General features: G+C 33.2%; 3 protein-coding genes and 1 long non-coding RNA gene across 12 annotated transcripts; 2 read left to right on the top strand and 2 right to left on the bottom strand.

Annotated features, from left to right (window-relative positions):
* Positions 1 to 3675: 3675 nt before the first annotated feature.
* LOC112274766 (uncharacterized) lies at positions 3676 to 5684 on the bottom strand. 4 transcript variants are annotated; one of them, XM_024504511.3, is made up of 5 exons: positions 5370 to 5684; positions 4998 to 5019; positions 4751 to 4856; positions 4373 to 4473; positions 3676 to 4221 (listed from the first exon to the last, which is right to left on the bottom strand). In XM_024504511.3, exons 1-5 carry the CDS (start codon positions 5431 to 5433, stop codon positions 4164 to 4166), a joined length of 351 nt encoding a protein of 116 aa, XP_024360279.1. In that variant the 5' UTR covers positions 5434 to 5684; the 3' UTR covers positions 3676 to 4163. The 4 variants fall into 4 exon arrangements, with proteins under 4 accessions (XP_024360279.1, XP_024360277.1, XP_024360276.1 ...); XM_024504509.3 differs by having other exon boundaries at positions 4373 to 4483; XM_024504508.3 differs by having other exon boundaries at positions 4373 to 4483; positions 4998 to 5025; positions 5370 to 5671.
* An 11048-nt stretch (positions 5685 to 16732) lies between these two features.
* LOC112274883 (dynein-1-alpha heavy chain, flagellar inner arm I1 complex) lies at positions 16733 to 51755 on the top strand. 4 transcript variants are annotated; one of them, XM_073530043.2, is made up of 74 exons: positions 16733 to 17956; positions 18191 to 19313; positions 19488 to 19628; positions 19858 to 19965; positions 20144 to 20209; positions 20930 to 21097; positions 21305 to 21382; positions 21578 to 21718; positions 22210 to 22373; positions 22546 to 22711; positions 22896 to 23070; positions 23226 to 23320; positions 23649 to 23723; positions 23951 to 24067; positions 24345 to 24455; positions 24635 to 24820; positions 24969 to 25154; positions 25485 to 25592; positions 25976 to 26034; positions 26326 to 26515; positions 26723 to 26845; positions 27046 to 27120; positions 27289 to 27357; positions 27597 to 27785; positions 27965 to 28165; positions 28458 to 28540; positions 28767 to 28862; positions 28992 to 29190; positions 29360 to 29455; positions 29616 to 29852; positions 29974 to 30116; positions 30388 to 30676; positions 31056 to 31285; positions 31536 to 31902; positions 32126 to 32290; positions 32420 to 32565; positions 32846 to 33083; positions 33586 to 33705; positions 34205 to 34410; positions 34760 to 35084; positions 35242 to 35473; positions 35671 to 35761; positions 35890 to 36028; positions 36158 to 36279; positions 36466 to 36673; positions 36924 to 37166; positions 37485 to 37571; positions 37689 to 37868; positions 38031 to 38173; positions 38305 to 38509; positions 38702 to 38953; positions 39152 to 39421; positions 39787 to 40092; positions 40387 to 40884; positions 41419 to 41492; positions 41759 to 41984; positions 42172 to 42303; positions 42542 to 42757; positions 43279 to 43514; positions 43661 to 43904; positions 44063 to 44299; positions 44736 to 44870; positions 45274 to 45378; positions 45537 to 45671; positions 46277 to 46761; positions 47346 to 47469; positions 47627 to 47831; positions 48020 to 48339; positions 48849 to 48955; positions 49255 to 49786; positions 49977 to 50064; positions 50219 to 50310; positions 50687 to 51004; positions 51353 to 51755. In XM_073530043.2, the coding sequence occupies exons 2-74, from the start codon at positions 18351 to 18353 to the stop codon at positions 51575 to 51577; spliced, it is 14106 nt and encodes a 4701-aa protein (XP_073386144.1). In that variant the 5' UTR covers positions 16733 to 17956; positions 18191 to 18350; the 3' UTR covers positions 51578 to 51755. The 4 variants fall into 4 exon arrangements, with proteins under 4 accessions (XP_073386144.1, XP_073386145.1, XP_073386146.1 ...); XM_073530044.2 differs by having other exon boundaries at positions 16733 to 17672; XM_073530045.2 differs by having other exon boundaries at positions 16733 to 17308.
* A 12234-nt stretch (positions 51756 to 63989) lies between these two features.
* On the top strand, positions 63990 to 70707 carry LOC112275256 (glucosidase 2 subunit beta). Of its 3 annotated transcripts, XM_073530200.2 has the most exons (16): positions 63990 to 64412; positions 64814 to 64927; positions 65241 to 65336; positions 65564 to 65803; positions 66304 to 66458; positions 66652 to 67018; positions 67210 to 67296; positions 67385 to 67486; positions 67784 to 67841; positions 68125 to 68193; positions 68334 to 68421; positions 68735 to 68796; positions 69226 to 69277; positions 69615 to 69719; positions 69940 to 70038; positions 70309 to 70707. In XM_073530200.2, exons 1-16 carry the CDS (start codon positions 64289 to 64291, stop codon positions 70360 to 70362), a joined length of 1872 nt encoding a protein of 623 aa, XP_073386301.1. In that variant the 5' UTR covers positions 63990 to 64288; the 3' UTR covers positions 70363 to 70707. The 3 variants fall into 3 exon arrangements, with proteins under 3 accessions (XP_073386301.1, XP_024361244.1, XP_024361245.1); XM_024505476.3 differs by lacking the exon at positions 69615 to 69719 and having other exon boundaries at positions 63991 to 64412; XM_024505477.3 differs by lacking the exons at positions 69615 to 69719; positions 69940 to 70038 and having other exon boundaries at positions 63993 to 64412.
* On the bottom strand, positions 70390 to 72055 carry LOC149986667 (uncharacterized). Its single transcript, XR_016499961.1, has 2 exons — positions 71382 to 72055; positions 70390 to 71214 (listed from the first exon to the last, which is right to left on the bottom strand). It is a non-coding gene; the product is annotated as an uncharacterized LOC149986667 (long non-coding RNA).
* Positions 72056 to 72089: the final 34 nt, after the last annotated feature.

Below are 72089 nucleotides of genomic sequence, written 5' to 3' on the forward strand. Positions count from 1 at the left end.
TTCTGTTGACTCCCACTATTGGACTCGAACGGAGCATTTCGTTACTGGTAAGTATGCCCTGACCGACTGTGACGGGGTGTCTGAACTGGCCCCTGAATATTGGCACTGGAATCGATCGTTGCTCTCAATATTTAAGGTAATTGAACATTAATAAAAGTCCCCTTTCTTTATATTTTCACGGTATACTCGTATTACAACATGACAACGTGTAGGCCACATAGTTAGCTTGGTCTTCAAGCTAACAACATATGTCGCACATGGCCAACTTATTGACCACGTTTCTAATCCCAAAAAGTCAATTAAAGATACCTATAAAGTCAAAGCAGCATCTATGAAGCTTTTAAAAAACTTCTATATCAAATATTGTAGAATTAACTTATTTTTACCTACTTTTATTTACTTCTACCTATTTATACATGTAATTATTGGCTTACATGCATATGTCCATGACAGTGTGTGGAGTTGTCGTTTATCTAGCAATTCCTTCATTTTTCAAGTAAACATCAAATTGTTTAGATATGTACTCACTTCCATTGTTGGTACATAGCACCTTGAGCTTGCATTTACTTTATTTCTCAACAAGTGCTTTAAACTCCTTAAACCTCCAAAAGCATTCGCTCTTGGCTTTAATAATGTAGATCCAAAACTTTCTTGAATAATCATCAATAAAAGTAAGAAAATACCTTGATCTTCCTATATTTATGTTCTTCATATGTCCGCATACATGAGAATAGACAATCTCCAACAACTTCGTAGCACATATTGCTACGCTACTTGGAAATGAGTCTCTTTGTTGTTTGCCTTGTATGCATCTTTCACATGCAAGTTGTTTTGTATTTTCGCTTATATTGCCGAGATCTTAGCCACTTATCATAGACTTGAGCTCTCTCATGCTCTTTACATTCAAATAGCCAAAGAAACAATGTCATATATTCAACTTGTCTTGATTTGATGTAAACTGAGCAAATATGGCTACATCCACTCTATTCACCTTTTTACAAATGAGGTAGTACAAATTTCCCTCTCTAAAGACTTTGAAGACCTTGTTTCCACTCAATGTTCTTACAAAACATCCATTCATGTTAAATTGAACTTTAAAATCTTCCATTACAAGTTTACTCACCGAAAGTAGGTTTTCTTTTATCTTAGGCACATGAACGATGCTTTTGAATCCGATCCTATTGGTTTGTCTATTTAGAACCACCTCCACCATAATAGAGCCAATTTCAATGGCTTGACATGTGCCACTATCCACTAACACCACGTTTAATACCAGAATAGCCTCATAAGTGTCAAATAAATACTTATAAGATGTCTTGTACTTGGAATAATAAGAATCCACAATCCATCTTGACATGGCAGCCATAGAGGTCTCATTTGTTGCCTTGAATGCATAATCTTGTCTTCAAAACTCATCTTGCACACTATTTATATTTTTCTTCTTCATATTTTTGTCTTTGTACAAATTTCGAGCAAAATGGCCTACTTTGCCACAAATGAAGCAAGATTTGACATTACCTTGTTGATTTGGATAGCTGACCTTGCCTTGATGTAAGTAAAGTATTAAATCTTTACTTTTCGATTCCTTTTCTTTCTACTTGGTTACTTCATGGGCAAGTCTTGCCATCACATAGTCCATTGTAAGTTCTTTTAGCTTAATGGACTCCAATGCCACAATAACGTAGTTGTAGGATTTAGAAAGACTCATCAGCAAGGTCATGACAATATCACTTTCTTCTAAAGGCTTGTCAACAATTACTAGTTGGTTTGCAAGAGCCTTTACTTTATTGACATAAGCTATGAGGTCTTTACCTTCTTCCGTCTTATAAGTGAAGAACTTCCTCCTTATATACATGATGTTGGATAAGTTTTTGCTCTCATAGATGTTGCAAAGAGTCTTCTATGCTTCCGCTGGTCCTTTCTATGAGATAATGTGGGAGAAGTTGGCTTCATCGACATTAGTTACAATCAATCCAAAAGCGTTCTTTTCACAACATTTGAACTTCTTCTCCTTCATATCAGCATCTATGCTTGGAACCTCTTCACTTTCATCTACAATATTCCAAAGATCCAAAGACGCCAACAAAAGCTCTATTTTTACCTTCCAATGGTAGAAATTCTCATCTCTAAAATTCTCAATAACTCTCAATCCTTCACCCTCACTTGAAGCCATGTCTAAAGAAGAGTTGTATCAAAAAAATTTGAAACAAAAAGTCGTCATGCTCTCAAAATCAGTAAGAAAGTATTATTGCCTTAGAATCATAGAATCCTTCTTTGTGAACAAACTAGTGTTCTTCTTCTCAAAAACACTCTCGACTTCACCTCTAAAGCTTTTCATAAGTCCAATGACCTATCTTAATGTCTCAAATTTGACTTGCCACTCAAATATCATTCTTATGCTCACAAATCATCTCTATACACCATAAGAGGTCTTTTAAACAAAATCAGCATCTTTAGGATTTAAAATTACAAAGTTAGACCACCAAGGTTCTATCTCAGCAATAGCACAATACAAGTGTTCTTTAACTTTGCCTTAAGGTGAAAAACCAAACACCAACACCTAAATGCTCTTAACCACAAGTAAGAGCAAACCAAGATCTAAATCTAGATCTGAATCTAAAAATTAGGTACTTCTAAACTCTAACATCAGCAAGAACAACTTGATCTACTCCACACATCAACAACCACTTCAAGAACCTCAAAATACTTAAGCAAATGTGAGTGGGTCCATAACATATTGAAGAAAAGAAGTCTAAAAGCTACAAATACTTAGCATCAGCAAGGTTTGCACACAAATAGAAGTATGAAGTAAGATAATTCTTACTTCCAACACCCTTTACTTATAGGTAGTGGTTTATTAACCAACAAGGCAACTTCTATCCTTTTGATATTACATCCATTTCTATTTCATTCAACTAAATTCTAAGTGCCACCATAGTAACTTCTTTTAACTCTTTGCTGCCTTTTGACTATTAACACCATATTATGCTTAATCTCTATGTGGTTGTAATTAAACAAGTACTTGCTGATCTTCAACAAAAATAGCCTAATTTTCCAATCCTTCTAATGATGGCATGAACATGGAAGATGAATTTGACATAAGTTATTCAAATTGTTCAGAGTTTTGATAACTAAGGGCTAAAAGTTGCAAAAGATCTAATTGTCTTTACATATACAATTTTTTATTCTTCATGACAAATTCCAAAATTTCAAAATTTATTCTCTGTTTCTCTTGTTCATGGTTTAAACTATAAACATTGATGTTGTTCTTTTTTGGAATCCTAAACTCACAAATTGTACATCTCTCTTAGAATCTTTCTCACCCTCCACTTCTTTCTTTCTTCTCTTCTTTGTTCACTTCTTTCTTTTTCACTCTCTCCTTTTCTTTCATATTGAGTCTTCTCCCACCAAACTAAAAAAATAAATACATGTACAGTTCAAAGAGCTCCTCAACGACTTCCAAATCCATTTATTCCTACAAACTCCTATTCTCCACCTCTAGTTGTTGCAGATGTAAGACTCTACATAACAACCAACTAACCAATTAGAGACCTTCATTTTTCTTGGATGTGCATAGCAATTAAAGATACATGAGCTTGTAACAAGTTGGGGTGAGCTTGTGGCTTGAGAGCCGATGTTCATTAGTAGTGCGTATTGGAATCCCAAGAAACAACATACTGTTTAACAGAGCGGCACTTCCTGGAGGTACCTCATATTAAGTAACAGTCGATTACTCGTATTCACTCTCATTTCCTGAGCAATTGCATGCTGTGTGGGAACACACGTCCATCCACAGGGACATCCCAGCGATGAAATTGCACGGGATGTCTTGTTGAATCGCAGTACAATGGTGACCAACTATTGTGAGATTCATAGTTGGTGAAAAATAGCACCAGGAATTTCTTGGATAACACTGACACTTAGATATTTTCCATTTCTAGAAAAATCAAAGACCTGCCGAATGTACTCTAGTTACCTGGCCTAAGGCATCCACTACAGGGGATTTTGGAGTGGTTTGATTTGAAACCAAGTAAAATTCACTCAGAACATAAAGTTCTAAGGAGTAGATCGTCCTATTTTGAGTTACGACGTTGTTTCAGCTCCTTCGCACTCAGTTTACTAACATTGAAGAAGAAGATGTGCAAGCTCAGCATCAGAAACAGTCACATTTTTGCATCCACGCAGAGCAGAAGCAAGCATGGCTGCCAACTGATGTTTGCACTGCACTCCACACCACAAAAAATGTATGTACAGCACAACTGGGTAAGGATCAAGTGATAAACATGAATGATAAACGTAAAACAGATGTATTCTACTACTCTAATAATTGATAGAACAACAGACGATGGGTGTCTTCAGAGAAACGGCTTACACAAAATTGGTCGCTTCTGGAAACCACGTCGAAGAAGAAAGATTGACAGGAACAGAAATGGTCTGGGAAGCACAAATAGCTGTTGGAGCCGCTCTTGGATTCTGCGATCACCTGGACAAAAATGTCAATACTGTGACTATCACCACTCATACAAGGTGGCATATTAGTGAGAAATTACGATAGTGTGTAAACAAAAGCATGTCAATAATCAGCACCACCTCCCAAAATTGCACAAGGGGATTAAATTCCTTGAGTGTTGCTTGGACATCTGAGAAAAGTAAAAGCAACAGGGAACCTATTTAAAGAGAAGTTTCTTCACCTTATAAGCCTCTTAATTCATTGGAGTCAACCAAACCTAAAAGACCTGATAGCACAAACCTGAAAGACGGAACGCTGACTGGGATGAGAAACAACATGTTGCACACCTCCTTGGTCCAGTATGCGTAATGCTCGCTCTAAATTCTTGTTAAAAATGAAATACAACCTGCAACGCGAGAACAGAGCCACCAGCCATCAATGCCACACACGATAAAAGAGAATTGGGTTTCACAAACAACTTTGGCCAAAGCAAAAAAACACTTGTCGCAGAACAACTATGAGAATGGAAGAAATGGATGCCTCTTACGCTGATAACTGCTCATCGGTCACTGCTCCTCCATATTTCCAAGATGAAAAACACAGTCAGTGAGACCAAGTTTATACGATTGCGCACAGCTACCTCTACCCTCGTGTGAAAAGCAGACATCAACCTGGGAAATAGGGTATTCGTTGTTTTCACACAGTAGGAAATCTTCGGTAAAACAAGCCCTAAAAATAATAACGCAATGCATAGAGCTACAAGGAAAATTTCTACAACCAGCACCAAGGATTATTAGTGGCATGATTCGAACCAATCTCTATACCAATTTGGCCGAAACAGGAAATTTTCGTGAAAGAGCAGCTGACAACAACAGAGGGAAGAATATGACTGATGTAGGAAGGAAGAGGATGTACATACCTGAACCTTCGGATTCGATAGCGGCCATGATAGCCTTCACAGCGGCTTCTACTGTACCCCTCATCACCCACGCACAGTGCCAGGCAACGCGCTCACAGCAGCATCACATTATTCGCCTATAGCCACTGCACGAAACTTACTCACAGCCACAGAGGAAACCCGACACGGTGCCTTCCACTGTGACGCATATCAAATAGTCAAGTAATCAAGTAATCAAGGATGGAAGGGCAGGGAAGGGCAGGGCAGGGGAGTAAGTAAGTAAGCACGCACGCACGCACGCACGCACGCACGCAGCCACCGCAGTTCAGCGCACACAACTTACTGGCAAGGCAAGGCACGCGGGCTGGGAGCATGGCATGAATGGATGGATGAAGAAGTACGACTTTCTTGTGCTGACGGATGGACAAATATCTGAAACCATTCATCCTCTCCTCTGAATCCCTCCAAACTCTTACTTCCACTTAGCTATATATTCGACATCTTGGAGCTGTGATCTTCATACCTACAATGCATGTAGCAGCATTAGGGGCATTTTCTTATGCTTTAGATTTTATGTATAATAAATTTCAATTATTGCCTTTCAAATAAATCTCCAAGGCATCCGAAAAGTTTCATTAATTAAAACTAAATCCTTCAGTCTCTTTTGTGCTCCATTATTTTGAGAAGTTAAAATTTACAGAAATGAATTGGAGAAGTGGTAGGAATATGGACACAAAATAGTAAAGAAGGGCAACATTTTGCCATGGGTAGAAGGTTTCTAATTTAAAACTGATGGATTCATGTCAATATGTGTAATAATTTGTGGCCACTAAGCAGAAACAGTGACTTTGTATAGGTGGCAGTTGGCATCTCTGCACCCTTAGCAACATGTTAACACATCTTGTAAAGCCAAACATATTTTTTTCATTGTGAATACATAAACAATGACATTAATATTATTAATACAAGTATTTTGTCCTGTTGAACCAACTGGGGGAGGGAGTTACAGTGTTAGCAACTGCATGAGGTGCTGTGTATCAACTTGTGTTAATGGAGTCCCAACAGCCAGCTGATCCAAAAACAAAATATACTTGAGATTAAGACAAATTCAGATTGATGAAGGTACACTGCCATGGCCTACATCAGTGTTTGTGTAAGTCTGGCATGTATTATTCGTGCTTCAGGTGGGGCACCCACTTCTGTTCTGCATCCTGCCCCTGCCCTTGGTGCTCATCCTCTCTCCTTTGCTATTTCTCTCTTGGGCCAAGATCTAGAATCACATAAACTCTGCAGCAATAACTCATTCCAATTAAGTCGTCTCTCCTACAATCATCAATTTATTGAAGTGCAACATACACACTGATTACACACAATAGTAATACAAAGTGTGACTACTACTACAACTATGCCATTGCACTTGAATCACTTTACAATACCATCTTCAAAATGAACTATAACAAGCTACTCATCCTTATGCTAATGGGATCACACAAAGTAAAAGACTAGCTGCTCTATTTTATATATTAACTATGCTTGTTTAAATCCTTGTGGTTGTTGCATGTTAGTTTCTATATGTAAATCAATGTTTGAGAAGATAGTATTGATGTCAAATTGTTGACATACTGTATGATCAGTAGCATTGCTGTTTTGTAACATGGCTATTCGGTAAAGAAAAAATGAAGAAGAAGAAGAAGAAGAAGAAGAAGAAATAAAAGAAGATTATATTATAAAAAATCTCAATTTAAAAAATATTAAAAATGTATTTTTAAAAACATAGGTAAAAGATAGAGAGGTAGTAAAATATTTAGTGTTAATAGTATCTTTTTGTGAAAAAAACTTCTATTGGAAGACAAAACCAAGTAGATTAGAAAAAATAATATCATAGGAATCTTTAGGAGATAGTGAAGAATAGCTTTTAGCAACAACTATCTAGAAGTATGAAGATTGGCAAGTTTGAATTTTCTTTTATTGATAAGAAAGCAAGGTTGCAAAGTTAACTTAATAAGATTTGTTGGAGGATTAAATTTAAGTGATTTAAGTAAATAATAACTTTGTCAAAACTTTACAAAGTTAAGGGTGAATTAAGTGACTTTGTTGTTTTGTGGAATACAAAAGAATTAATAATTTAAAACACTTTGTGAATTTTGTGGCAAATTGACAAATAAATAGTACTATGCTTATAAATATAATTGAATTATATCTATGTTGTTAATGAAAGATTAATCAAATAATTAGATTAAAATTTATTAAAATTCAAGCAGATTAAGGTCTCAAAATTTGGATTTTCAAAGTTAATGAGGATTTATATAAATTTGAATACTTGGATAGTTAGATTAAGGTGATTTTTTTTGAAATGATATTTGATTTTATTTTTAATACTATATATATTAAAAAAATAAAATAATAAAATTTTACTAAGTTGATTTGAATGTCATAAGATATAATTAGGATTTATTTTTATATAACACAATATTGGCCTTTTAAAGTATGTTTTCTATATATCTTTTAAATTTTTATTAGCATAATACTAGCCTTTTAGAGTGTATTTTCTATGCATCATTTTAATTTTAGTTTTAATAAGTGACATCACTTGAATTTTTATAATTCTTATAATTTTCAAATTTTCTTCTAAATATTATATAAAATTTTAAAACTTATTTTTTATTAATTATTATAAACTATTAATACTTATTTTATTAAGTTATAAAGTTAAATTTGATAAAAAAAAAAAATCTTTCATTCCATATTATATGATGGTTTCAATTAAAAGTTGCTTATAATTAGTGGTGTAAAGTGAAAAAAGTAAATAATAAGAAAAAAAAAAAAACACAAAGTAAGTGAAATGAATATAATCAAGCAATTACTTATTCTAAAATATAGTCACAATCGTGCATTAGATTTTTATCAAATAAACAAAGTATAAAATAATAATAACAATAATAATAATAATAATAATTTCTTATAAAATATATAAATCTAATTGATATTAATTAATTATAAATATTTAAAAATAGAAAGTAAATAATTGAAAATTAATTAAAAACTTTTATCTCAAAGATAATTTATTTGTAGATCAACGATTTGAGCCTCACCAAGATTTGCATTTAAAGTTAAAGGATGTTTTAGAGATATCTCAAGGCCTTATTCTTATCCTCCTACCTATTATCAAGGATATGAATTGGAAAAAGATGCATAAATCTAAAAAAATTGTATTAAAAGAAAATTGATAAAATAGAAATAAAGTAGTATGTATATTAAAAGGAAACTAGAATGGCTATTGCCAAAAGACAAGGAAACTAGAGATTCTTGAATCTAAACTAGAAACAAGAAAGGAGTTGATAAAAGTGAAGAAGGCTTCCCTCTTGCCTCTATATTTATTATCTAACTAAAAGCTATGAGGTAATATTCTATATGACCTCTAATATGTGTTGACTTTGCAAGACAAATGCCTTAGCTTACAAGATAAGTTTTCTTTGCATGCACCACATAATTAGCTTCTTCTTAAAGCTATCAATATATGTGGCACATGGCTAACTTGTTGACCATGTTTCTAACCTAAAAAATCAATTATAGACATTGATAAAATCAAAACAGCATTTATAAAACTTCTAGAAAGCTTTTATAGAAGATATTATGGAATTAATCTATTTTTATCTATTTTTATGTAATCATATAGGTAATAATTGATTTACTTGTGTATATCAGTGACATTACCTTTCCTTCTAAGGGCAAGTTCCATGAAGAGTGATCATCATATGTTGAAGAAATCCAAAATGCGACGAATTTTATTTGTCACATATTCTGATCTTTGTTTTCTTTGAAGATGGTTGATAGGGTCTCTCAACCATTGATAGTGTCCTATACTAGGGCAAAAAGACCACCCAATTATTTGATTGTCTCAAGGACAAGAACTCGATAAAAAAATAATTCAGATAAGTGAGCCTTCACTCAAAGAGAGGTAATAAAATATATATATAAACAAGTATATATATTGAAAGAGAAACTGGAATGGCTATTGCCAAAAGACAAGAAAACTAGAGACCCTTGAAACTAGACTAGAAGCAAGAAAGGAGTTGACAAGAGTGAAGAGAGCTTCACTCTTGCCTCTATATATACTATCTAACTAGGGGCTACGTGGCGACGTTCTATAGGACCTCCAATATGTGTTGACTTTGTAGGACACATGCCTTGACTTACAAGGCAATTTTTTCTACAAGTGGACCACATAGTTAGCTTGATCTTCAAGCTAACAACATGTGTGGCACATGGCCAACTTGTTGACCACGTTTCTAATCCAAAAAGTCAATTAAAGACACCTATGAAGTCAAAGCAGCATCTAGGAAGTTTCTAAGAAGCTTCTATATTAAATATTATAGAATTAACTTACTTTTATCTACTTTTACTTACTTCTACCTATTTCTATATGTAATTATTAGCTTACATGATTATGGCCGTGACAGATTGTTGTTGAGGCCTTCATAATTTCCTTCAAATAAAATATTTCTAATACTATCAAAAGTTGTTCCTACCTCTAATAAAATCACCAAACATTAGGAGTCCCTTCCAAGGTTGTGATATCAAATGTATTGTAATTTACCATCTATTTTAGAAAAAAACATGTCATTCTTGAAGATCTTCATCTCAATTGTATTGACTTGAAGGTTGTGACAATCGCAATGTCTTGTTGAATAGGTCAATAAATGAAGGCTCTTGAGTTGAATCCATTGGTTGTTGATTTTTTATCTTCTTAGTATCACAAATACAAAGAAGCTATAATAAGGATAGAAAGTAGAATATTTTTTTGTCTAAATCTTATTTTTTTTTTTTTTATAAAGAAGGTCTTTATCTTGATTTTAATGGTTGTTGTTAATAAAAAGCCTCTACCTTCTTTGGTGCATTTACAAGATTTTTTATTGGCTTCCATGTGCATTCACTAATATCATATTCAGGCCAATGGATAAAATATTCTAACCTATTCTAGCAGTACTTTGAATCTAGAACTTCTTCTACTTTAAATACTTAACTATTGTCTACTTCTATAAGAGAAGGTGGGGCTTGACTTCTTCTTAGTATGTTCATAGTTTTGTATGGTTTAAGAAGACATACATGAAAGACAAGATGAATCTTTATTGACTCTAGTAGATATAATTGATAAGCAATTGAATTGAATTATTTCCAAATAAAAAAAAGATTAACCTTGTAGTAGTTCAACTTATCACAAGAATAAGTAGTCTTGATATTACGATGAAATAACCATACCTTGTCACTTATGTTGATGATAAAAGGTCAAAAAAAGCTTTATATCCACCTTTACAAACTTAAAAAGAATTCTCCAAAATTTTCATACAAATTAAGTCCCCCTATTTGATATAATATCCTTTTGTAATCCATAATATTCATAGATATTATTAAGAAAAAGCTTGGTAATTTCTTCATCTATGATAGATTTTGTGGATAGTACAAAATGTGCCATTTTGATAAAATGATCTACTATTACAAATATAGAATTGCACAAATCTGAGATTGAAAGATCCATAATAAAATCCATAGAAATAGAAGACCATCATTGTTCTGAAATAGGTAATGGTTGCAAAAGTCTATAAAGTCGATGCCGAGGAGTTTTTGATCTTGAACAAATGTCACATGATTGAACAAAGTCTTTTATAACCTTCCACATTTGTAGCCACCAAAAATCTCTAGATAATAGTTCTAAAGTCTTGTTTTATCAAAAATATCCTGTTGTTGGAAAATTATGACGTGCTTGAAGAATACGTAAATATGCTTCTTCTTTTAAAACATATAGGTGTTCTTCAAAATAAAGTAGGTTATTCTTGAATTCAAACTTGGAAGTATTATGAGACTCAGAAGAAGTATTCTTAATATCATAAATAAGAGGATTAGAGGACATATTTGATTGAATTTCCTTAAAAAAAGTTGAATCAGTAGTCAATGTTGATTTCACTATTCAAAGATGAATTTTTTTTGGCTTCAATAAAATTATTCTTTATTTATCAAAAGCTATATTTTTTTCTTTATATGCAAGATAAGAACGTGTAGAAATGAAATTGGACAAATCTTGTTGTTTTCTTGGCCAATAAGTGACATTGAATTCAAATCTTAACAAAGATATACTCCAACAAGCCTAGCGATGATTCAAAACACATATTGACATAAAATACTTGAGGTTCTTGTGATCTATATATATGGTGAGTGGACTTGAGGTGACTTCTAGATAATGATGTTGTCGAGGTAGAGAGAATTTGCTTCAAAACAACATCGGGCTTTTGGCTATCATTAATTATTCAATCAAGCTTCAAAATAAGAGAAGCCCTAAGTTTATATATAAATTTTCTCTTTTTGAGCAATTACACCAAATACATAAGCCTCAAGTAACCAACAATATCCAAAATATGATAAAATCCTCTAAAATCTTGAATATTCTTATGTAAATTTTTTTCCAAACTTCCATACTTCATATCTCTTAATTCAATTATTCAAAAAAACTTAAATTTTATATGAAGTAGTGATGTATTCTTATTAACTTTTACAATAAATTTCAATTGCAAATTCATTGCGGATCTTGAAATATCTTAAAAATCTTAACAGTTGCTTTAAACCCTTGTCTTTATATATTCATGTGCAATTTTCTCCATATCTCACAAAATATAAGTTCAAATGCCACGAAATTTATATGTTTAGCTTTTTAATACAAAATATTATATTTTTCAAAAAAATTAAGTCAAAATTTTGTTCAAAAACTCAAGTTATGGCTCCAACCATTACTATAAATAAAACCACTCACTTACTACCTTTGATTTGAAAGTGCCACCTTCAACTCTCTATAATTCCTATACATAAATTCTAAAAGCAATAATTCTTTTATAAAAGATGTAGGCCTTAAAATTGTGATTTCAGCCACATCTTTTGATCTTCAAAAACTATTGTATAATTCCTTGTATACTCAAAAGAGTAATAATATATTTTAAATTAACACCTTAATTTTAAACGGCTATAACTTCTTCATCATAATTTCAAATCCTCTAATTTTTATATACAAATTGTAATCCAAATCCTAAACTTTACAATCTTGGCTTTTTATTTCCAAATGCCTTCTTTGAAGTCATCGACATCCTGATTAAGGTCAGAGGCAGTCTCTTCAAAGTCCATTAGGCATAGTATTCAACCAATAGGGATAAAGATCTCCATTCTTTGCCTTCATCAGACCATGCCTTGCTTTTACTCCTTTCAATTAGCCTCTTATTAGTTTAGATTTTCATCTTTAGGCTTCTACCTTCTCCTAAGGCTTTATACTAAATATTTAGGTTCAATATTATTTTTAATGCCAAAATCAAAATAAGTAAAAAAAACAAAGTAAAGTTTCTTATACCAATTCTTTTTAATTTAACCTCTAATCATTCTAATATACTTTTAGACTTATTAACATATAATATATTTTGACTAATTTTTACATACTATAAGAATTTATAATACGACAATGACATTCTTGAAAAGAATCCACAATTACAAGAAGTTCTTTGTCGTGGATCTCATAGTTAATTTTGGCTGTCAAAAATTTCTTCTAATGAAAAGCTATTAGATGAAGTTTATCATTTGTTCCTATTTGTCATAATATGGTATTCAAAGCAAATTTTGATGCATCTATTTCCATAAAGAATACCTTAGAGAAGTCAACATAATACAAGATTGGTGCAGAAACAAAGATTGTCTTTAAAGCTTCAAATGCTGCTTTTGCTTCTTGATTCTATTGAAGTTTGTCTTTATAAGTCAAACATGTAAGTAGAACTATAACTTGAGAGAAGTCTTTAATAAAGATTTAATAGTAGTTGAAAATTTCTAAAAAATAATGGACATCTTATATCATTTTTGGAATCTTTCAATCTATAATAGTTTGAACTTTTTTAGGATCTATCATAAGTCCATCATTTGAAATGATGTAACCTAAAAAGTCAACTTGAGTAGTATGGAATATACTCTTTTTGTCTTGGCATAGAGTCTTTCATCTCTTAATTTTTGTAATACACAACAAATATGAAGTTCATATTCTTTTATATTCTTATAATAGATTAAATTGTTGCCTAGATAATATACAACAAAATCATCCAAAAATTCTCAAAAAACATCATTCATAAGATGTTGAAAAGCTGTTGGTGCATTTATAACTCCAAAAGGCATGACATTATATTCAAAATATCCAAATATGGTTTAAAATATAGTCTTCCATTTATCTCCTTCTTTGATGCATACCAAATTGTATGTTCTTTTTAGATCTATTTTTGTATAAATCTTAGCTTGATTCAACTAATCAAGAAGTATAAATATTAAAAGTAGTAGATACTTATTTTTTATGGTAATTGTCTTGAGTCTTTGATAATCAATACACATTTATAAAGATTCATCTTTATTCTTCACAAATAAAATTAGAGCTCTTATTAGAGATTTGGAATGGCGTATGAAGTTCTTAGCTAGATTTTCTTCAATATATTCCTTAAGTTCAAGTGACTCATTTTGTAATAAATTGTAAGTTGGTCCAAATGGCGGTTGTGCTCTTTCTTGAAAGTTAATTGAACAATCTTAAGAACGATGTTCTAGAAGAGTATTTGCATTCTTTTTTTCAAATACATCTTGAAATTCTTGATATTGATTTGAAATACTACATGAAATCTTTTTACCATTAGAAATGGATGTGGCATAAATGACACAAGATAATTCTTCTTTTGCAACATGCAAGAAAGCTCTTGCTCCTACAAACACATATTTAATTGTACTAGACTTGTGATTTTTTACTTGATTAATTACACTCTTAATAATATATTTAAAAAAATTGAGAGTATAAGAAATCCAACCTACTTGAGGGTTGTATTTTTTTAACTTCAATAAGCCTAAAATAATTAGATTAGAGAGATATCTAATGATATTAAATACCATAAAGTTATTATGACAATTTTTTTATTACTTCTATAAAAAGAATTTTGTGAATAACATTTTCAAAAGAAAATGGATAATTATCTATGACTTCTATATGAACAAGTTTAGTTCTTTTTTACTAAAAGTATGCTAAGTCTTTTAGCAAATTTTTCATCTAAGAAACACGCTAAGGCTCCTAAATTTAATAAGGCAAAGGCTTTATAGTGTATAAGTCCTAAAATAATGTTTAATATAAAATAAGGAGAGGTTTTGAAGAGAAAATATGTCCTTCATTAGGTATTATACAAGGTTTGAGCTGCATAGTCTCTATTATAGCTGGATAGACTCATTATCTAATATATTGTCTTCTTTGATATTTGTACTCAACATTTTATATTTGCATCACTTCTTTTGACAATGTTGAGTAGTATACTTAGATTCTCCACAATATAAGCACAATTTGTCTTGACAATGACAAGTCTTTTCTTACTCAATAAGAGATTTGAAATGTACCACATGAATTTGCATATCCTCTATTTCTGAATGTATGTATTGAGGAGGCATTGGTATTGCCATTGAAATATAATAATTTTGAGGCCTACTTATCTAGCTCTTAGATCAAAATTTGAAAAGCAATTGTTACACTTTTCAACAAAGTCAATCGCTTCACTCAATATTTGAGAATCAAATAAGTTGAGCATCAATTTTTTACCTCATATTGTAATCCATAGAAAAATCGGCTAATAAATACAACATCATTCCACTTAATATTAGTTGCAAATTGTCCTACGGATCAATTGCCTTGTTGCAAAATATAGATCTTGTTGGTTGCAACATGAGTTGCATCATGTTCTCCATACATGGATCAAAACTTTGCCAAAAAAGCCTCTAAATTATCTAATATTGGATCTTGTCGCTCAAAAAAAGATAAAAAATCATGATAATGTTGAACTTCAAAGAAGTATACGAATGAATCTAACTTGTGATCCTAGAATTGGATAGCTTTCGAATTGAAGTTCAATTACAAATTATATTTTTTTGATAAATCTTTAAAAATTGGATCTTATGCCATCAAACTTCTCAAATATAACAACTCTTGGTTCTCTAGTATTGAAAGGTTGTTCCATCATAGGAAAAGAGATGCAATTTGGGGTAGATATTGAAGAGGGTCTAATTATATTTGTATCTTCACTTCTTGCCATTTTTGTTGCTCTAAGTGGCTATAAATTGAATTGATATATTGCAAGTATCAACTCCCTCAAATGCTCTTGCATTTGTATCATTGCATTCTTTCTTTCAAAAAGCTTTGCCATAATGATATTTAGAAAAAAAATATCTAATATTACTCAAGACAAGCAAAAGAGAGGACTTGAGAATAAAAAAGATACTAAGAATAATATTAGTTTAGAAGAGGATAATCTGCAACTTCTAATATGCTTATATCTTACTAACGAAAAATAGTAATCTATTCTTTATCAAGAGAAGACAAAGCTCTAATATTATAAGTGGACTCTTGTCAATCTATCAAGGACATAAATTGGAAAAAGATGCATAAATCTACCAATGTGGCACTAATATGTGTGGTACATGGCTAACTTGTTGACCACGTTTCTAACCTAAAAAATCAATTATAGACATCAATAAAGTCAAAGCAGCATTTATAAAACTTCTAAGAAGCTTTTATAGAAGTTATTATGGAATTAACCTATTTTTATCTACTTTTATTTAATCATATAGGTAATAATTAGTTTACATGTATATGATCGTGACACCTATATCCAAGGTGCTATAATTCATATGATACTTGTGCACCTTCCTTCCTATAATAAATATACTAGCCATTAGTCCACTTATTTTTTATAAATAGAAATATTTTTTTCTTTACTTCACTTTGGTATTTACAAATATCCAATTAGCCTAAGAATCTTTTATGGCCTTTAAATCTTGCTGCATTTTTTCATAATAGCTTCCAATGTGATAAAACTTAATTTTATAACAAAAAAATAATAGTAATCAACAAAACATGTGCAAATATTTACTTGTATATTTCTAATAGCAATTTATGTTTTTCAAAGTTTTCAAAAAAAATTATGAATATGTTTTATATTAGCCTATAAATTTGCTATAAAATATAAATTCATTTATATGCTTTTGATGTTTTATTTTTATTTCCATTTTTCCTATAACTTTTATCTATTTAAAAATCAATATTTTAAAATAAAATTTATATATATATATATATATATATATATATATATATATTTAAATGATTTTTTGAACTTAAATTTTATTAATGCTTTAAAAAAAATGGAAGATATGTTTACCTTGATTTCACAATTATGAGAAGTGTATCTTGATTTTACAATTAAATGTTTACAAAAAAATAGTCACTACTTGCCAATTTGGCAACTGCAAGTTTGCAAATCAAGCATGCAATATTGATCAAACTCATTCACAAACACAAAATATTTACTATGAATTATTTCTGAATGTAAGTACTTTGTTTAACATACTATGAGTTGCATACATTGTCCATTGATTAAAACCATGAGTGTATTGAGTTTTCAAATCCAAAATTTTACAATTCATTTTGTTCTGCAGTGAGATTTATTATAGCAATGAAATGAATAAAGTTCACTGCTTTATGACAAAACATTCAACATTTCATCATGCCTTTTAGAACAATTTAGTTATAAATTCATTTTTATAATTGAAAAATTGAATTACTATGAAATCATATATTTTTTACTAATTTCTATTTTTTTGTCAAAGAAATTTGAGCATATTCTTTTACAACCATGAAAAATATTATTAATTTTAAAACATATACAGTATTTTGTCTTGAAGTTATGACCTAATAACATTGAACTGTTAATTGTGTGTACTCACTTAAGTTTTATTTCAAGATATTACCCACTGTAAAAATTAAGTGTAACTGATTCCAATTTATATTACGTATTCCAAGAAAAAATTTCAAATTTTCAGAAGCTTTAAAATATAACAAACTGTAACGTACAAATTTCTTTGAAACATGTGTGAGTTTAACTTCAGTTTTTTTAAAATTAAGTCAGTGCTGATTTTTATTTTTTTATTTTTACTAATTCAACGTATTCAAAATTTTAGACATTATCTTGAATTAAACTTGCCTGGTGGATTTCATATTGTCTCAAATTACCATAGTATTTTATGTTTAACATTTTCTACTATATTCAATGTCTGTGTATTAAAATTTCAAGAGATTTTAGTATTTTTCTTACTTTGGATTTTTATTTCATTAATTTGAATGTTTCCCAATTTTAAAATGTCAAGTATTATATCATTGTTGTTCTTTTGACCTAACATTCATTATCAAACATAATTATTTAATATTCTTTATTCAAGTTAAATTTGATGTTCTTGGTAATTATCAATTAAGACCATTATAATTACGTCACGTAATTTATGATTCCTTGATTTGATATACTTCAATCATTATGATATAGCAAGAAAAAACTCTGATTGACTACACAAGAAATTTCAATCTTTAAACAGTTTCATTTTTCATCTTGATTACACAATGCTTGAACTAAAACCTAGAGAAACATTTATCCTTTTAATTATTTAAAATTCCAAAACTTTCGGAATTAATTATAATTTTAATTTTGAAATTATTAAAACTTGTTTAGTTCAATGATGCTGTACAAGTAAGAATGTCACCTGTTTTTTTAAATAAGAGAGAATGTTTCCACAAATAAAATAATCATTGCAAATTAAACAAATTATGGCAGAGAGGTGATAGCTGATCAAAAGAAAATCACATACAGCCTGCATCTCATACTTTGAATCTCTATTCTTATCAAAAAAAAAAAAGTCGAAATGTTGGGTTTAAATTTTTGTGCTTCTGTAATACCCTTCTCTAAATTCATTTTTGGATGCAGGATGTTTCTTTCCAAGAATTATTATGTAACTATCAAGTTTATTTTTATTTAATTTGGTTCTCATAAACAAGTTTGTTAGTCAAGTATTGATATAAGAATGTGATTTTGGGGTGAGAAGTAATCAAATGCTGCTGATGTTTGGTAAACAAAGAACACCAAAATGAGTGCTACTGAAGAATTAAAAATTGAGGAAGCTCTGGCATCCAAGCTTCCATTAGGGGATGAAGAAGCTCTTCAACAACATGATGAGGAAAAGGAGAAACCTGTTCCTGAACTTCCCAGTAAACCTTGGTTAGCAGAGTGGATGACAGACATGAGGTTGGAATGGCTCAGACAAAAGGTCTGCATAGCACTCAACATGCCCCGCACAGTTTTCAACTCAGTCATTGACACAGAAGAAGGCTCTATACAAATGAGATCATTTCTGGATGGATCATCCTCATGCATATTGCTCTACCCACAGGAAACTGTGACACTGATTAGAACAGTTGTAGAGGAGCTACCACCACCAGAAGAAGATGACGTTGGAAACAAAGAAGAAGAAATGGCACATAAAGAGCAGGAGGCTGAGGAACTGCTTAAAAGTGAGGAAGATGCAAAGGAGAAGAGGAAAGGGAAGAATGACAAGAAAGGGAAGAGCAACAAGAAGCGTGACAATGAGGAAAAACAGAGCAAAACTGCTGCTGCTGCTGCTGCAGTTGCAGCTACAGGCAAGAAAAAGAGGAAAGAGGCAGAAACATCTCCAAAGCTGGGGCCAGAGGCAACTATTGATGAAACCCTAAAAATGGCAGGGAAGCCAGGAGGAGGAGGAGCCATGGAGGACAAGACATCAGGACCCATTGAAGAGGGGGAGGAGGAAGCAGAGGTGGCAGGGACGAATAAGGAGGGCATGGCTGAGCAGCAGCATCAGCAGCAGCAGCAGCAGGAGGAGTGGGTGGAGAGGCGCACCCCTGTTCTGTGTGCTGCCTCCTCACTCTCCCTGCCTGAGCATGCCCTCTCTGGCACTGTGGCCTACTTTCTGAAGCTGTCCTCCTTTGCCACCAGCCTCACCCTGGACCAGCTGGACCGGGACATATCCTATGGAATACTCCCCAAAGGCCTTGGAATGAGCACCTTGGAAAAAGTAGGTTGCACCCCCTCCATCTCTCTCTCTCTCTCACTCTCTCAACATTCAGTCTACTTTGTTGTGCATGTTCCCTCTCAGTATGTAAATTCATACACTTCTACACCCTGCCAAGTTTCTTAGCCTTGTACATGGTATTTGAATGTTAATTGATGTGCTTTTTGACTCTTGAAGCTGATGGTACAACTATTTGTGCCCCTGCTTGCCCTGGATGGCTCACAAGAGTCATCACTATTCTGGAGTACCAACAAGCCTGAAATGAAAGTCCATATTACCAATGAACTGTTGACTAACATACAAAGATTCACTTCCCAGGTTAGTAGGAATTGATTTGTGTCATCCCATTGGAGGTTGTTACTCCTCTTTCTTATTGCTATTATTCTTACAACCACTGCCATTACTACTCCTCCATTATCCTCTCTTGATTATTCCAATCAAGGATTCATGTTTTTCAAGATGTCATCATCTCTGTCAAATCAATTCTCTAAACAATTATGCCATATTTGGCATGCATTCTATGGTGATGGTGGTGGTGGTGGTGTAGATATCAACTGCAAAAGCACGTTTGGAAGGTGAATTCCAGTTAGTGATTCCAAATGTCCCAATTGATGTATTAGAGAAGTCTGACATTGACTACGAGCTCATTCTCCAGGTGACAACTGATCTCATGAGAACCTCTTTTATTTTGTAACATTCTTTTGCCTTTCTTCAATTCACAAATAACTGATGATTCATACTTGGTAATATTAAAATAATTTAGTTTCATTACATTACATTTTTCTTTACTATCACTGTGCATGTGATAGTTTCAATCCCTTCTTGTATTGTAGCTTGAGGGTGCATTAAGTGATTGGGTACCAGCACTTGGAACAACTCTTCAGCAAGAGATTGGGAAGGTTAATCAGTCATACTTTATTCATGCTCTATAAATTAGTATTTTCCAGTTTTTCTTATAATTATTCCTTTAAATGAGTAAGAATGAAACACTAAAATAACTCATATTGCCACAAAAATATTCCAACAGACTGCATAGTGACCATTATTTTCAAGTAAAAATTCAATACATCAGAGTTTCCAACATATACCTTGATGAAGTTGACTTGCCTTAAGTACCAATAGATTTATATTTTAAAAAAAATTGACCAAAAAATAAAGAAAAAAATTGTGTTGTTGAATAATTTTTTTGTTCAAGTGTTAGTCTTAATTTTTTAAAATTTTAGTCTTATCTTTTTAAAGTTATACTGTATATTAATTTAACTTGAATTCTTGGAATTCATGTCAAATTTCTCAGATTATCAATGTACTCAATTTGTGAAATTTTTAATCTGATACATGAAGTATTTACAAAATCTTCACCAATTTGTAGCAATATTTTATTTACAAATCTATCTGTCTCTCTATTTTTTATGAAAATCACAAAACGTCTTATCTTAAACAGAAGAATTTTGGTCTCAAAATACTTATCAGAATTTTTTCTTTTGAGAAAAAAGATTATTTTCCAAAACATTATTGAGCACAAAGTACACTAAATTATTAATTTTTTTTAGAAAATTATTTAATACTTACAAACATTGAAGGACTAATTTATTTTTACATTATTCAAAATGAGAGCACAGGCTCCACTTGAGAAAGGACCATATGCAGAACTTGAGTTTTGGCAAGCCAGGAATAATTCACTGTCAAGCATGTATGAGCAACTCAACTCCAGCAGGGCCAAAAGAGTTCTGGCTCTTTTGGAAGCAGGCAGCAGCAACTCCAATTTACTTGGCACTTTTAAGGCTCAAGTGAGTTGAATATATATATATATATATATATATATATAAAATGATACATAAGAATTTCATGAGCTCAGAAAGAAAGAAAAAGTAAATTACAATTAGCATTCTGGTTCAGATGATTTGATACTTTGATTTTCTGTATTTGCAACATCAGTTAGTCAAACCAAACCTACATGTACATCACATAGAGGAAGTGCTTGTTCTTTGATGCAGGTGGCAGAATTGACAAAAGTATTTTTGGAAGCAAAAGACAATGTGAAAATTCTGACTACACTGGAACGACATTTCAAGGTATTTATTTGCAAAGATCCCTTCCTTTCTCTTTGCATTTGATGAATTGGGTATTCTATCTATTTACCCACAAGAAATTGAGATTTCCTGGCTTATGATGTGTTGCTTGATGTTGCTGTACTGGTCTTAGTTTGTAATTTGTTATAGATTTTGTTTATGTCATTTTAAATATATTCATGTTTTCTATTCAACTAGAGATTGAGGGATGGGAACCTGAGTGGCATCCTGGAGACTATAAGCCCCATGATCAATGCATTACGCATGGTGTGGGTCATCTCCCGCCACTACTCTGAAGATGTCAACATGGGTTCCCTTTTTGAACACATAGCCCATCAGGTAAGTTAACATTCATACACGCATGCTTAAAAAAAGAAAGAGAAAAAAGTCCCTTTTCAATCATCATCCTTAGAATCATTCTGTTAGTCCTTATGGCATAATCTAATTGAATTGAGATGCCAGTTCTAATACAGAAAATTGCAAATGTGTTCACCAATCACTTTGATAAACATTAATGATGCTTGAGAATATTCTAACACCTACACTACCATACCAGATGTGGTTAACATTCTACTTCTGAATTATTTATTTATTTATTTTTATTATGCATACACACATTCCCAAAATAATCACAAACCATGTTAACAAAGTATGCTGATTAATTTTGTTTCACCTTTTCTTTTATTTTTCTGTTTTTCATGAAAATTGTGTTCAAGGACATATGATTTGCACAACTCATAAATATTTGTGTATGTGTGTGTGTATATATATATATGTATATGTACATAATTAAAGGTTGTTATTTAAGTATAGTGGTTTTTTTTTTGCAGATTGCTGAGAAAGTAAGTGATGAAGTAGACTTCAGGTCTTTGAATAAGAAGCCATTTTTAGTATCAATCAATACAGTGGCCACTGCCAAAAGTGTGCTCAATACTTGGAGTGATATCTATTTGCAAGTTCGAGAAAAGATAGAGCTCAGTGGACGAGATCCCAGGTAACTTATTTGTGATTGATTGTGAAAATCACAAATAATATTTCCACAAACATGTACACTTCTCATTCCAAAGAATGTAGTTGTATGTGTGTGTGCATAAATATGAATATTTGTCTCTGTGTGTGTGAATTGTAAACTTACATACTGTCTTCCACTCTTTGATATATTGTAGGTGGGAATTTGACCGGAAAAAGTTATTTGAGAGAACAAACTACATGTCAGTTATTTGTACAGATTTTTTACATGTTCTGGATGTGGTGAATGATTTCTTATACTTTCTGGGCCCGGATCTGAAGACAGTCACTGGTGATGTGGCAGGGATTGATGCCATTATACATGTAAGTCTCTCCCCTTCAGGTTCACTTACTTATGCAACTGCATGTTTGTGGAAATAACAAGGTGAAGTTTGTAATTATTGATGCTTCAGTAACTATGCACATGGTTGTTGTTGTTGTTGTTGTTGTTATTATCAATAGGGTTTCCAAATATCCAATTTGGTGGGGGTGTGGGTGAGTTGGACAGAAAGTGCACAGCATTGTGGCCCCAATTGAGAATTTTCCATATGATGCATTTGATCGAGCTCATGCAGCTCTTTGGAGGACTACCATGCTCCAATTTGATCAAGACAGGAAAACAATTGAAGAGGACACCAAGGCCTTCATTGACTCCTCCTTCAAAAAACTCCGTAGTGCTGAAGGTACACTTCCAAATTCCATCCTACCTTCCTTCTCCCACCCCCCACTACTTTCCCTCCAGATTCAGAGTGCATTTGTTTTTCTACACCAAACTTGTTTGCACATGCTTGTATTCTCTCTGGACTTCACTTTTTATCTCCCTTTATGCTCTCCTTAGGTGCTCTCAATCTCTTGCAAAGCTTCAAAACAGTCAAAAGTGAGGGAGCCATCAATGGACAAATGATGGAAAAATATAATGACATCCTTAATCAGGTACAAATCCTGTTTATTCATGTATATATAATTCAATATATAATATATTTGCATACTAAATGAATTATGAGCTGTGATAAAAGGATGGAAAGAGTTATAGCAAAAATAACTTCAGCAATGCACCTTCTCATCACTGAAAAGACAAAGCAATTTCTTACCTGCAGTAAAGTATTCCTTCACTTGTGCAAGAAAAAGGAAAGAAAAGAAAAAGACAAAGCAATCCTGGCTACCATGAATTGTCCATGTACATGTGAAATAAAATCCCCCATCCCCCTTAAAGTGGTATCATCACCCATGACCATGATGTGAATGTGCACATTCAATGCAGTTTCTCAAGGAGATTAACTTCACAAGAGAAGTCTTCCTGAAAGAACTTGCAGCACCCCCAATCACAAGAAACCAGGTATTTTCTAAACCATCATTTATGAGGATGACACTAGTTAGATGATAATTACATTATCTTTGACAAAAGTTCCTACTCTTCCCCTTCATACACTTTTGTGTATATCTTCAATTTTTGCAATGAATAATGTTAGCACCTTTACAAGCTCATGCAAACACATTAGTTCTGTTTTTATTTTTTTTATAATCTTATCTTCACTATAACACACAATTGTTGCCATTTGATAGCCACCTGTAGCTGGATCAATTAATTGGGCCCGTTCATTGTTTTTACGCATACGGAAAACCATGCGGTGCTTCCAAGCTCAAGGAAATGATATGATGAAAAATGTGTTAGCACAAGAGGTACTTCTAAATAAACAATAATATGAATGAAATGAAATGAAATGGAAAAAAAAGAAAAGAAAAGAATTCATGTTTCATTTGTTTTCATTGTTTAACATTGTAGTTACAAATGAGAATTTATAATTTATAACTTAAAGACAAAATATGTGAAAAAAACATTTATGTACATATAATGTAAAATTCAAACCAATGTGTATATTTTTGTGCTGTAAGTGTAAAAAAATAATGTGTTTTGAAATTCAATTTTGTAAATGTAAATATACATTGAATCCTGTAGCTGGATATTCAATATAGAGGTTTGGCAAAACAAATGATGAACTTTGAAAAAACTTGGGTAACTGAATGGGCACAATCAGTAAACAGTCAAATACTCTTTTATTTGAAGCAAGTAAGAAATTTCTTTCACTTTACTAGCAATTTGTTCTTTCATGTGCTGCATTCATGAAATTCTACAGAAGAATATATTGCATGTGGAATACAATGTTGTGTGTGAATGTGAGTGTTGAGGATGTGGAATTGACATGAGTTCATGGCATGGCTAATCAATGCTGGGTGGGGGTGGAACAGCCCATATTGAGCAAAGGCAATGGGGTGGTGATAGAAGTAAATTTCAGCAGGGCATTGGTCCAAATCATGAGTGAAATTAAGTACTTGGATGCCATGGGTTTTCATCTGCCTGAATTTGCACTGAGCATAACTCTGCAAGAAGACAAATATGCTCTTGACATAGAAGGTCTCCTTACCGTGGTCCAGGTGAAGCCACACATCCTCCCTTCCCTCCTCCTCTGATCACATCCTGCACTCCACAGCATGAGAGCAGGCAGCAGCAGCAACAACACTGAAATATCTATACAGCACATCCTATGCAGACCTTGAAATGTCTGAGTGGATGGGATTGCAGATATACCATAGCACACTGAGCATGATGAGCCCCACAGAGGCCATGCTGTTGAAGCCCCAATTGAACTTGTTGTATCATGTTCTGGACCCAGGCTTTGCCTACCTCACCTGGAATGCTCTTGGCATTGCCAGCTTTGTCCACATGTGCATCTCTGCTATCAATGAATTCCGCAATGTTGTCCACCAGGTGCTCTTTCTTACTCATCATCGTCTGTGCTTGTATGCTTCCAGTCTGTATACACAAGTATTCATCTATCTATCTATCTAAGTATGTATGCATATTCTACAAGATCATTGTGGAAAATTGACTTGGATGAACATTTAGTGACTTCAAAATCTTCATTAACTGAGAGTTAGACAGAATGAATAGCCAGTCTTAACAGTTACAAATCAACTTAATACAAAGTTTTTACATTCCTAGCATTGTTTAAAGTTGACCTTCCAAATATCTATATGTTGATGCTCATGAGCAGCATTTTGAATGTTCACAAGGAATTATTTTTGGTGCTGCAATTAGGTGCAAAGCAACACATCCAACATAGAAAAGTGTATAGATAAAATCAGTAAAACCAAATTGATTCCAACAATGCCAACTATGACAGAGGGTGAAATGCTAGATTTACAGGTTGTGATGACATGATGTATTTCATTTTTTAAATAATGTACACAAGATGTTTCAAGTGAATTCCTAAGAAAATAAAATTTTCATAAAAAAACCTATAAATTCACTTCTTGATTATGCATTTGATAACCTGTTTATTGTTAACATGATTGGAAACTCACATACCAAATAGATTTTCCAAAATTCTCTTCAAAAAAGATTATGAGATCATAGAACCATATTATACATGTCTATGTGTGAAAGAGTTTTCAATAAATAGGAGATAAATGTGGTAGATAGAGTAAGAATTTTGAATTCATTGGGATTTTAGTCACTTGCTTGCTGATGAAAGACCATTTTCTTTTGGTTCTGAAAGAGAATTAAAACTGAATCCTTTGTGTATGCAGGAATTCTTTGAACAAGTTGAACATGATAGGAAATTGGTTTTGGATGAATTGGTTGGCCAGTAAGACCTTTAAACAAAAATTCAACTTTTGGAATAATCAATTCTATACCACATGCAATGTAAACTTGATTTCAATACATGATTGTGAACATTGACCATTCCATGTTTTATGTACTGGTCTTAGTATTGGTTGCTTTCATTAAATCCCTTGCTTTAATAGTTGCATGAATGTTTAGCATCAATAAAATAAACTACATTTTTCTTTCTTCTTTAAATAGACATTTTTTATTAAAAAAACATTAAAAAAATTAATTACTTGGTAATGATTTTTTTTATTTAAGTTTGTGACAGGTATCGAGCTATTGTTCCTCTTCTCAAAAAGATTGAAGATATTGTATTAGGAACAAGCACAGGTGCAGCTCCTTCATTGGCTACATATTATACATATTGGGAAAAGAAAATACACCAAGCTTTAAATTTAATGGCACTTCATGGCTTGGGTGCTTTGCAAACTTTGTTCTGGGAAAGTTTGGAACGAAAGGTAAATTATTCCTTTCTTTTTAACAAATACTACTCATTTGTTACAACTTCCATGATTACTTTCCATGCTAGAGGTTAGAATTATATATATATATATATATATATATATAGTGAAAATGCTTAATTGGAGGTAAGAGTCTACAATCCAAACTGTTGTGTTTTGATATGAAGGACTTTAAAACATCTTTCTAATTTTTTTTAAAGATAGGTACCTACTGCAAATAAACATGGTAGGTGCATAAGATTATTCAAAGTAAGCTGCTATCTGAACCACCCAGATGTGGTAGTCCAGCCTGCGATCCTGGACATCACCAAAATTTTGGCAAGAATGGTAAACATCTTTCATCTAAATACTTGAATTATTTGGTTTGCTCCTGTATATCTCTGGAACAAAATAATACATAGAAACTTAAGTACTCGATTCACTCATATAGTGATTTGTCTTCATTATTTGTTGGGATTGTAGAAATATATCATTCACCGAATATGATCTCTAAATTTAGGTGAAAACCTTAATTAAATTTCGTACAGGTTCGAAACACTGTAGATTGTTTGAAGAGTTTTATTAGATGGATGGATGGTACATGCTTAGAAACTCCCGAACAGGTAATTTAATTAATTATTTTTGCCACTATGCTCCTTTTAATTTCTCTTTTCATTTAACTAATTATGCTTTCTACCCAAGCAAATATATACACACGTTTGTTACATAATCATTTTTTTAACTTGTAACACATAATATTTATTTTTTGGGGGTATTTGCGAGGTCACTAGAAAATTGGTGCTGAAGATGACGTGCCATATCTTTTTACTTTTTACAATGATGTAGCATCCAATCCACAGGTTAATTTGTTGAATTTTTCTCCAAACTATGTTTGATGCTGACTTATTATGTGGATGAGTTGTTTGAGTTGATTTTTTTTAAAAAAAATAACACACAAAATCTTATCTGGATTACAGTTGTTTTCTTGATGTCAAAATTTCATGATTTTGTATATTTACAGCCAAAAATGTGTAAAATAGATTCAGAATCCATCAGTTCCACAACAATGCAACTTGAAGATTATTGTAATGTAGGGCAGATAATAAAATCAATACTTACATTGAACAACATGATACAAAAAGCAATTCAAGGAATACAGAAGCATCTTGAAAATTGGCGCAAATATCAACTATTGTGGAAGCAAGATAGAGTTGCAATTATTAACAAATTGATTTCCAAGGCTCCACCAACTTTGTTTTTTGAAAGAAAGTTAGAAAAATACATGAGGGTATCAAAGTTCAAATTTATCTACTGTTGATTATGTGTATATATGTACACACATACACACATTAACTACAAATGCATACTTACAAAGGGTAATTTCTTTTCAGATAGATAGCATTGTATTTGGATGTGCTATTTGCAGTCTGATATGTATATATGTATTTGTGGGATGAGGGAGAGCAGATGGCAACCAATATAGATGCCATTCCAAAGGACAAGTCAGTGGAGTTTGTGTGTGTGAGTTCACATCAGTTGGGGGCAGCAGTGAGGGCAGAGACTATGGCTTGGGTGCAGGCCCTGGGGGATGCCATGGTGGCCTTAGAGCATCCCAAAGTGAGGGCCATCACTGACCAAATGAACAAGTGGCAGTCACTTATGGATGTGGTATCCTCATCAATTGCCTTAATAGCACACACACTCACACTCTCATCCAACTCTCTCTTTTCATAATCTATTGCTCTTGTTTCTCTTAACAGATGTCCTTCTTGTAGCATTGAAGGAAAAAAAAAGTATATAATTGCAAATATTTATTTCAGAATGTTCCATGATTATTGCTGCCATTCAATTATTGTGCTGTATAGTGATGCAATGTAAGTGTATCCTTCCATATGTATTTTAATGACATAGGTGCATGAACTGTGATGTTTGGGTTGGTGTATGGGAATATGAATGGCAGCCGCCAAATGACCTAGAGAGCCTGAAAGCAGTGTTGAATGTTGTATCTGATGTTATAACATCAGGCATGCCAATGGAGTTGGAGTTAGTCCACCACCACCTCCTCTTCTTTACTTCCTTTTTTCTCTCCTACTCCATCACAGCTGCCTGTTATTGCAAAAGGCTCTATTGCTGTGTTCACTGCTGCAACTGAGTTAATGTGTCCATCCATCCATCCATTCATCCATTTATACTGTAGTATCTGCTTGGAGCCTACTGGCAGGCAAATTTTCACTCATCCATGAAACTTGGTTGTTTCCACAATCCCTAGTTATATGGAACTTGAAGAACGCATTAGGATCCGATCATTGTACAAAATCAAAGACAATCCTGAAGACAATGAAAAAATTACTGAAATCCAACCAAGGTAAACTAATCAAACCTATCATAGATTGTATATATATATATGTATATGAGTTTTGGTAATACAATAAGCTGGTTGTTGAGGATGAGGTTTGATAATGGTGGTATGGGATTATGCTGTGAGGGAAGCCAGGTGGTGCAGCTTGGTGGAAACTGCCAAGAGTCTAAATGTCACCCTTCAAACAACCAAGAAAGAGTTTGTGGCCTTCACAGAGCAGCAAGCTAAGCAATTTGTAAGAGATTGCATTGATTTTCTGGAAAGGATGAATGCCAATGGCCCTGTGAAATGTAGCAACCTTGATGTGGGACTTACCCTCTTTATCCACTTCCAGGCATATTCCCCTACACAATATATTTTTTATTTTTTTATTTTTGTCATCATTGTGATTGCTAAATAAGTGTCAAAATTGTTGTTGAAGGTTATGAAATTACAGAATCAGGTTTGGGTTGGGTAGAGACTTATATGTAGCTCTAACAAAGCCATTGTTCATATCTGAACAGGAAGAATTAAGTAATATGTTGACAACAAAAGACAACATAGTGCTTGCACAGAAACTATTTGACATGCCCATCACTGCTTATCCTGCACTTTTTGAGGTTCACACCTTCTGAAAGCCTTCTTTCAAACTAGGAACATTTTGTATACGAGAGTTTGATGCAGTAAAGAGTTTGTCAAAATTTTGTTCCTAGGGTGGATGGATGCAGTGGATTATCAGAAAATGAAAGGAGGGATGGGGTGGAATGCATTGGGGGGCAGGTGGAAATACAATTGAAAGGAGTGGGTATGATATATGATGTGTATGCGGCTTTTTCAGCAGCTGTGACCACAGCAGCAGCCACTTTGTGGGCAGAGCTTGACATCAACAAGCTGGTGGCCCTTGTGGATGACTTTGCCCTGCACATGAAACGGATGAAACACCTCAAGGATCAGCCCACTTATGCAATCATGGAAGCCAAATTAAAGGATTTCCAAGAATCCCTTCCTTTGATTCAGGTTTCACTTTCCTTATCATTTATAAAAAAAAAAAAAAAAAAAAAAAAAATAAGCTGTACTTCTGCTCTCGTATTGAGTTAGACACATGCACAATGATCCTTTGGTTTCCATTGACCCTTAGGATTTAAAAAGTGAAGCTATGAGGAGGCGGCATTGGGATAAATTAATGGAAGAGACTGGAAAGAACTTTGACATGGATCCTAAAACTTTCACTCTTGCAAACATATTTAGAATGGAGCTCCACAACTATGCTGCAACAATAGGGTTTGTAAATTGTTCGCATGAAGTGTTTGATTTGTAGACAGTATCAAGTTTGTACAACACCAAAGCCTTGTAGGATGTTGAAATGAGTTTAGAATAAAAAATGTATGTTCAACCATGACAATTGTTGCACATGTTTCTTGTCATGGTTAGTACTTTATTACATTTTTATAGTACCATGTGATTGTTTTAAGACCATGATTTGAATTGAAACTTGGACCTCATTTCAAAAATTGGACAATGAGAGAAACTGACATACAAATTAACATGGCAGAGAGATCACAAATGCAGCATCAAAGGAGCTTAACATAGAGCAGGAGCTGAGGAATGTGAATGAGGTGTGGAGGGTGCAGTCATTTGAGGTGGTCAGGTATGCAAAGGATGGGGTGGACAAAGGGTATGTGCTGCGCAGCACAGAGGCTGTCATGCTGATAGTGGAGGAGATGAGTCTCAACCTGCAAGGCATGACCAGCTCTCGCTTTGTCAGTGCCTTCCTTGATGAAGTCAACTCCTGGGCTAGGTGCCTAGGCAACATTGGATCTGTTGTGGAGGTCTGGATGCAGGTGAAGTTCAGATCTGAAATGATTCATCTAATTACTGATGAAATCATGTTATCACCCAGCCCTTTTCTCACCAATCATTTCCATAAACCATACTCAAATCATCCAAATTTTCAAAAATCATGCTATGTTCTCACATTTGAATTATTGTTTTTTCTCAAACATGCATAAGTTTTAAAAACACTGTAATTTGCATTACACACATACTCAAAAACATTTAACAGTACTCATTGCCATGCACTTTTCTATCTCTTATTTTTATGTACATGTGTGTGTGTGTATGAATGTATATATATATATATATATATTCTCACTTGAGCAAAACAAAAAAGTTTTATGGTTCTTAACATTGTGCTTCAACTGAGGTGTGTGTGTTGAACAGGTGCAACAGAAATGGATGTATCTTGAGAATATTTTTGGGGCTGAAGATATTAAACAACAACTTCCAGATGCAGCCAAACGATTTGACTATATAGATAAAAACTGGAAGAAAATAATGTCAGAAACATATAAAACACCCAACATTGTGAGTGCATGTGGTGTAGAAGGACGTCTGGACACTTTGTGGATGCTTTTCAAAGCACTTGAAAACTGCCAAAAAAGTTTGAGCAAGTGAGCAAAATCATTTCTATGATCATTTGTATCATTTGTTTGGAAGCACTGAAAGCATGATTATTAATGTGTGAATCAAAATATAAACTTTCAGTGAAGTGTTTGTTTGAAATGTGGCTTTTAATATATATATATATATATATATATATATATTCCAGTTTTAAAATTGCCCCACACACATGTCATTTAAACATAGAATGACTAATTTTGTGTTAATTATCATTTTATGCTTTGTACTGTTTTATGACAGTTATTTGGACACACAGAGAAATGCCTTTCCACGATTTTATTTCATTTCAGATGATGAATTGCTTTCAGTATTGGGAAACTCAGATCCTACCTCTATACAAGAGCACATGCTAAAATTATTTGACAATTGTGCTTCTTTAACTTTTGGAGAAAAGAACAAGAAAATCCTGGGAATGACATCATCAGAGGGAGAGACTTACAATTTCAGAATGAAGATTTCTACAGATGGTGCAGTGGAATCATGGATGAAACGTACTGAAGCAGAGATGCGACATTCACTCTTTGAAATTATGAAAGAAGGGGTCTACCATTATGCAAAGTCTATCCGAAAGGATTGGATTTCTGTCAATTTGGGCATGGTTACTTTGGTATTTCCATGCACATAGTACAAATAGTTTTGTAGATCTTTTGAGCATATGACAAGGAAGCTTATGAATTGTCCTAATTTTATTCATAATAATTAATTGATAGTAGATTTATTTATTTGTTATCAGTCTATAATTTTTAGTAATGACCAGGAAAAATCCTAGTGTTTCAAAAGTTTGTGTGTGAAGTACTGTACAATGAAAATGAACATGTGATATCATGAAGGCTGGGAGCACAATTTGGTGGACATGGGAAGTTGAGGATGCATTTCAGAATGTGCAGCTGGGTGACAAGAATGCCATGAAAAAATTCAGTGTTAAGCTTTCCAACCAGCTCAATGACCTTGTGGCAATGGTGCGGTCTGATTTAACCAATTTGATTAGGAAAAAGGTGTCTGTCTTGACCTTCAAACTCCACCCATGCTTCACTTCATCTCAAAACTCATGTTCAGTTCTTCACATTCATCTTGTTCTTCTTTGTTATTGAGACAATAACAACAAAACTAAATGAAAATTGTAGGTGAATGCTCTTATTATCATTGAAGTTCATGCAAGGGATATCATAGATACATTTGTACGAGACAGTATTCTAGACCATCGTGAATTTGCTTGGGAGAGCCAGCTGCGGTTTTATTGGGACCGTGGTCCAGATGATTGTATTATAAGGTTTTGTACAACTGATTTAACATGGTCTTGTATACATGTATAGGAAGAAAAAAAAATAAAAACAAAGAAAATTAAATAATTAAAAAAATATATATTTTAATTTGCAACATCAGATTCCTTTACTTCATTTGTAAGTATAAATGTGATGAGCATTGCACTCACATCTTGAGAAATGGCACATTATGCAACCTCATTCATGGGAACATCAAGAAAGAAAAGAGGGGAAAAGTGTTGGGAATTTATGAGCAAAAGATTGAAATGGGTTGGGTGTGATGGGAAGGCAATGCACAGGAGAGTTCCAATATGGATATGAATATATGGGCTTGAATGGGCGCCTTGTCATCACTGCATTGACTGACCGGTGCTACATGACCATCACCACAGCTCTCACTTACGGCCTTGGAGGAGCTCCTGCTGGACCTGCAGGCACTGGCAAAACAGAAACCACTAAAGATCTTGCTAAATCCATGGCCTTGCTTTGCATGGTCTTCAACTGTGGAGATGGACTTGATTACAAGGTTCTCTTTTGTTCTTTATGCATTCTCTCATGCATCCACATACATCTGTGTGTCTGTCTCAATGTTGACACCATGGCTACATCTGTTTAGTCAAACAGACCTTGGACAACTCTACTAAAAACAAAAAATTGGGCAAAAAGTCAATACAGAAACTAATTGAAATATTATAAATATGTTGTTTGGTTTATTTGCCCATTCAAGAATTATTTGATCCAATTTCCTGGTAAGCAAACAACTCCTTGATGTCAAAACTGCCATAAAGTGTTGCTCTGTAGGCTTTTTTGATTAAAATGTCCATTTGCATTTTATTTCTAGTGAGAAGGACAAGTAATCATTTTTTTTCTTCTCAACCAACCATGTTGTTGATATCCTATGTCTGCTTGACAATTAACCATTGTGCAAAGTGGCCCTCAATGTATTGATAATGGTAAACTACTGTATTCAAGTCTTGTTACAATTTTAGATTGATTTGAATCCTCATGTTTTGACAAATTTTCTGCAGGCAATGGGCTCTATATTTTCAGGCCTTGTTCAATGTGGGGCCTGGGGGTGTTTTGATGAATTCAATAGAATTGATGCAGAGGTATTGTCTGTTGTGTCATCACAAATCAAACAAATCCAGGTATTCCTTATTCAATAGACTCCTATTTGAGCAGATATCCAAGCTTGCACAAACATTTTACACTCAATTTAATGTGGATGATACAGAACAGTAGAATCTAGAGCAACTGTTATTTTAAATATCAATGAATTAATTTTGGTCTTTCATTGATAATTTGTGATTTAAAGGTTTGGATCCTGTCTAATAATTGGAATTTGATTATTATCATCAATCTAAGATTACAGCATATCATTTTCAAGTTGTGAATTCTTGTGTTTGAAAGTTCAAAGTCAATAATGCAATCATACTAACACACATGATCAAGTTCATTTGTAACCATTTGATTCACTCACTTATCTGAACATTGTTTCTGAGGAAAAATAATGTCATGAAACACACTGTAGAACACCTCAATCCTCTTCAGCTGCTGGTTTTTTGAGTTGAAAATTTTAACAATCAGGGAACATCATGGTAGGGTGAGTGATGACAGTGGTAGACTCATTCTTTGATCCTATTTTAGGAAGCAATGAAGAATGGTTTGAGGAAATTCACATTTGAAGGGAAAGAAATAGCATTGGATGCAAGGACAGGAATCTTCATCACCATGAACCCAGGTTATGCAGGACGAACTGAGCTCCCTGACAATTTGAAGGCACTCTTCCGTCCTGTAACCATGATTGTGCCTGACTTGCAGCAGATCTGTGAAATCATGCTCTTCTCTGAAGGGTGCTCTCAATCTGCCCTTTCTGCTTCTTATTCAGTTTCACAGTAGTTGTTTGAGTATGTTTATGATACGCATACTTAAGTCTACAATTTGCATTTTCATTTTTAGATATGTTTCACATATACAATTTCATCTGCTGACATAGTTGTAATAGTGATGCTATTGTGTAGAATATCAAAGTTACTGAACCATGAATCTGAATTTCACACACATGGGCATAAAAAAATTAGACTCACAAATCAAATGTTACAAAAACATCTGTAACACAATTCTTCTGCTTGAACCAAATAAGTTGGTGGGTGTAATAACTGTGTGTGATAACATAACAAAGACTCATTGGCATGTGGCCAGATTTGAAACTGCCAAAATGTTGGCCAAGAAAATGACAGTGCTTTACAAGTTGTCAAGGGAGCAGCTGTCAAAACAATATCACTATGACTTTGGACTGCGGGCATTGAAATCAGTGTTAGTAATGGCAGGAGCCTTCAAGAGAGGAGATGCAGCCATGAGTGAACAGCTTGTGCTGATGAGAGCCCTCCGGGACATGAACCTTCCCAAATTCACTTTTGAAGATGTCCCACTGTTTCTGGGGCTCATCAATGATCTCTTCCCCGGCATGGATTGCCCTCGTGTGCGCTACCCTTCCTTCAATGATGTTGTGGAGGATGATCTTAAGGTGTGTATTCCTCCTTCCCTCCCTTCCCTGCAATTCTATGTTGTGCCCTAATAGAGTCACTGAGAACTAATGGAGGAGTCATCCATTGCTAACTTCAACAGAGACCTGCTTTTGATTTCTATGTTGCATTGAGTCTGAGCATGAATGCATTTTGCAGGTACATGGCTACCTTGTCATGACAAATCCAACAGACCAAGTGGATAAAGTCATTCAATTGTATGAAACAATGCTTACCCGCCACACCACAATGGTTGTTGGTCCAACTGGAGGGGGCAAGACGGTGATCATTGAAACGCTTGCAAGGGCCCAAACTAACCTTGGTTATCCAACCTCCCTCCTTATTATCAATTCAAAAGCCCAACCCACACATGAACTCTATGGGCTGATGGGTACAGATTCTTGTCTTTTCATTTTACTACATTGTAGAGCACAATTTATACATGACTTTATTACATCTGCCTATTCCATCAGCAGATAATACTTCTGTTAGTATAATACAATAATATACTTTTACTTTTCTATTGGCTTCACTTGCATCAATCATCATCATATATCAACTTGAAATTCTTTTTATTATTATTAATAGATGCTGAGACACGTGATTGGACGGATGGCTTATTATCTAGTTTATTCAGAGAAATAAACAAGCCTCTCCAACCTGGACATGCCAATGACAGGTTTCAAATCTTGAGCTGAATTCTAATGTACTGTTTGTTTCACTTACTCGTGTGCTCTTATGAACATACATACTGACTATTGACAAGGTTCCACATGTTTGCACACACTTAATTATTGTGGGATGTAGGTGTTATTTGGTTTTTGATGGTGATGTTGATGCTCTATGGGTAGAAGACATGAACAGTGTGATGGATGATAATAAACTACTGACACTCCCAAATGGAGAACGAATACGAGTTCAGAATCATTGCAAGTTATTGTTTGAGGTGTTTACAAATTTCAGAACATTATTGAATTTTTTGCTTCAGATTATGCTCAATTTGATCACCTTGTAAAAACATACTCTACAACCAAGAAAAGTGAAAAATAAAAATGCATTTTGTTCTCAAATGTAGGTGTCTGATCTTCAATATGCATCACCTGCTACTGTAAGTCGATGTGGTATGGTGTTTGTTGACTCAAAGAACTTGGGATATCAACCTTATATTTGGAGGTGGTGCAATTCTCGAGAGAAAGAGTAAATAGCACATTGAAACTTGTATCACATAATTAAGTGATTTACAAAATATTGCAGAAGTTAATTGATACTTACACTGCATGCAACTTTTGTAGCCTTATTCTTGTTTAAAAAAGCTGTGATGAACTTTTAATTCCTTCCAGTTAGTAATTCATTGTTTTAAAATACTGTTGCTCATGCATACAGAAGACCAGTGGAAACTGAACAAATCAGGGAACTCTTTCAAAAGTATGTACCTGCATGTATAGATTTTGTTTTGGAAGGGCTTGTGATGGGTGAGCTTACAAAGCCATTGATGCAAACTATTCCACTGACAAATCTCAATATGGTGCGACAATTATGCAATATGCTAGAAGCCATTTTGTGTGACAAGTTTCAAGTTCATCGACCTGTAGTAAACACTCTTCAAAGTTGTTTGGAATCAATTTTACATATTAAAAAATATTCATGTTATTTGATCAAATATAATGGTGTGTTGAGTTTCTTTTAGTTTAGCAAGGATAAGCCTAAAATATATTTACATGAAAAAATAATATTAGCACATGGTGGTATTGAGAATCAGTAATAATAATCTTGACATAACAAGATATCCTACAAATGGTTTTTGTTTTCAAAATTGTGATCAATGATGTATACATACATAGGCACTTGAGGCATTGTTTATATATCTTTGTGTGTGGTCAATTGGTGGAAGCATTGTGCAAACAATTGTTTCACAAGATCGGAGTCGGTTTGACTCTTTCATAAAAAGCATTGCCACCCTGGGGTTGAGTTCCAACCACCCCATCCCTCCCAATCAACTCCCTGCTGACCTCATCTATGAGTACCATTTTGATGTGGATTCATTAATGTGGCAATCCTGGAAAGCTCTTGTTCCAGTTTACGAGGTTCTTAATCTAAATCCCACTTGTGAGAGTTCAAAGACATATTATTTTTAAAAAAATATCAAATGGAACCATTTTATTTTGATGGCATCAGTATTCTTTCAACTTTAAAAAAGTGTGAAAAGTGGAACACAATATTCACATGTGGATTGGATTGATTTAGTGGCTGATATGCTCAAAATTGAAAAATGAGTTTTAAAATGTTGTAGTGCAATTTTGTTTCATGATATGGATTTTGATTCATATTGAATTTTAAGTACAATGAAATTTTAGTTACAAGCACACATTTTTATAAGTACTTTGAAGTTTGTCACCTTTCAGCCTCCACCAGATGCAGCTTTCAGCAAAATACTAGTCCCCACTCTTGACACATGTCGATCAACTTGGATCCTAAATCTCCTTGCTCAAGTACGTGAAAGTACCAACCCAGTTTAATGTTCTAAAGTCACTTACTGATGATTGGCTTTCTGACTCCCCACTAGAAATGTGTAATGAATCACAGTACACTGTGTTTTTGAATTGTAGCATGGCAAGTCAATACTATTTGTCGGTGAAAGTGGAACATCAAAAACAGTCATCATTCAAAAATACTTCACAACCTTGGAAACATCAAAGATACTCATCCTCAACATGAATTTCAGTAGCAGGACAAACTCCATGGATGTCCAAACATCAATTGAAGACTCTATAGAAAAGCGAACAAAGGCAAGGTTTTCTTCCACGTGCAAAAAGAGTTGGTTTGTTGCCTTTCATGTCTAATCTAATACTTTTTTCAGGGATGGGGGAGTACAACTTAAAAATGTGGGGAGGAAGTGGGGGTAAACAATGCTTTCCACGTGCTAGAAGCATGAAGTGGCAACTGTGCAGGTTGATTACGGACCCTCACTGAATAGGAAGATGGTGGTGTTCATGGATGACATGAATATGCCTAAGGTGGATACCTATGGAACCCAGCAACCCATTGCCTTCCTGAAGCTTTTGGTGGACAAAGGTGGAATGTATGGCAGAGGGTGTGTTCCTCTTCCCCTCCCTAGTCCACTGCTGGTGCCTTTGCCACAACCTCTTCAAATACTTCCACTTCTTCCCCATGTCATATATGAATCTGAACTGGATAATGGTGGTTGCATAATGCATGGTTCAGGAAAGACTTGAATTGGAAAAATATTCTAGATGTTCAGTTCATTGGAGCTATGGGCAGACCAGGTGGAGCTCGTAATCCTGTTGATCCACGGTTCATTTCTCTCTTCAACATTTTTGAAATTCAATTTCCAGCCAGCACCACTCTCTCTCACATCTACAGTGCCATCCTTGATGCTCATCTTCATAAATTTGGAACAGATTTGAAAGTAATGCTCTCCACATCTCCACATAAACATGTGTTGTGTTTGTGCTAATGAACAAACATAATGGAATAATATTTTATTCAATTTCTTCATCACATACTTATCTTATACTAATGGAAATATATACAATTGTATAACCAAATGTTTTGAAAATTTAGAAAAGTTGTTGAATCACGAATTAAATTTATATACCAGGAGTTGACACCTTCAATCACATATATGACCTTAAAGTTGTACACATACATTGTTGAGAAACTACCACCAACACCTTCAAGATTCCATTATATTTTCAATTTGCGTGACTTAAGTCGTGTCTATGAAGGGATGACTTTATCAACTATTGACAAAATAAAAACAATTGGTCAAATGATACGGTTGTGGCGCAATGAGTGCCTGCGCATATTCTATGACCGTCTTATCAATGAGAATGATAGACATGTTGTTGAAGTAATTATTTTAATTCATGTTCCTTAAAAGATGAAAAATTATTATGTTTTATTGACTCAGAATCATAACAGGAATGGTCCAAGTCCTACTATGATTGAAATCCAAATAAAACATTATGTTATTAAAAGAAGTAAAAAAACTTCATAGTTGTTCAACACATGAATTTTGTTAAGAATATTTTAATATCACTGTTTACAGATGCAGATTGAGGCCATAATACGTGAAAAATTTGATTCAGTTGCTGATGAGGTTTTAGCAAATCCAATAGTCTATGGAGATTATAGAAATGTGTTAAAACCCACAGAGCCAAGGCTTTATGAAGACCTGAGTAGTTATGATTTGATCAGGCCGTGGATGGAAGAAGCAATAGAAGAGTACAACCTTGTGAATAAACCCATGAATCTTGTCATGTTTCAAGATGCTTTGGAACACCTCACACGAATTCATCGCATAATGCGAATTCCTCAAGTAAACAAACAAATAAAATTTACTCATGGTTTAGAAAAAAGTCCTTTATGTTCTATTTAAATGCCACGTTTTACCTCCAATATATTCAGCATGTAATAATCAATTACTTTAGTATTGAATAATTGATGTTTGCAATATAAATGAAAATTGGCAAAGCCAGTTAATTTTTAAAAACTTATGCAAGTGAGTTTAATATAACCTGTTTAGTTGTAATTATAGTTTCAAAATTTGTTAAGATGTATGATTTGAAAGTCTGCAAAAAGAAACCTTCAAGCCTATTCTTTCTTACAAAGTAGGAGGTTCACCTGCAAATGATCAGATTAAATAAAAGTATTTCTATTGATAATTTGGGCATGTTTTTCCAGGGTAATGCATTACTTGTGGGGGTTGGAGGAAGTGGAAAGAAGAGTTTGTCCATTCTTGGAGCTTTTGTTGCTGGATGCAAGGTGTTTCAAATCACATTAGCACGAGGCTACAATGAAGATACATTTCGGGAGGACCTGAAAGCATTGTACAACATGCTGGGATTGGAGAACAAGGCTGTTGTGTTCTTATTCACAGATGCCCATGTTGCTAGTGAAGGCTTTTTGGAACTCATCAACAACATGCTCACATCTGGCATGGTGCCTGCTCTCTTCAAAGAAGAAGAAAAAGATGGCATAATTAACCAAGTACCCTTTGCCTCCCTCCATCCCTACCAATAACCAAGCCTCCACTCACTTTGGATGCCATCTATTCAATTCCAATTGTTGTCATTCACTGGGATTCAATTTAGTAGAAAATTTATGGTATGATACAAATGAATAGCACCACATCAGCTGTATGATTGCAATCAAACATTCCAAATATTTTATCAGTGACAAGAAGTATCTTCATGAAATGGATAAGAATTTGAAATGGAAGATGGATTAAACATGTCCTGAGACTAGGAATTGGATTAAAAAGAGTGATGTGCATTTATGAAGGTTCGGGAGGCAGCTGCAGCATCAGGAATGGTGGACACAAAGGAGAATGTATGGAGCTATTTCATCAGCCGGTGTCGCAGCAATCTGCACATCACACTCGCAATGTCACCAGTTGGGGACACACTCCGTACACGGTGTTGCAACTTCCCTGGCTTGGTGAACAACTGTGTAATAGATTGGCTCACCCCCTGGCCAGAGGATGCACTGCTGTCTGTGTGCACAGTGTTCCTGGCTGGAGTGGACATTCCTGCAGAGTTCAGGGAGTCCATTCTGGGCCACATTGTGATGGTGCACTCCTCTGTGTGCACCCTCAGCCCCCAGTTCACTTCAGAGACAAGGCGCACCAATTTTGTGACCCCCAAAAATTTCCTTGACTTCATCATGACCTACTGCTCCAAACTGAAGCAAAAACGGCAATACAACACAAACCAAGTGAACCGGCTCCAAGGGGGATTGCAAAAGCTCATTCAAGCTGCCAAAGAGGTGACAGCCATGCAGGTACTCTTAATTTCATCCCAAAGAGCCCTTGACAACCCTGACAGTTTTTAGGGCTTGGAGAGTGCAGTGACCTCCCTTTCCACTAGCAGCATGAGTGCAAGTGTATGGGTATATATGCACAACAAACATGATGGTTGAGAGTATTCCAAGTGGTATCTCCAGTGTGGTTTGTGGCCATCTTCCCACTTGAACAGATGAACAGTTTAAAATGAAATACAAATTATGATGATCATATAAGAAGCTTAAAATTTTCAACTAGTTGGTATAGGATTCTAAAGGATTTAGATTGTGTATTCACACAAAGAGTATGTTGAATGTTTATTGACCATTTTATTCATCCATCCCAGAGAAGGATTGTTCTACCAAAACTAATTGAGTCAGCACAATTAAAAATAAACATGAAAATAAACAGAAGAATAGGAAATTAAATTTTGAGACCTGCAATAATTATTTCAAGTCTTCCATTTTTTTTAAATGAAATAATGTGTTCACTATTTTAAGTGGACATATAAATACATAATTATGTTTCTACAGGAAACCTTAGCAAAGGCAAAGATTGTTGTAGATTCAAAGACTAAAGAAGTTAATGCACTCATAGAAGTAATTAGGTACTTTTCCAAACTTTTGTTATGCCTGGATTACATGTTTACTTGATTGATGATTTTACACAACATTATGAGCTTTTGTAGGTAAGGAGATAGAAAAGTGTGTGTAACTTCTGAAATATTTAAGTAACTGAAAAATTGTTGAAATTAAACAAACTGGATTTCATTCTTGATTACAATGACACAGAGGTATGCAAATATAATGAAGAGACTTCTCATGTAATTTTTCAAAATGAAGATCTTTAACTCAAACTTCTGTGTTGTGGCAGCAAGAATACAGAGATAGTTGTGGCAAAGCAAACCACAGCAGAGGAGAAGGCTAAAGAATTAGCCACACAAAAAGCTCAGATAGCAATAGAAAAGGGTGAGGCAGAAGTGGCTCTAGCTGATGCCCTCCCTGCCTTGGAGGCTGCAGCTGAAGCTCTGAACAGCTTGAAGAAAGATGAAATCACAGAAATTCGATCATTTGCCAAGCCCAACATTTATGTTCAAAAGGTTGTCATGGTGCATGGACGTAGTAAACCAAAATTCATTCTTACTAATCAAGACATATTTAACTTTTTGAATATTTGTAAAGTAAGTGCATAGAGGTAAATAATTCAACAGACACAGCTCAACAGTTGACTCCGCAAACTTCTATGATGTGTGGAGGTGCTAATACCTAAATTCTATTCCAAACCAGGTGTGTGAATGTGTGTGCATCCTCAAGCACATTCCTGATGTTTCTTGGAAAGGTGCCAAGGGGATGATGGCAGATAGTAGTTTCCTGAAAAGTTTGATAGAATTTGAAAAAGACACTATCTCTGAGAGACAAGTATGCCTACACTCCATCCTTCTTTACTCAGAGTCTGTCCTCAGGGTCTCAGTACATTCCCACATGCATACAGTATTGATTCTTGCCACAATACTGTATAAAAAGGGATAATTATTGGACAGAAGCATCCAATTTTTTGATTTTTGGTTTTCTTTTCTTTCCACATCTCTTACATGTGAAAAAAACAACTGCATCAGGGGGCAAGTGGTAAGGGTGGAATTGGGTTGGTGGAGGGCAGATGAAAGGTTTAAGGGAGTACTTCAAAGATCCCAACATGAGTTTGGAGAATGTGCAAACCATATCACAAGCAGCAGCAGGGCTCCTGAGGTGGGTGGTGGCCATGATGAACTACTATGGCATTCTCAAAGTTGTTGCTCCACAGCGCAATGCTGTTGCTGCTGCTGAAAAAATGCTTACCAGTGCCCAATCAGAACTGGACAAAATCCAAGAGGAGGTCCCTTCAGCACCACCTCTGCTCCTTCCCACCCTTCTCCTCTATTCCATTCTCTTCAATAATTTTCTCTTTTCAAATTCTCTATCAATAGGCATGTATAAAAGAGTCCACTCTCACATGAAAAAACTATATACATACTTTTACATATAAATATAAATAAGTCTTATATGCATCAAACTTAATTTGTAATGTATATTGGTTTCTGAAAGTTATTAAGTAGTCTTTATTTAACATGCATGTTGGCTCAAGTTTGTAACAATGAATAATTGGAGGAATAAAATTTCTTCATAATTTTATTCTTAAATATTTTATTCCATTTAACCACAACCCTATACTTAATTAATATTTCAATTAGCTATCTGTTTTCTGTGCATTACTTTGTCCAGTTTAGTTTTGGTGTTTTTTATGTTCATAGATTCTTAAAGAATGTTTTATTTGAACTTTTTTTTGAGAGTACCCTTAGGTTTTTTTTTTCAAAAAAATAAATAAATAAACTATTTATTCATCTTTGATCATAGCAGGTTGGGAATTTGAGTGTACAATTAGCAGAGTTAAATAAACAATATGAAGTTGCCTATGGAGAACAAATGGCATTGAAAACAAATGCAGATTTGATGAAAAAAAGGCTTGATGCAGCATCTCAACTCATATCTGGACTTGGAAGTGAACATGCTCGATGGTCAAAGGAATTAGAAGAATTGGCATTTGATCGTGTCAAGTTATTAGGAGATTGTTTATTGGCTTCAAGCTTCTTAAGGTCTGTTACTATTTGCTTAAGTTCCTACAATCACTTGTTCCTATGTCATTCTCTCTCCCTCTCTCTCTCACACACACACATACATGCATGTTCAATAATCTGATCCAATGGACACAAATTTTAAAGATGTGTGGATTGCATTGCAGTTACTGTGGAGGCTTTACAATAGATTACAGAACCATGTTGATCAAGACTACTTGGCATTCAGACCTTCTGAAAAGAAAGGTTCCAGTGAGTGATCCTTTAAATCTTGAGAACCTTTTAACAACTGAAGTTGAGATCAGCACTTGGAACAGTCAAGGGCTTCCATCCAATGATCTTTCCATTCAGAATGGAATTCTTACTACCAAGGGCTCACGTTTCCCTCTTTGCATTGATCCACAGCTTCAGGTAAGAGACACATCCATTAAAATACTTATTTTTATATTCACTAAAACAATGTAGAAAGAAAATTTGAATAGCTATTAGAACATGTTGAATCAGAGGTCATTATTCACAAAGCCAACAAAGTTAGAAGCTCATCCATGTAAGTGGCATGAAATGACTAGGCCATCAATTGGATAAAGAAAAAAGAAGGAAAAATGCTGGAAGGTCAAATAAGAACATTTAATGACACAGATTTTCTGAAGCAGTTGGAATTGGCAATTCAATATGGATTCCCATTCATGTTTGAAAATGTGGATGAATACATAGATCCAATCATTGATCCCATACTAGAAAAAATTACAACTTCTGGACCAGGAGGAAGAAAGACTGTGAAACTTGGTGATAAAGAAATTGATTGGGTAGGATTTTCTGCTCTGTTGTTCTAACATTGTTTTCATACAATTTTGCTTAGCATTAAAAAGGATATTAGTTAAATTTTTAAAAATTATTCATTTTTTACATTATTAATAATAAATTAATTTTCAAAGAATGCTTATCTAGAAGCTAAGAAAATAGATAAGTTATTTTTTATGCATTCTCATTTCTTTATTTCTTATATTTTACAAATTGTATCATTGTCCCATTGCACAGCAGGTTTTCATTTGTTCAAAACAATCATTACAGATACTTGTTTTGTTTTGTTTTGTTTTTTTGTTTTTCAATATATCCATCACATGAAAATTTGCAATGTCACTGCTTTTCTTAGTAATGTATCTATTTTTAAAAAATATCAGTTATCACAATCATCAATACAGTTAATGTTAATAACATACACTGTCTAATTTCCCTGTTCAGGATGAAAATTTCAGACTTTATCTTGTGAGTAAGCTGCCCAATCCAGAATATGGGCCAGAAATTTCTGGAAAGACACTGATTATTAACTATTGTGTAACAGAACAAGGTCTCCAAGCACAGCTTCTGAATGCAACTGTAAGTTTAAGAAAGATTTCTTTGAAATCATGCCATGGGAACACTAAATCTGTGATGTGTGGTTTGAAACTGAAATCAAACATTGCAAGGGAGTCTGTGCTTGGTTTGGGGGCAATGCTGTAGCAACATGGTGTAGGATAGCAATGCTGCAAATCACCTGTGTATCCTCCTCCTCCTCTTAGCACCCAGGACATGAATGTCACCTCATCTGGGCACCAATGAGCTGAGCATACTTTAGAATGTATCTACCAGTAATCTTAAGGGTATTTGTTCCTTACTTTAAAATGAACACACACACACACACACACACACTTTTTTTTTGTCACAGCCAAGCTCACGATCAACAATTGAACGAGAGTGGAAGGCATTTAAAATATTCTTTGGTTGTTTTGAAATTCATTAGGTGGGACATGAAAGGCCAGACTTGGAGCAACTAAGAGAGAAACTGGTTATTGAAACTGGTGAAAACAAGGCATTATTAAAGCAACTTGAGGACACACTGTTACAAGTAATTTTGTGATTTTGTCCACTTGAGTTTTCAGTGATAAGAAGATATCTTCTGTTGTTTGAGATTTGCTTACAATTTTATTACCATAATACAGATTTGTTTTTTACCATGTTCCAAATTAATGGAGATGGAGGTGTTTATGGGTGTCATGTGTTAAGGAACTGAGTGCTGCCACAGGAAATATCCTAGATAACCATGAATTAATTGCAACACTAGAGATCACTAAATCAAAGGCAAGTGAAATCGCAGTGAAGCTAGCCATGGCTCAAGAAACATCTGTTGAAATAAACATGGTATGCTCTTCACCCATTATCACACAATACGATGGCTTAGCAGCCATTTCCAATTGCAAACTAGTTCTATTCAATGATCAATTTACTGTTTGTCTTTCAAGATTTAAGGCACAGTGGAGGTCATATTTATTAGATGTAACTTGAAGTGATCTGTATAAAAGTATTAAACGAGGCTTGGATTTTTGGGATACAATTAATAATGACATTATTTTTTTAATGTTGAGGCCTTAAAGCACCAATTCAAGACATGATTTTAGACCCTTAGCCACTTATTTTTTAAAATTTTACAATTTCAATTTTAACATCAAATCATACTACCAACAGTCCTTCAACTTTCATTTAGGATTTTGTAGTAGTGCTGTAATTAGTAGTCATCAATTATAATTATATCAAGGCCTTGAGATTGCATAATCTGTTAAGATATGTGCCTTGAGGAATAAAAGGTATTATTGATGATTCAACTACTCATGATTTTGCAAGCAAAATGTTCAGTCTTGTCGTGAACATACACAAGTTTTTTTCTGATTCCTTGAGAGAACACAAGATAGGGAGATTGAGGCAAAGGTTATGGTGTATTGATGATGAGGATATGGATTTTGTTGCAGCTTCGGGAAAGGTATTTTCCTGCAGCCAAGCGAGGTGCCATCTTATTTTTTGTGCTGAGCAACCTCTCTGCCATCAACAACATGTATGAGTACTCTTTGAATTCATTTCTGGAGGTTTTTGGCATCTCTCTTGCTACTAGCCAGAAGCATAAGACACTGGAGGGGCGGCTGAGTAATATCATGGATGCTTTGACAAGTGACCTCTACAATCATGCATGCATGGGCCTATTTGAGAAGCACAAGCTAATGCTGTCTTTCCAGTTCACCTTGGGTATTCTCAAGGGGGACAACCTTCTCAACCAGCAGCATCTGGACTTCTTCCTTAAGGGCAACTTGTCCCTTGAGAAGGCCCTCAAGCCCAACCCCTTCCCTGCCTGGTTCTCTGAGCAGGGATGGCAGGACATGACTGCCCTCTTTGCCTTGGCTCCAACTTTCCATGAATTGGGCCTGCACTTTGAAGATCATGAGGAGGAATGGCAAGCTTGGTAATTCACCCCTGACTCCATCATTCTTGCTTTGCTCACCATTTTTACTCCTTATATCCATCCATCCATCCATCCATCCATCCATCCATCCATCCATCTGCCAAAACACTTTTCAAATCACTACAATGAGCATGTTAAGCAAATAGGATTTTATTTTATTTTATTTTAACAGTAGCACAATTGTTTGCTCCCTAGTGCACACATCTTGTCATCATGTTACACATGTAGATATCATCAAGTCTTGTATTCTCCAAGGCATTTAATTGTGTAATAAACCAGTGCTGGTTTTCCTCCACCCATTCTTTTTGGCTCTTTAGAATGACTCACTAGCATTTAAACTTCCCAACACCACAAGCATACATCTAAGGGTTCATTTTTTAAATCATTCATATTTATACTATGACCCATGAACATGATCTTGCTGCATGACTATCATCTTCCACAACTCATTCATTACTGAAGTTGGATGTTGTCATGTACACACTTATGAAAACATTAATATGAAACTGGAAGATTTCAGCATGGTCACAATTGAGCTGTGATGAGAGCATAAATGTTATTATATTTTCAAAAACCATGTGCAGGTATAATGAAGCCCGTCCAGAAGCAATGCCCATGCCTGGAGGATTTTCAGAGAAACTTGAAACTTTTGAGCAACTCATGGTCCTGCGTTGCTTCCGCATAGACAGAATCACAGTTTCTTTGACTGTACGTACTTGTTGAAACCATATATATATGTATATATATACATATATATTTAACTACAATGTGATGGTTATATGGTGATTGAATAACATTTGTATGCAAAAATTGATCATGACTTAGTACCAAATTGTTCACCACAATGCAATATATCTTGTGACAGCAATATGTGATGAAGGTCATGGGAGAGAAGTACATAATGCCTCCTGTACTAGATTACAAAGCCATCCACACTCAAAGTTCATCCATGATGCCCATAGTTTTCATCCTAAGTCCAGGTGCAGACCCTGCTTTTGACATATTCAACCTTGGTGAAGAAATGGGGTTCAAACCAGGGCAAAAGCTGAAATACATGGCTCTTGGGCAAGGTGACAACATCATGATTAAAATGCTTCTTCACACCTTATCACTCTAAAAACTGCCATGCCAAATGAATGTCCCTGCACCATTTGGTATTTTGAGCACCAACATGAATGACATCTCCATCCCTCTTCCTTTCATGAGAATGCAAATACCAACTAACAAGGAAGGTGGGGATGGCACTGGGGGGCACCAGGGATGGGTCCAAAGGCAGCAGAGCAGATAGAGCAGGGTTCCATGCGGGGTTTGTGGGTGATGCTTCAAAACTGCCATTTGCTCCCATCCTGGCTGAAGACCCTGGAAAAAATCTTGGAGAAACTAGTGAAGCCCCACAATGACTTCCGGCTGTGGCTGACAACAGAGCCCACATCCACATTCCCCCTGGGCATCCTGCAGCGGAGCCTGAAGGTGGTGGCAGAGCCCCCCAATGGACTGAAGCTCAATTTGCGCTCCTCATATGCCAAGATCAGTGAAGAGAACCTTGCTGAATGCCCTCACTTTGCTTATCGACCTCAGGTGGTTCCCAAACTTCATCCTCCTCTGTCTGCCATCATGCTTCTCTTGGTCCTCCTCCCAATGCTAAGTGAAGATTGTGGTAAAGTGCACACTGAAACGAAACCTCACTTCTCCTACACATTACCCTTATTGGAGGTTGTTAGAGGAGAATTGACCAAAAAATCAAATCAAAGAATGTTATGAACAAGATAAGCACAATATGTGTGAAACAATCAAAATATCAACTTCCTCCCAGAAAATGTAGATATTATATTTTCTAACAATTTTCAAATTATTTTTACAATTGCTTATTGATACAATTTTCTCTGAAAATTTCAGAACCCTTTTTCATGCAATTCATCATTTTAAATGGGGTTATCATTACTATTATTATTACTATTTGAATAATATACAATGGTCAACTTACTGGATAAAACAATATTTCATACTTAGGATATTTTAATTTTCTATTAAAATATCAGATGCAGATTAAAATTCTCATTAACAGAATCAATGACAATATTTTGTAGGTCTTTGTGGTAGCATTTTTTCATGCAGTGGTACAAGAGCGGCGGAAATATGGAAGACTTGGATGGAATGTTCCTTATGATTTTAATGAAACAGACTTGCGTATTAGGTACAAGTTTATAGGGGAAAAAAAAAATAAAAAAAAATAAAAAAAAAAAATCTTAGTTTCACATCATCATATACATGCTATTATCAATAACTACTTTATTTAGAATTTAAAACATGTGCATCAGAAACATATGAATTTAGACAGAATAAATTATTTTCATATCAAGTTTATGGTTAGAATGTAAAACATACTAATTTTATAAGTTTTTTAAAAAATACATGCTTTGGTACAAGAGAATGAGTATGTTTTATATCAATGCAAAGAGAAAATAAGGGGGAATGGTGGTGTTTTGGTTGTAGCTTGGCATTGATATCAACATATCTGAAAAAAGCATTTGACAACAAGGATGACCAAATTCCATGGGGCACATTGAGGTATTTGATAGGGGAGGCCATGTATGGAGGTAGGGTATCAGATTCCTTTGATAGAAGAATCCTCACAACATATCTGGAGGAGTACCTGGGGGACTTCCTGTTTGATAAGGTGCATCCCTTCATGTTCTTTGCCTCCACGGGTGAGTCCATTGTGTACAGGCTGCCAGAGACTGGGCACAGAGACCACTACATACACTACATTGGGGAGTTGCCTATTGTGCAATCTCCACAAGTGTTTGGTCTGCACCCCAATGCAGACATCAGCTACTACTCCAGCAGCACCAAAACCTTGTGGAAGGACTTGGTGAGCATGCAGCCTAGTGCAGCAGGTGGTAGTGATGGCACCCGCCAGGAAGACATTGTTGACAGGATTGCGGCTGACCTGCTTACCAAAATACCACTACCATTTGACCTCCCAGCCTTGAGGAAACAGATAGGAATCCCATCCCCTGTGCAGGTCAGGATCATCATCCACAGCTCCTCTCTCCAGGATTTGTTCCCAATTCAGCCACTGCACAGCATTGCAATCTCTCTTGATTAAAACCAAGTGTTCCTATTTTTCTTTCCTAATAAATCATTGTTTAAATAATTGAAAGGTGTTATTTGAATTCTGAATTTATTTTTTGAGTTTTGTCCTCAAACAACAGGTGGTGTTGCTGCAAGAAGTGGAGAGGTGGAACAGACTAGTAGATACCATGGGGAACAGCTTATTTCATTTACAAAGAGCTTTAGGAGGTAAGTCCAATGTGTGCCCTAGACCAATGCATGATCATCTGAGATTGAGGGTTAATGATAGAAAGGGAAGAGAAAGAGTAGGTTTCCAGGTCCCTTGCATCATGTCAGCCAATGCAGCAACAGACCCACTTTGACATGAGACTACATGGAACAGGTGAAATTGGCATGAGCACAGACCTTGATGACTTGTCAACTGCTCTCTTCAATGGAGAATTACCTTCCATGTGGCGCAAGATGACTGCACAAGTAACACATGCTTTGAACTGACATATCTCCCTGGTTTACACCTTCAGGGTTTGCTTTGTGGATTTCTCAAGCTTTTATTATTTTCTTTTTCTTCTTTTTAATAATTGTAATTTTTTATTTTTAAAAATACAACAAATAAAAAAATGATAACACTGAAGAGCTATGACAAAACATCCTCCCATGCAAGTACTATTTTATGTATTTGTGCATTAGCAAACAACAGATGATTTTTGTACATACTTTTCCTCTAAAGAAAAAAAAGGCATAGCATTGTTAAAACCATGGCATGGTGATGCTAACTGTGACCTGGATGCATCAATACAGATAGAAGTGTGAGAGTGAAGTGATGTGGTGTGGTGGATTGTGGGTGTTGTAGACTCAGAAGATGCTGCCAGCATGGATGGCATGGTTCCAAAGGCGCTATCAGCAATATAAGAAATGGATTGAGGTCGGAGAGCCAGTGGTGATGTGGATGTCCGGCCTCCACATTCCAGAGACCTTCATAGCAGCACTTGTGCAGAGCACATGCCGTGCCAAAGGATGGCCCCTTGACCAATCCAGCATCTACACACAAGTCACACCCTACATGCACCCAGATGAGATTAAGGACAAGCCCCAGGATGGATGCTATGTAACAGGGCTCTACCTGGAGGGTGCCTCTTGGAACCCAGACACCCTCATGCTCAGGACTCAGGTGCATCTCTCTCTCTCTCTCTCTCTCTCTCACACACACTCTCTCTCTTCTTTTCATACCCCCTAACACATTCTCTCACACCTTGTCTCCACCCTCTCTTCTCACACCCACAGTATTGTTCCACCTACATTCCCAGTAATTTGTTGGGTCCTCCTTTAACCCCAACATATTAATGCCAGTTAACTATTGGAATTGTTTTTATGCCCATGTTTTTATTGGGACTGTGCAATGTATTCATGTACTCTGAGTGAGGATGGGGTGAGTTTGGGAATTGTATTAGAAAGGAAAAGATTTTGTAGGATGTGTGGTTTTGATACAAGTGGAGGTCGTCTGTATGCCATATCCCAGGACCCCAAAATCTTAGTTGTGGAGCTCCCGATACTGCACATCATTCCCATAGAAGGAAACAAGCTGAAACTCACCAACACATTTCGAACACCTGTGTATGTGACACAAGCACGGCGGAATGCCATGGGAGTTGGTCTCATCTTCGAAGCTGACCTCTCCACCACCATCCACCCTTCCCATTGGGTGCTTCAAGGTGTTGCTTTGTGCCTCAATATTGATCATTGACTTGCATTGTATGTATCCATTGGGGCTGGATGAGTGGAGGTTAAAACTTTAAAATCATGTTTAACAGATGATGTAGTTACTTGCATTGTATGATTGAATTGGATTTAATGATATCAATTGTGTGTAACTGCACACATTTGTCTTTAATATATTTTTTTAATCTTTTTTTCTATTAAAATTTCAACAATTATTCAATTATTTAAAATTTTAAGAGAAGGGTTCTAATTAAGATTTTTTCAAATAAAAATAAAATTGCAGAAGGTTTTGAGATAGAAGCACGATGGTTTTTTTTTTAAAGTTTCATAAATTCATCCAACCAAAACTCATCCTAATCTATACCAAAGATCTAATCTCAATTTTTCATCAACAAAGCACACCACATCCAAATTCACAACTTCATCAAATTATTACATTTATCCAAAATTTTAATCTATTGATATAATTATTTATCCAAATTAAATTTCTACATTTTTTATAATCTTTCTTCTAAAGTTCATCTGTTCAAACTAACTAATAGACTTAGAAATCATCCCAATAAAGAACCCAAGGAGTTTAGTAATTCCAAGCCTATTATTGCATCCTTCAACATAAAATAACATACCACATATGCTACCAAGCTCCAAATTGTCATTAACTAGTCTTTTTAGAAAGCAAGACTGAAGGCGCATCCACTCTCCAATATTCATGGTCAAAGTTTTTTTAGATGCCTTTAATACCACCCCTCAGAGTTGATGATCTAATTTGGCAAGGTAACAAATCTTCTTCTACAAAATTAAACTCTACAACCTTATCCTTGATTTTTTTCCTAGTGAATCTAAGATTATTAGAATTATAACTTAACATAAAAAAATACCTTAAAATAATGAGCCCTTGGATTTCCTTGATCTTCTTCATCTTGCCTTCCAAAGTTTTATCTTTAATTGATTGCTTGAATTTAAAGACAGCACACTCTTTGCCAAAAACCAACATTCTTAGCACTCTTGGCTCTACTATTATTAATTTTTAGCTCTTTAAAAATAATACTTTATTAGCTCTTCAGTGAAACAAAGCTTGTTGATTTTCAACTTGTGAGAAATGAAAGTCATGCTTCTAAAATAGAACTACCAAATTACAAAGACAATATACTATCCTTTACTAAATGAGATATTGCTTTCTTATCCAAAATTCAAATCCATATAATTTAATGTTTAAAAAATTAAATTTATTTTACAATATTTATCTAAATTTTTAAAACTTAAATCTTGAAATCAAAATAATGAATTAAAAAAGATCAAAGTCACTTATAATGCATAGAGAAAATTTGGCATGACTTTGTTTATCAAAAAAATATAAAAAATTAAAAAAATGACTTGATTATATTAGCCCATGAGAATTCTTATACAAATGCCTCAAAATCTAAGAGTGGTGGCCAAATCTCCACCTTTAAATCCGAAAGAGCTCAAACTAAGATCCATAGTCTTTATTGATTTTAGGGCCAAAATTCAATGAAAAGTTAATAGCCATCAAATTAGTCTTAAAAATATTTTCTTAGCCAAAATAGTTCTATTGTTATCTTTAAAATACATTCTCCAATAAAATTTGACTATTCAAATGCCTTGATTTATGATAGATTGTGATACTTATAAAGATTAGAAGTATGGTAATTTGGATTGAAATTACATTATTTTAAAATTATTTTAAGTATCTTCTAAATTACTTCTAATTAACTTCTAATCAATTTTTAAATTAATTATGACATTATTTCTACTATAATTAGTTTTTTAAAATACTATAGTTAAAAAAGTTATATAAATAATAAGATTTAAAGCAAAATTATCCAAAATCATCTAATAATTATGCTTTCACTTAAAAACACTCATTTTTAAGGTCACAAGAAAAATATACTAGGCTACTACAACTATATGATGTTATGACCAACTAATAAGCGACTTTAACTTATTAATCAAAAATATTATATTAGTTATCTATAAATATATATAGATATATATAAAACAAAAATTTATATATTTTTTAATAATTTTAAATATATTAATTTATTTTTATTATTATTATTGTATTAAAAAAATTATACTTAATTAGTAAATTAGATTTAAAAAAAGAAAATAATTTCAATCATATATTAATATCAAAGCTAGTTAATAGTTTTAGAATCTTTCTTAAGAAATATTTTTTATAGCTTATGCAACAAGATACTTGAAGTTTGAACCAAATAGTACAAATAAAATTTAAAATAATATTAAATATAATATGTTCCATTTCTTTGATAAATATTATATTTTTTATGGAATATATATACAATTTTAGTTATATTGTGAGTAAAATCTTATTTTTTTTGTATTTATTAATATACTCTAGATGAAGACTTAATTTATAACTAAAATTCTAGATCGTTTCCTTAAATTATTTTATAATAGTTCTATAATATTTATTTTATTTAATTTTTAAATTATAAAATACTTAAAAATCTAGAATCGATGCCCTAGAAGTTATAAAATATATTGATGCCTTAGAATTTTTAAAAATTAAATAAAATTATATTTTATATGAAAAAATATTTTTAAAGATAAAACCGTTATTTACACTTATTTTTAAAAAATTATAATTGTTTCTTTTTTAAATAATTAATAATATTTTTTGAATTTTTATGACTTTTTTTATCACATATATTCTGTAATTCAATTTCAAATAAAAATTTATTCACTGTTAGTAATTTAATTTAAGTTTAAAAGAAATATACTTGTAATATTTATGTATTTATATATAGAAAAATAATGTCATTTTTTATAAAAATTATTTTTAGTGCTAATATGCTACAATTTTTTTTTTATAAAATAGAAATTTATTTAGTAAGTGAATGGATTTTTTTCTAAATTAATTAATTATTTTATTTATTAAATTATTTAAAAAATAAATATAATGACTTAAATTGACTCATTATTAGTTGGTAATTTTATTAAAGAAATAAAATAAATAATCCTCAACCAAGAAGAAATTTATAAATTTATACACAATAAAAGCATGAAATAAAAAGATTCTTTCTTCCAACACTCTTTACTTATACATTGTTGTGATATAGCACAATCATTAGGAAAAAGGAAAAAAAAATGATGTTATTATTGAAGAACTTAAATGAAAATATTATGGCAATTTATGTTAGAAATATTGATAATAAAGAAGGAGGTAGAAAAAGTTAATAATTACTATTGCTGCTATATTATAAAAAGAATTTCTACTTAATTTATAGAGCAATAAATGAAGCAAATGAAAGAAGATAACAAATCTAATTCATATAGGCATATTTATAAAATTATTGAAAATAGTTTTTAGCAAAATTTACCTTAAGATACTAAGAATTGATATCATAAAAAGACATGTTGTAAACCAAGGTCAAAATTATAACTTGAGGCATAAAAACATGCACCTATGGCAATTCTAGGATTTTTTGGTTGATTGAAGAATGAAAGTTGAAAAAACCTTGTAAAAGGTTCTTTAAAATTTTATTTTAAGTCATTTGAGTTTGTATTGACTTTATAAAACCTTTACAAAGTTAAAATTGTTTTGAAGTTACTTTGGATTTTGAAAATCATAAAGGACTATATGATATGAAAAATATTATAAGATTTGTTTATGTTCTACTAGTGAAATTTTGTAATTGCATGATTGATGTTTTATAGAATCTATGTTATATATTTAAGTTTGATTTCATGGTTTATTTAAAGGTTATTAGATTTCAAATATGTTGAAATTTGAAGAATTGGAGTTTACAAGACTAGTGAAAGGTTTTATGATTTACAACAATTTATTGGTGGAATATATTAATATTTTTTATTAATATTTTATTTAATTTTTAATTATATTAAATTTTTTGAAAGCCATTAAATAGTAAAATTAAGAGATATTGGCTCCAAAAAATTATCATTAAGATTGGAGAAGAAAATTGACCAACATCCAAGTGAATTTTAGAATTTATCTTCTATCTGGTGAATTCATCTTCTTTAAATTTTTTATGCTTATTTTCAACTTAATAATTGAAAGGTATAAAAATTTATAATCAAAATTGATAAGTAGATTATTTATTATTAGAATTTTAATTTATTATAGAATTTATTAAGAGTTTATTTAAGGTTTAAGATTTGATTAGAATTCCACTAAGATTTGATTTAGGATTCAAGATTTGATTAGAATCTGGTTTAGAATTTAAGATTCAATTAAGATCTGATTAGGATTTTTTAAATTTTGATTAGAATTTTTTTAGGATTTGATTAAAATTTGATTTAGTGTTTAGGATTTTATTAGGAATTTAAATAGGAGTTGATTTTGGATATAGAATTTACTTAGAGTTTATTTATGAAATTTTTTATTATTTCTTTAGGATTATTTGATATATATATATATAAAGATTAATTTATAATTTCTTTAAATCTCTTTTGTAATTTCTTTTAAACTTCTTTTGAATTTAATTATATTTTGATTAATATTATTAAGGTTTAATTAGAGTTTTTTTAGGATTCTACTAGAGTTGTTAGGACTTTTTTATTATAGTTTTTATTCTACGTTTTACAACCATGTGCATAACGCAATATCAATCAAACTTTTTACAATACAACAATGTTGTTATATATGTTCTTATGAGTGACTTACATCACTTAACTTTGTTATGTATCATTAGATATATCTGTAATATCTTTTTGGATTTGGCTTACTACAAAGATAATCCTTAGCAAATTCTTGAGGCTTCTACCTATATTTAAAATATTTCTTAATAGATCTTTTATTTTCTTCACATTGTCTCTTGAACTTTGATCTAGTAGTATGGTGTTATAACACGATTATATGATGAAAGAAAAAAATATAGGTTCCATTATAAAATAGCCTAATTAAAAAAAATTAGAAAAAAAACATAAGTAAAAAATATGGTGGTAGTGAAAATATTGAGTATAAATATTTTTGTATTATTAAAAAAAAAACTACTTATTGTGTATAATCATAAATAAAAAAAATAATTAGATTAAAAAATAAATAATATAGACATATTAAAAAGAGAGCTAAAAATAGTTTGTAGCAAAGATTACCTCATAATACTACAAATTGATACTTAGAAAAGACCAATAGTGAGTCAAGATTAAAATCAAAGCTTGAGGTATAAGACTCCACATCTATAGAAATTTTAGGATTTTTTTGTTAATCAAAGAGCAAGATTTGAGAGAGGACTTTAAAAAATTTATTAGAAAGTTAATTTCAAATGATTTTAGTAAATTTTAGATTACAATTTTTTTTAATGTCAAAGATATTATATTAGTAATTTTGGATTTAAAAAAATAAAAGTGACTTTATATATTTGAGATTTTTTTTTAATATTATAGAAAGTTTAAGGGTGAAATTTCTGTAAGGTTGTAAATTTTCTTATTTAAAAGATGTTCTAAGTTTTTTAGATCAATTGAATATTTAAATTAAAGAGTATTGGAATATGATTGGATTAAGATCTTAGATACTTGATTTTTAGAATTAGTAAGAATTTCTATGACCTTGAGGAATTTCCTAATTGAATTGATGTACATCTTTTCTATAAAATTACTAAAATTAATTTAAAAAATTATTTATTTTATAATTTTGAAAGTAAATAAATTATTCAATAAAAAATTGTTGGTACTAGAAGATCAACATTAAGGTTAAAAAAAGAAGATGGCTGATACATAATCAATAAGTTTAATTTTTGTATTTTTTTCAATCAATATATTACAATATATGTGAAGCTCTAAGCAAGAATAATAGTTTAATCAATAATTATTAAAGTTTTAAGTATGAAAAAGATAATAGATAGGATTAATTGAGGTTTGATTAGAATTTTAAGGATTTTAAGGATTTTTTTAGAATTTTATTAGAATTATCTAAGATTTATTTAGGATATTTTTTAAAAATAGAATATTTTAAAGATCTTATTAGGATATATAGAATTTTATTTGAATTTATAAGATTTTATTAAGATTTGATAGGATTTACTTTAGATTTTTTTAGGATTTTTATTTTAATATTTTTAAAAGATAAGTTTAATATTTTTTTAAAGATTATTTAGAATTTATTAAGAATTTCTTTAAAATCCTCAATGATTTCTTTAGAGACTTTTTAGGATTTCTTTATAATTGTTTTAGGTTTTTTTAAAGTATTTTTTTGGATTTAATTAAGGTGTGACAAAGATTTTTAATATTTAATTGGAATTTATTTAGGATTCCATCAAGATTATTAAAATCTTTGTGTATTACAATTTTTGTTAATCTACTACAACCAAGTGCCACATGCATTCTCAAGTAAGATAACATGTTACTTGAGAGTAGTTTGTTTACAAGATGATCCTTCCACATTCTAAAAACTAATCTTTTCATTGTTAGTAACTTATCTAAGGTAATATCCTCTAAATGGTAATTTATTTTGCTTTTATTATTTCTTCTCTCTTAGAATAATCCATTAACACTTTCACATTTGTAATGGCTAAAGACTTTTAAACTTTATAAATTTGTTAATATGTAGTGTCTACTCTTAATAATGCTTTTGTAAGCAAATTAAGAAGAATCTATTGCGTTGGTCAATACTTTATGTCATTCACTCTTATTTCAATTTTCTTTTTAATGAAGTATTATTGAATATGAACATCTTGCTTCTTGAATGATGCTTTAGATTCTTTATAAAAATAATGTATCTTTGATTTACACTTATCATTGAAGTTGCTTCCAATTCCATAAGTCTAATATCTTCTAAAACTTATCTTAGCTAAATTGCTTTTATTACACAATGACTTATTGCTGTGAAGTCCATCTTCATTGTAGACCTCACAATTGTTGATTGTTTCTTGTGATTCCATAAGATTGCTTGCACTCTATTAAAGAACACATAGTTTATTGTTGAAATCCTATTATTTACATCTCTAAACCAATTTGTACTATACTATTTAGGAAGACAATGATATTACTCCTAAGGCACACTTAGAAGTTTAATGCTCTTTTCAAATATCTTGTGAGCTTTTTGATGGTTGTCTAATGCATATATCTAATTTTTGACATGTATTAATTTACAAAATTCATTGCATAAAAAAGATCCATCTTTGCATTAATTATTGGATGTGTAAATGAGTCCATGATAGTTTTAAACAAAAAAACCTATATTTCAACTTAAACTTCACTAAATTCCTAATTTGAGAGTTTTATTAACTTCAACTTATTTTCTAAAGATGTTTCAGTGGCCTTGCACTCTTCCATGTGACAAGAATTTGAAGAATATAATTAAATAAATGAAACATGTTTTAAATTAAGATGACATAAAGAAATTGAGAAAATATGTATATTCTAGAAGAAACTAGAATAACTAATGTCATAGATAAAAAAAACTAAAAAAATCTTGAAATTAGACTAGTAATAAAAAATAATTAAAAATAATAAAAAAGACATCATTCTTACTTCTATATATACTATTTAACTAAAATCTATGTATTAATATTCTATAAGACCTCTAACACAAGTCTAACTTAGAAGATAAGTTTTTGATATATGTACTACATGACCAGGTATATATATAAAAAACTTGTATCATAAGTAGCTAACATATGCAATAGGTTGCCAACTTTTTGTCTAAATTTTTTACCTACTAATTATCTAAAAATATGTATAAAGTCAAATCTACATCTATAAAGCTTCTAAAAAGATATTATATAATTTATCTACTTTTTTTTATTTTTATCAAATTTTTCTTATGCAAGTAATTATTAGTATTGGTTATGTCTATAATATTATTCTCTAATTTTAAGAGCAAGTTCCACAAAGAATAATAATCATATGTTAAAAAAGTCTAAAAAATAAAAAATTATTTTTCCTACATATTTTGATCATTATTTCTTTTAAATATAATTGATAGGTCTATTAGCCATTAATATTAATGTATAAAAATATAAAGAAAGGAAGACTACTCTATTTTTATGATTACTAAGGTCTTTATTACTTTATTCAAATAAAATATTATAAATACTATTAGGAATAAATTTATTTTTAATAATATCACCAAACATCAAAAGTTTCTTATAAGGTTGTGATACCAAACAAGTTATATCTTATTATCTTCAAGAAGACATAATAGAGATTAAAACCCTTAAAAACAACATATTCTTTCTTGAGTAGAATATTTCAATGCATTATTTGGTAACTCAAGAAATAATAGTTCTTGAGTTGAATTTGCTCATTGTTGATTTTTTATTTTCTTAGTTCTAAAAATACAAAAGAATCACAAACAATGATCAAATATAGAATGCACCTTTATTATTTTTTTTTTTTATAGCAATGATTTTTTTAAAATATTTATTATCTTGATTTTGATAGATGTTGTTGAAAAAAAAATATTAACATTCTTAGTTGTATTTGTAAGATTCTAGGTTAGCTCTCATATAAATTCATTAGTATCATATCCACGCTAATGTATAAGATACTGCAACCTATTTTTAATAGCCTTCAAACTAAGATATCTTCTACCTTAAAAATCATGTTTATTATCTATTTCTATAAAAAAAAAAAGTGTCATCTATCTTCTTCTTTGTATATTCAATATATTGAATGGCCCAAGAAAAGATGCATAAAACACATGATAGATCTTTATATACTTTTGCATTTATAAATAATATGCAATTGGATTGATTTATTCAAAAATAAAATAAAATAAAATAAATTAGTCCAAGTCTACAATAATTCAACTGACCACAAAAAAAAATAAATTTGATATTCCAAAAAAATAACTATATCTTGTTGTTAATGTGAAATTAATATTTTTCTTTGTAATAGTCATTTAAATTAATTTTTTTATATTATTATTGAGCTTTATTTGATTATGCCTTTATTATTACATGTAGCTTTAATAAAAAAATTACTAAATCTTTTGCTATAAAATTATTAACTTTTGAAAAGTCAAAAATATCAAATTACAAAAAAATCATAATTAACATAAAATAGTGATTTTTTAATAGCAAAATTATAATAAATTTATAAAAAAATTAAATTAATTGAAAATATATTATCCAATTATTTTGATGGTAGTTGATGGTACATTTTAAATATTACTTTTATATTTAATTTATCCATTATATTTATCTATCTACATGAAGATGAAAAACTAAAGATAGTTTATATTTAGTTTTAATATTTAAAAAAAAAATTCTAAAACCTAAATATAATTTGAATATTTTTATTTGATATAATATCTTTTAATAATCTATAATAGTAATAAATAACATTAAAAAATAGTTTTTTCTTTACTTATAATAAATTTTTGTATTTGATATAATATGTACTATTTTAGTATGATGATCTATTGTCACAAATACAGTCATAAGAACTTGAAATTAGAATAGTATCAACGACATGAATCTCAAAGAAACAATCCTTATTATAGTCTTGTGTTGCTCAAAAGAACTAAAAAGTAACTCAAAGATAATATAATATTAAACTAAAATGGCTATTGCCAAAGATAAGAAGACTAAAAACTCTTGAAACAAGACTAAAGAATAGAAAGGTGTTGATAAGAGTGAAGAAGGCTTCACTCTTATCTCCATATATACTCTTAATTAGGAGCTACATGGAAATGTCCTATAGGACTTCCAAAACATATTGACTTTGTAAGATACATATTTTAATTTGTAAGACAAGTTTTCTATATACATACCATATAGTTACCTTGTTTTACAAGCTATGAATACATGGTTAACTTATTGATTAAGTTTCTAAACTATCAATCAACTATAAACACATGTAAAGTCAAAGCAACATCTATAAAGCTTCTAAGAATATTTTCTAAAAAATACTATAAAATAAATTTATTTTTACTTACTTCTATTTAATTATTTAGGTAAATATTTGAATAAATAAGTATATCCTTGACAAATAGCATGTGAAATTCTTCTCCAATTTGTCATCAGTGTAGTCCTTAAGTTTGATCAATTTATTTTATTATAAACTATAGATTTATCCAAATGGCTATTGAGCTTTTTCTTGAAGATTCATTGTGCAATCTTAAAAAAATGCTTTGAAAGAATATCCACATATTTCTTTTCAAAGTCATCTTAATAATTTGTATACTATATTAAATGCTACTTAATACCTTTTTGTTACTAGAAATGGATGTGTCATGTATAACAAAAGGTGATCATTTTTTTACAATATACATGAAAGCTCTTATACTGACAAGTATAGATTTGATTGTACTAAATTTATAACTTTATACTTGGTTAGCAAAAAAAATTATTATATTTTAGAAAAGATTGAGATTACAAGAAATCCAATCTATTTAGAAATTATATTTTTATAACCAAGATAATTCTAAAATAATTAAATTAAGAGTAAATCTAATAATATTAAATATTATTAAATTAATATAATTATTTAATATTACATATATTTATATAAATGGTTTTATTAATAACCTCTTCAAAAGATAATAGATAATTATTTATAATTTCTACATGCCTAAATTTAATACATATATTTTTAAATATTTTATGTCTTTTAAAAAATCTTTTATCTAAAAAATAAGCTAAGGCTTTTAAATCTAGCAAAATAGAGACATTGTGATTTTTAAATCTTACACAAGTATCTATTGTAAAAAAAAGCGGTTTTTTGGAAAGCAAGAATAGGAATATTACTAGGTGTTGCACAAGATTTTAGCCATATTATTGTTAAAGTAAGTAAGTAAGTAAATAAAAGTGAAAGTAAAATAAGTTACCTTGTAGAGGATATCACCTTAAGTAAGTTGTTAATGGTCAAAGGATTGGCTCTTGGTATGTAAGAAGACTTATAGAAAAGACAGATGAACAGATTATGAATCTTAAAGATATAGAAGATATGCTAAAAATATATCTTCATAGTAGATATAATATCAATAAATAGTCTTGGTAGAATATTGGATGGATGTATTCATATTGGATGGATGTAGGATGGAAGTTGTCCATTAAGACAATAGCTACCACTTATAAGTAACAGGTAATGGAAGTGAGAGTTATCTTATTCTATTTGCTTTGTATGCAACCTAATTAATGCTATGTGTTGTGACTTCAAAGTCCTATTTCTTCAATAACTATCCTTATTGTAGCTAGATAAATATGTTTTTCAGCATATAGTATTTTTTGACAATCATTCCTTTTATTTTGTGGTTGTTTTTTTTTTTTGGATAATTTTAAGCAATATGCTTAGGTTCTCTATAATATAAACATAAGCCTTCTTAACAATGTAATTTTTTTTAATGCTTTGTGACAAGTTTAAAACATATCATATCAATTTGTATGTCTTCAAATTTTTAATTTATGTGTTGAAAAGACATTGATGTTGCCATTAAATTGTAAAAAAAATAATTTAAATCTAATTTTTTATATTTATTATATCTTTTAATTATTTGGTCTATTTTTGTGTACTATTACAATTTAAAACAATGAAAATAATTTTGAATTCATGTCAATTTAAAAGTTCATTAATATACATGTATTATGAAGACATTAAAGAATTAATATGTAATATCAAATATATGATATTATAATTTTTTATTTTACTTTTATTTTTCAAATAAATGAATATTGATTCTATTGAATATTGTTTTATAATTTGTACAAGTGTAAAATTAATTCCATTTAAAAAATTGCTATTCCTTTCATGTGATTAAATTTGATGCATAAAAAGCCTAAGCTTTTAATATTAGTTTGAATTTTAATTTCTTTTAAACTTAATAAATTGGCTCTGGTCATTTTTAAAATAAATTTTAATGACAACTTTAAAATTACAGTTTATAAAAACATATGTGATTATGCCAAAAACTTTTATAGGTTTCTATTCTTCTCAAATTATTTAGGTTCTTCTCGATTATCTTAGAATATATTGATAAACTCTTTCAATATTATTCTGTGAATGTTTGATCAAAACATTTGTCCAAGATGACCCAATAAAAAAAAAAACTTAAAGAAGTTTGGATAAAGAATGTTGTCAAAAGTTGCTTTTAAGAACATAGAATAGAAATGTATTACCCTTGCAAGGTGGGAGTGAGGTGATTGATTGATTGACAAGAGTGGTAGTATGATTAGTGCATGGGGCATAATTGAGTGGGTTGCTAATCCTGTTGGAGCAGGCCAGGAGGCATGACATCATGTTGCAGGGGTTAGAAGATAACATATGAGCATGGCTGGCTGGCTGGCTGTGGAAATAGAGCTGGAGTTGTAACGTAGAAACATGGTCGAGGAGGGGAGAGAGAAGGGGGGGGGGGGGGGGGGACAGTGGAGAGCAGGAGAAGAGAAGGACAGCAAGCAAGCAAGAAGGGATGCCAGCGTGGAGCGGGGTATTATGCCAAGGGAGCAGCCACGTGGGCTGGGTTGGGGGAGGAAAGGAGGGTGGGGGGTTTTGAGAGTTAGTGTGAGTGAGTTTGATGTCGGGGGTGTAAGGTGTAATTGTGGCTCTCCACCCGCTTCTCCTCTCCTCTCCCCTCCCCTCTCCTCCCTTGCCTGCCTGCCTTCCTTCCTCCCTCGATCTATCCATCGATCGCATGCGGCAGCAGCTCCACCACCACCTGCACATGTTCTTCCATCTGAATCTTCGACCCCCTCTAACCCCATTTTAGGGTTCACGAAACCCAAGCCATCGCCGCACATCAGCAGCAGCACCACCATCTCTCCATCGCAATTTGTGTTTCCCCTACCCCATCGCTATGAAGACGTGCACAGAGCATCCGAGTTTTCTGCTGCTGCTGCTGCTCGCGATTCCTCTTCCACTGTCGCCTTTCCTACTCGTTCGCGCTTCCTCCTCGTCCCTACTGGGAATTGCTCCGCCAGGTCCGTCAATTCCTTAATTTTTCTGTCATTATTGCATTCTTCCTTGGCATTGGCTGAGCGTGGGCAATTTCCCATCATCGTGCATTCTGTTGGTTACTCCTCTGGGGTGAAGTGGGTATGGCAGCATTCTGGTAATTCGTTTATTTCGATTTTATTGCGGTGGCTTTTGGTTTTTTAACTTTCCGGGCCTCTCTCTCTATTACATTGTTGCTCTGTTGCGAGATGTTGGAGGGTTTGTAGGAGGCTCATAAGCGTGGGTGGATGGATTTTCCTGTCGACCTTAATGTTCTTCTCTGCTCTGTATGAAAGCTGGACAAGATTTCAACGCAATGATCATAGTTCTCGTACATTCGGAATGGAGACTGAATTGCATGTGTGGCCTGGGGTTTCGTTGAGGACAGATTTGAAGTACTTTGAAGGCTCAACGTTTTTGTGTAAGGATGGTTCCAAGAGAGTCCCCAAGGCTCGACTGAATGATAATTTTTGTGATTGTGTGGATGGTACTGATGAACCTGGTAAGGGCACTTGTCACTTTTTACAATCAAATGGAAATGAACAGCTGCTAGATATTGCCTAGTCTTTATGTCGTGTTTTACAGATTTCCCTTCTTCCTTCTGCTAACTTCCTCAAATCTTTCGGCTTTTCTTGCCATACAGCGTCTTTGAACTCCTCCATTCAAGCATTGTCAGCGTTGGCTGTGTTCGAACATCTTTTATTCTTAGATGAACATGTACTTCCTTGTGTCGTGTTCGTGTATACTAAGCTACTGTGCGATTGCAATTGTCCATGATGACATGTTGATTTCTCTTCAGTTTCTGTTGTGAGCAGGTACCTCAGCCTGTCCCCAAAGTAGGTTTTATTGTAAGAACGTGGGATACGTACCTCAGAAAATATACTCTTCTCGAGTTAACGATGGTATCTGTGGTAAGAGATATACTATGAGGCATCTCTCATTCTGTTTGACATGATTTTGGAGCCCTGTTCACATTGTTGTTCACATAGTTCTCTCTGTGTTTCAGTCGGTATTGAAATTTACCACTGTAGTTTTTGAGCTCATTTTTTACCCATATAATTCTTTTGGTTTTAACATATCTTTATCCAAACTCTTTTTCAGCATGTCTAGTACTTCCTAAAAATCTCCTATCGTGCAGACTGTTGCGATGGAAGCGATGAGTACAATGGATTTGTGGAGTGCCCCAACACGTGTTGGGATGCAGGCAAAGCATCTAGAGAGAAACTAGCCAAGCAGGTAAACGTCTACAAAGAAGGCGTGAAAATAAGGCGCAGTGAAATTGAGGGTGCCAAGAAATTACGTCAGCAAAACGATATTAAATTGGTCACTCTACGCTCTACGGAAAAGAAGTTGAGCGATCAGGTTCAGAAACTCAAAGGTTTGTCTCTTCCACTGATCAGCATGTTGGAGAGCAGATGCTTATCAGTAGTTGATTATGTTAGGGTGATGTTGGAGACATAGATGATACCGTCTACTGCTACAAGGATGAAATGTTCTTATTCAAATCTGGTGCGCATATACTTTTGTAGCCTGCTGTGCGGAATCTCATACACTGGATGATTTGTTCTTCTTGCTTTCTTGATTGATACCATGCTTTAGTGAGTGGATATTGTGGTAAAGCTTCATAACTTATTCCATAGCAGTTTTATACTGGAAGCCATTTTTACAGCATGTTTCCTCTATATGAGTGTCAGGTCATGTGAGTTTAAAGTTACTATATAAGTTGTTTCTCGATTTGGGTATGCACCAAGGCCAAGTATTTGTGTTAAGGTCGTTTCTATTATTAGAGGTACAGAATTGTAGTTCCAGGCCTCTCCTAGTCACTTTTTCTAATCACAAGTCCTTGATTCTTTCTTACATATTCTGTACACATGTCAGTGGAGAAAGAATCTATAGAGGAAAGGGAAAAGCGAGAACTGGCTGACCAGCAGAGAGAAACTGAAAAGGAAGCAGAAAAGAAGCGGAAGGCAGCCAGTTCGCTTCGTGAAGAAGTGAAATCCGCTGACCAGCAATCGAATACCGAGTCAGGAGTGGTACAATTTTTGTAATCAACATTCTCCTTGATCGTGTGTCTAGTAGGGATATGAGTATCGAGGCTGCTTATTCTTTCAAAAAACGCAATAACTGTAAGGTTTATTTTAGGTTATCTTTGGGCGTTGCGACCTTCGGTTCTATGAGAAGCTCGTTCTGATCAGAGAGCATACCTGTGCTGATTTTATCTCGCAGGTTGAATCCGACAGTAAAGCTCAGAAAGCAGATGGTGCTAGTCATGAAACCAAAGCAGAATGCGCTCCAACTCTGGAAGAAACCAATGAGGATGCGCCTGAGGTGCGGTTAACAGACCTTGAAGACGAGCCAAAATTAGAGGCCTTATCGAAAGAAGATTTAGGTCGTGTTGTGGCTGCACGATGGACTGGAGAAGATACAACTGTTCATGTACCTGAAGAGAACGAAAGCCGTGACCTTGAAGAAGACAGTTTTGAGGATCAGGATAACGAGGCCGATCTTGATTCTGACGCGGAATCTGAGCATGTTGACAGTGAAGATGATGAATATTCTTCTCCCAGCGAGGAGCAACAAGTGCCTGAAACTTGTAGTCTGCTAACTTCAAGATCCTGCTCTTTCATTTCTGCAGCTTATTTACACATGTTTTTGAATTGAGATTAAACCAGTAAAGGAACCAATGTAATTAGAGGCTATATTTAACTTGTATCCATTTAATTTACATATTTGAAGCGTACATTTGCCAATGTTCTGAAACCGAAACTTTCTTTGCTCTTTCAGCACATGAACCAAAGAAGCTTGCCTGGTGGCAGCGTTTTATTCCAGGGATGATGAAACGTTTCTACAGGAAGCCTGTGGATAAATCAGGTGAGTTGGTTTTAGTGATGTGCTGACTGTTTCATATTCATTTTCTGTGTCTGTGTTGAGATTTTTTGTGTATTACGTGCATCTGCAGAAGCAGAGCGGATTAGGAACCAGTACTCTGAAGCAACAACTCAATTGGCCACTGTTCAACATCAAATTTCAGAGTTGGAGTCTAAACTGAAAGAAGACTTCGGTATGTCCAAGCTTACTTGCTTATACATCTATTTTTATTTTTATCGTGGTTCTTGCTAGCAGGATATGGTCATAACATGGTGCTATGTCTTAGTACCTAGCTGTCTGTAATGCGATTTTATGATCTCCGGCTCATGTGAAGTGCATGAGGTTATTAGTCCTGCAATGGCATGGTGATTGGCTCTTGCGGGTTGAACCTAGGTCTTTTTGTACTGTATCAAGTCCAAAAAACTGCTTCTTACACTACCCGACAGGAGTTTGAACAGTTCTAGCCATAATTGGGTCATCCCTTTTGCAGGCCCTGAGGCAGTATTCTATTCCTTCCACGACAAATGTTTCGAGTTGAAAGTACAAAAGTATGTCACGCAACATGTTGGAAGCACATGGTTTATGACACCACTTTGTGTTTTGCTTGTTAATCCTATCTTTTTGTGTGAAAAAACTGTAAAATTATCATTACATTTTGACTTAGGGAATAGGTGCTAGTCTTCAACTATCTTAAATGAATTCAGGGAACTTTTGTGATCTGTATTGGCAATATAGCACATCGGGTAATTTGAGAACTATATGGTGCTCTTTTGCTGCATGATAAGCTGTTACTTGGTCAACATTTTAACCTCATACTGTGTTGAACTTCAGATACAACTACAAGGTTTGCCCCTTCAAGCAAGCCATCCAGCAGGAGGGCCATATGTCAACACGTCTTGGGTGTGTGACCACATTCATCATTGGGTTCTGAATGAGAGTTTCATTGTGCTTCAGGGACCGTCCAAATATTTGTTTATTTTTTGAAGAAGTTTTAATGTTTGACAAAGTAAGGAAGATTCATAATCAGTGTTTTGTTGCAGCAATTGGGATGGTTTCAAGGATAATTATACTGTCATGATGTTTTCAAGTGGCGACCGTTGTTGGAATGGGCCAGATCGAAGCTTACGTGTAACCTTCTTTTCCTATTTAAACCAAATACGTGATGAGTCGTTTTCAGATGTTTCTGTAAAGAAACTCTTCTGGTCGCTTTTAGCTTGCTTCTACAACTTCGCAATAGTGAAAATACAGACAGCAATCATGTATGATACATGTGATTTAATGACTCATGGGGATATAACTACCAGGTTTTCACCTCTTTATTTTTCGGTTAAGGCGTATCCTGGGTGTAAACGTTATGACTGCTTCTTCCTGTACATGCGAAATACACATGTGCATACAACGCTGAATTCTGATGCTATTCTATGTTGTTCTTTGTACACAGGTCAAATTGCTTTGTGGAGTGAGAACTGAATTGAGGAATGTTGATGAACCTAGCCGATGCGAGTATGTTGACACCGTTCTTTTTCTTTTCCTTTTTGTCTCTTTTTATTTTGATACCTTTGAGCCAATGTATCGGGAATAGAACATGTTACGATGACGGTATAATGATTGCCCAACTAAAGGCTTAAGATGCTTCATCACACCAAAGTATTGGATTACTTATAAAAATGTTCAGAATGGAGCATCTTCCTTAACATTTCTAGTTTTATGTCGCTTCACATGTGCTACATTTAGAGATATGATTATTGCTATTTACTAAACATAGGTACCTAAGGTTGTGAGTCGATATGCTTCATTGTGATCAATTTTAGCTTCATCCATTTTTTGTCATTTTAACTCTGACCAGCTTTCGCTCAGCATTTCATTACATTAATTAGGTGGTTCCACTTCCAATACGTGTCACTGATCATAATATTTTCTGGTGTAATGTAGTTATGTAGCTGAATTGGTAACTCCCACATTATGCTTAGAGTCTAAGCTGCAGGTAATTTACTTTTCACTTATTTTTATTTTTTTGTGTGATGTGTTTGATAAGTCATGATGATTTATGAGAGAAGTTCAAGCATGTGTCTTGACATGGTTTTTTTATTACGTTATTGCTTTCTTGGTATATCAGTTCAGTGAATACTCCTTTTGTGCAACCTTTCTAGACTGATGATTTTGTCTTTAGGAGGTCCTTGGCCAGAAACTCACGTTTTATGAGAAAAGTATCATGCATAATTAGTTTATCATTCTGGTTCTTAGTTGCATAATTAGTTTATCATTCTTAATGAAATGAAAACCTTGATGAAAGACTCTGATGTTCCGATATAGATAAACAGGTATTAGAGGTAATTTATGATACTCACGTAATTAAGGCTGAGGAAAAATTAAGGCCAAAAGGAATCTTGAGCAAGTGGTCTGCGAAATTGCTCGATTACTGTCAAGTAAGAAACGAATAAATGCTCCTAGGTCTTGTTTGTAAATTTAGTCAGATTTTATAAGAAGTGTCAGGTTTGTCTTGGTGGATTAGCAAATAGGATTAAATTGTTACGGCTAAATGGGTTAAATACTGCCCTGCAGTGAGAGTTAATGTGAGGAATAATGTGCCTATATACGATCAGATTCTCTCCGTGTTAGGTTCACAAAAGAAAAATATTCTTTCAGGTCCTTGCGAATCTAGGTAAGGAATTTGTAAGCAAGAAAGGACTAGTTTTGGAAAGAAATTCGAAGAAGTGGAAACTTAAGGGAAAAGTAACTGCCCTGGTATGTCTCGATATCTTTAACTTTATGCACCATAAAGAAATCAGTAAAATTTACGGGCAATTAAGTGGTTCTAATCCACCTCATTCTAATGGAGGGGAGAAGGGGAAGGTATATATCATGAATTTATTATTATACTTATGTGATTTAACGCTCAGTAATATAAGAGAAGAGTGCAAGCCAGGATTGGAATTGAGTTGCATCTTGTTGGCGTTTCTTCTGTGAGCACCTGTGATTTAGCTGATGTGCTCAATTATTTCGTTGTTTTGACAGGAAATGCAGAAAAAGCTGGATAGACAACTCTCCGGTGTACATGATGAGCTTTAATTTATGGTTCAGAATGATAGTAGTCTGACCAGCTAGAAAGGAGTTCAATTACAAGCTGAAAACTTTTGACTCTCATCAGAGTAGAATGGTTTTGCTGCCACCTTGAGTGGTAATGAAGATCACGTTCTGCGAGTAAAAGAAATGTTAAATCTTTACAAGTAGGGAGAGTCTTAAGCGCAGTTGCTACTTATACAACTCTATATTGCCGCTACATTTCCCGGCTTAAAAGAACCCTAAATTAAAGCCCTAAACCTACCTTGCCTATTCAGTTATCTTGATAACCAATTCGGGTGTAGCAACTCTTTTAACACAATTCAGTGACACGGAGTACAGTTTTTGCTGTTATCATCTGTGTGGTGCACAAGCTTCTGGAAGGGGTAGGGTTTCAGGATGAAATTCATGCCTAACTCGACTCCACGGTATTAGTGGCGTTGATCCACAGCACTAGACCCCCTTGTCTCTGGGTTTTGTATGAATTGCTGACTGCAATGTCTGCCTCCTCGGGCTTGTGCAATCCTTCATCGACCTACCTGGAACCCGGGCAAAGATGAATTTTCACGTTCGTTGGCTGCTAAATCAAGTGGTGCCAATAGTGAAACCGTTACGTGTGGTGATGGTACGCAGGGACAGTAAATTGGGGAAAGTGTACCTCAAGCTGCAGCGGTATTTTGCATGTCAAAATGCTTCCCGAGGATGATGATTTAATGGATGTTACAAGAAGTGCTGGTGTCTTTTGTGTCGAGGAATATCACCATGGAGATAGACAAGACAAGTGGGGAGAAATAATCACCATGGAGGCTTTGCAATCTGTAGTCTCTCACCCTCCTCAATACTCCGCCGTCCCTCCCTTTTCTACATAGCACTCATTCAATGCTTGTTAATAGCTGATTTATCCCACCATCAATACAGTATGCCTTCTTCTGTAAGGCAAAGCTCACACCTCAAAATTCAATTTTGAAACTTTAATCATCGAATTAAGAACCGTTCATATCGATCCTTGAGTATCTAGTTAAGTATACCTGGCTTTGATAATGAAGTTGAAACATGGTTTCAAACTTTAGTTTTACATCACTGCATATTTTTGTAAAGAATTACGAACGCTTCTGATTCGAAAGTGTTGTTTCGATTATACCCTAAAATAAACATATCAAAAATTAAAATAAGTATACTCTAATAATCAGCACTAAATAAATTTTGAATTTAAAATTTAGATAATACTCTCAAAACATTGAAGATTTCATGTTCAAACAAATTAAACTATAAATAAAGTAAAAGAAAATATGAAAACAGTTGTGAATAATCTCTAAGTATATACTTTAAAAGGAGATTTTGAATAATGAGTAATCCGTGCATAATTTAAGGCAGATGTGAAGCATGTTCTATAGATTAAAGTAGGAAAAATCAAAACCCAAACAGAATTTCACACAGAAGTTAAAACTAACAACAGTGATATAATGAAAGAAAAACGCTCTTGTGGTACATGGCAAAGAATTTAAACTGAACACGTGTATTAAAAAAAACACAAATATAAGTGTAAAATGTAAGACAATGTTTTATACAGAAAGTGCCGAAAAGAAGCTTGTGTAAATAATGGAACAATCAAAATATGTTATACAAATATATATAATATAAAGTATGAAGTAAATAATGAGTAGAATATGAGAGAGAATGTTAGTGAATGAGCATGTCGGAGGCCGATCACCAGAACCCTGTGGAGGAGCAGGTCC

This window comes from Physcomitrium patens, chromosome 22 (assembly GCF_059467195.1).
Source record: "Physcomitrium patens ecotype Gransden chromosome 22, ASM5946719v1, whole genome shotgun sequence".
Classification (NCBI taxonomy): domain Eukaryota; kingdom Viridiplantae; phylum Streptophyta; class Bryopsida; order Funariales; family Funariaceae; genus Physcomitrium; species Physcomitrium patens.

Coding starts and splice junctions, on each gene's coding strand:
- LOC112275256 (XM_073530200.2), top strand. CDS start 64,289: ATGAAGACGTGCACAGAGCATCCGAGTTTTCTGCTGCTGCTGCTGCTC. Junction 67,019..67,209: donor GCAACAAGTGCCTGAAACTT/GTAGTCTGCTAA, acceptor TTGCTCTTTCAG/CACATGAACCAAAGAAGCTT. Junction 67,842..68,124: donor TTCGAGTTGAAAGTACAAAA/GTATGTCACGCA, acceptor GTTGAACTTCAG/ATACAACTACAAGGTTTGCC.
- LOC112274766 (XM_024504508.3), bottom strand. CDS start 5,433: ATGAGGGGTACAGTAGAAGCCGCTGTGAAGGCTATCATGGCCGCTATC. Junction 5,026..5,369: donor TATCGAATCCGAAGGTTCAG/GTATGTACATCC, acceptor GGAAATATGGAG/GAGCAGTGACCGATGAGCAG. Junction 4,484..4,750: donor GTCAGCGTTCCGTCTTTCAG/GTTTGTGCTATC, acceptor ATTTTTGTCCAG/GTGATCGCAGAATCCAAGAG.
- LOC112274883 (XM_073530043.2), top strand. CDS start 18,351: ATGAGTGCTACTGAAGAATTAAAAATTGAGGAAGCTCTGGCATCCAAG. Junction 29,191..29,359: donor CCCTCTTTATCCACTTCCAG/GCATATTCCCCT, acceptor ATATCTGAACAG/GAAGAATTAAGTAATATGTT. Junction 44,300..44,735: donor GTGATAAAGAAATTGATTGG/GTAGGATTTTCT, acceptor TTCCCTGTTCAG/GATGAAAATTTCAGACTTTA.